At 39.1% G+C, this 72089-nt stretch overlaps 1 protein-coding gene across 8 annotated transcripts; it reads left to right on the top strand.

The window, feature by feature from the left end:
- The first annotated feature begins 13743 nt into the window (after positions 1-13743).
- On the top strand, positions 13744-68580 carry LOC126424795 (speckle-type POZ protein-like). 8 transcript variants are annotated; one of them, XR_007576210.1, is made up of 6 exons: positions 13782-14090; positions 37636-37724; positions 47800-48838; positions 53786-53880; positions 54085-54295; positions 68077-68580. XR_007576210.1 is itself a non-coding variant. In XM_050087583.1 (4 exons), the coding sequence occupies exons 2-3, from the start codon at positions 37685-37687 to the stop codon at positions 48825-48827; spliced, it is 1068 nt and encodes a 355-aa protein (XP_049943540.1). In that variant the 5' UTR covers positions 13782-14090; positions 37636-37684; the 3' UTR covers positions 48828-48838; positions 68077-68580. The 8 variants fall into 8 exon arrangements, 2 of the variants coding, with proteins under 2 accessions (XP_049943540.1, XP_049943541.1); XR_007576213.1 differs by having other exon boundaries at positions 68074-68580; XR_007576212.1 differs by lacking the exon at positions 54085-54295 and adding an exon at positions 15185-15310.
- Positions 68581-72089: the final 3509 nt, after the last annotated feature.

Genomic DNA, 72089 nt, shown 5'->3' with positions numbered 1-72089 from the left:
TACGTAAACAGACGCAACATTTAACAATCATGCTCCTTGCACGTTGCATATAAAAGTACACTATGCACACTTATTTCCAAATACCACAAATAGTCAGCCATTCCAATAGAACTACATGAATAACAGGGAAATAGTTTTGTGCATTTAACAGTGCTTTTCAGAATACCAAGCACTAGGACAAAATCGGTTTTAAGTAAATGTACAAGCCTGAGGACTATAACTGTGTTCAGTTAATGGTGAGGATGACGATAATGGTGTTGCCACGCTACTGCGAGGGATGTAGTGTTCTTCCAGAAATTCTAATTTGTCAAAGTACCACAAAGCTGGCGTATACACCTGAAAAAGTATTGCAAACAAATTATTAAACGTGCTGTACGGTACTTCATTCCCAGGTTAGAATGTACAATCGAATACTGGTATTAAAGTTATTAATAATCCACTATATGAACGGTGAATACTTACATCATCTGTTCCAACTCCGCTTCTCATACTCTCTTTGCTTTTTCTATTCTCAACATTGTACATGTTCCTCATGTTATAAAACTTGGCAATCCTTTTGATTACTCAGTTGAGGCCTAACACACTTCACTTTACTAAAAACACGAGACAGCGCTTCAGTACGACAGTGTTTGTTATAATAATTTTTACTTTTCAAGTTGTAAAGACACTGCTCTTTTTTCACTGCTTCTATCAAAACGCACATATGTTGTTTCATCCATGAGGTAGCTATTTTTGCTATGAAAATACGTCTGAAGTCCAAACCAGCGAGAACAGTGCAATTTCAGACTTAGAGAGCGTTCTCGCTTCCTATGGGTTCTCCTTTACGAGTCACGTTACCGAAATATTGCAGAACTTACTTTGTGTTTCACGTGAGAAAATGTCTCCTCAACGTCAAATAGCAGGAAGTGACCTCACAAAACTCTTAGAGCACCACGTCAACGTGAGTACCATTCATCTCACGCTAGCTGAGGAGAGCCCTACGTCATAGTGACGTAACGCTACGTCATCGTGACGTAAATACACCTAAATTGACTTCATGAGTACGTGTATCGATCTTTGAACTTGTACCACGGAGGTTGCACGGTAACGTGAAAGCTAAATGTGATACATTCAGCCTAGTTCAATTACTTATGAAGCTGGAATCCCCAACAGTTTTGGATGTTATTGTGTGTTTCTTGAACATAATGAATGTCTGAGCGAAGGAACCACAATAAAAGAAAAAAGAAACTCTTGCAGTCATTTTTTTTTTAAATCCGATGAATCGTACAGAAATCATGTGGAAGAAACGTGAAATAATTAATTATTAAGCTGTTATCCAAAGAATTTTGGATGTTACTGGGTATTTCATGAATATAACGAAAGTCAAAAAAAGCTTGTAGTCATTTTTGAAAAATCCCATGTATTGTGCATGATTGTGGCGACAGAAACGTGAAATAATTAATTATTAAGCTGTAATCCAAAGAATTTTGGATATTACTGGGTATTTCATAAATATAACGAAAGTCAAAAAAAGCTTGTAGTCATTTTTGAAAAATCCCATGAATCATGCATGATTGTGTCGACAGAAACGTGAAATAATTAATTATTAAGCTCTGATCCCAAGAATGTGGGATGTTATTGTGTGTTACACGAATATAGCGAATATCTGGACGAAGGAACCATAACCACAACGAAAGTAAAAAAAAAAAGCGAGCAGTCATTCAAAAAAATCCAATTCATTCTGCATAAATTATGTGAACAGACATGTGAAATATGAAGAAATTAAAGTGTTTCGTATTTTTATGTAAGCCACTGGATTGTACATAACTCTTCTGGGCAGAAACGTTAAACCGAAAAATTAATGTGGTTCCAAAGATAATTCGGAATGTTGCTGGAGTTTTAATTTTGCCTTCATTCTTTATACGCTGTATACTGTGAAAAAACAATGATATTTCGTCTATAATTGTTACTCACATTTTAATATGTAAGCAGTATCAACTATAAAAAAAAGTAAGTCTCCTAGTAGTTGCCAAATGATGTTGGAACACTGGCTGTTACATTGGATGAACTACTTGACAAAACAGCCACTACAGCCCACAGTTTTAGCACCACTAAGCGATGTTTCATATGCGATGGTGGAATACTGTGTTTGTTTAAGATTTCAATAGACATGGTATTAATTCTGGGGGTGTTCGGCATGATTACTATAGCTATTTCCATATTGCCTAAGAGTCATACAAAAAGTAGCTGAAAATGGCAAAAGCACTCACTGCTCTCAGTTGCTGAAAATTCTGGTAAATGTGACTTGCATGTCATTGTTTTTCACAGTATACAACATATGAAGAAAAACAATGACATGTGTTATAACAGGTCAGTACATTATAATCATCAGCAATAACTTATTTCTGAAGAGCAAAAGTGTCTGTGCTGATCTACAGCATGAAGGCAAAATTAAAATTCCAGCAACACTCGGAATTATCTTTGGGACCACATTAATTTCTCAGTTTAACGTTTCTGTCCAGAAGAATTATGTACAATCCATTGGCTTTTATAAAATACAAAACACTTTAGTTTCTCTCTATTTCACGTTTCTATCCACATGATTTATGCACAATTAATCGGATTTTTTTTGTGACTAGACGCTGTTTTTGACTTTTGTTATTGTTTGGCTCCTTCGTTCAGGCATTCTTTACATTAAGAAACACACAAGAACATCGAAAACTGTTGAGATTACAGTTTAATAAGTAATTCAACTGGGATGAGCATACCATACAACTGCTGTCACTTCGTTTGTACACATGTATTTACATTTAGCATTCACGTTACCGTGCAACCTCCGTGGTACAACTGCAAAGATCGACATACGTACTTATGAAGTCGATTTAGGTTTATTTATGGCATGATGACGTAGCGTTACGTCGCTATGACGTAGAGCTCTCCTCACCTAGCGTGAGATGAATGCTACTCCGTCAACGTTAGCTATCTCTTCCCGTGTGCCGCCGCCTTAATGCATTCCGTTTTTTAGATACTTTCTTCCATTCTTCTAAATTGCCGGCACTCTTTTTTGGTAGATCATCCATGTTTTGCTTCGATTTCAGCTGCATATCTTCGTACTTCAGGCTGTCGTTTTCTCTTCTGAGGCTGTTGATTACACACTGTAAACTTGAAATACGTTCATTATATTTAGCGATTTCACTTATGCACTTCACACATCTATTTAACTGCGTCGCTATAATTCATTTTAGCAGCAAAATCGCGTACACTCATATTCACCGTCATCTTAACCCCTGGCCTGTTATAGATGGTTCACAGAGGTGGCAAGGTAACCAGGTAAATCCATCTTACAAGAAATTACGCTGTACTGTGCCACAGTCACCTAACCCCATTTACATGTCAGACCAGTAACTTACCTATTTCTCTGTCACTAAAACCTGATAAACGGAGGCGGTCACGTTCGCTACATCTGAACAAGTCAAATGAGTCACCTTATGAAAAGAAGCCCCCACAGAAGAAATTTGTGAGTATGGCAGAAGCTATCGTCAAATTTGAGAGAAGTACACCAGAGAGATTCCAAATCTCAACTCTCACATTTCACTCATGCAACACTAAAGGCGGCGGCACACGGGAAGAGATAGCTAACGTGTTATCTACCTGTGACTGGAATGTATCGTGAAAATCGCGAAACCAGTGTATTAGAAACACTACAGAAAGAACTCCAAACAACAAGAGAACATGCTCTGCTACTGGAAAGCATGATCAAAAACCTTTCTGAACAGCCACATAAGGGAAAAGTTTGAAATTTGTACAGTGATGTTGTGTTAAATATTTGTACTAACAAAAGAAATGAAGCTCCATTGAAGAAGAGTAAACATGAAAAATGTGAAACAGTAAACAAAGGTAATCTACAAAGTGCTTCTGAACATTTCTTGTGTAATTAAGAAATAGTTAAGAAAAATGACTGCAGTAAGTTGAAAACAAACTCGAACAAGAGTCAGCATACAAATAACAAAAAACAGGTACTGTTACTTTCAGATAGTCACGGTAGGAACTGTGCAAAAGTACTGAACGAAATTTCAACAACCAGTTATAATTTTCATCTTTGATAAAGCCAAATGCTATATTCAAAGACGCAATATACAAAACAAAACATCTAGCCTAGGACAAAATGATTATGTTGTCGTCTTAGCTGGTGCAAACGATATTAATGGATCAAAACGTGGTTTTATGACATCACTAGCCGAAACTATCACAAAAACTAGACACACACAACTAATTCTATACACAATACCATATAGATATGACATGCCAAATGAAAACTGAAAAATCTACCAAATGAACAGTTACTTGATGCAGAAGGCATCTTACAGTGAACATATCAGAGTTTTAGATGTAAATAGCTTCCTCCAACAGACAGACTTCACTAGGCATTGGATTCACCTACATAAAAATGGGAAAAAGAAGCTGTGTGTTAATCTGCTGAATGCCATCAAAAGTCCACTGGTAACAAGAAGTGCCATAAAACGTGTTACACCAGGACATCAAACATATTTGTGGTCCAATGAAGCTAATTTGGTGGACAATCTCAGAAGAATGAGCAATATTGCAGCTGAACCAACAACAACAGCAGGAGCTGAAGAGCCTTCAGTAACAACAACAAAAGTGAATATGCAGTCAGGATCATCAAGGAAAACATCAGAAACAGTGTTAGAAAAGAAGAAGGTATCCACAGTCAGCACCAAGTCACCACCAACATCCTCTGCAAAAATCTCGTCAAGTGCCACAAATCAGTCAGCCCATGATATCAAAGTGGAAACAGCAAAAAATGTGCAGCCACACTCCAAATCGGTACCACTGGAAACTGTGACAAGATCTTCAACAAGAAAACGCAGACCTCCAGCCTACAGCCAGGATTTTTTACGGGCAAGAACACCAATAGCTCCCTGTTAGCAGCAAACGAAAGGAAAACAGATGCAGAGCAAAATCTTCATGAACCAAAACTATAAGAAAACATGGTGAGTGGTATCAAAAATCATTCCATTGGAAAACAGTCACTATTATCATTTAAAATATTACACCACAATGTGCAGTCAATGTTTAATAAGTTAGTAGAAATAGATCTCTTCCAAAACACAAAGTCACATTTAGATGTTCTCTGTATTACAGAACGCTGGTTAACAGAAGACAAAATTAAAAAAACGCCACTTGGCGAATTTACCCTAGCTTATTATTCTTGTCAGAACAATAGTAAGGGTGGTGGTACAACAATCTATGTCAAAAAAAAATTTAAGCTACAAAAGCCTCACAAAGTACAATAATATCAAACAGAAACAGACTTTGAATTCTCCTTAATTATCTTAACAGACTCTAACCTATTGGTACTGAATGTATATAGAGCCCCTGATGGGACCATCCAAACCTTCAATCACTCCCTCGAAGCACTACTCACAAAAATTCACTCACTAAACAAAAATCTATTAGTAAGTGGAGATTTTAATATTGACTTCCTCACACCTGGAAAAAACAAAGATGAATTGTTGAATAATACAAATTCATTCAACCTATCCCCAACTGTAAACACACCAACCAGGATCACAAAAAATTCCAAAACAGCTCTAGATCAGATTTTCATAAACACAGACAAACTACACCACTCAGTCGAAGTCATCAGCACAGGTTACAGTGACCATGAAGCCGAAATACTAATGGGGAATTTAAATTACATAGAACAATATCCCACAATAACTAAAATGCAAAGGCAATTTAATGATGATAACATAAGACTTTTTAGCTATCTGTTAAGGGCTGAAAACTGGGCAGAGGTCTATAAAGAAAATGATGTAAACTACATATTTAATTCCTTCAGTGAAACATTTCTCCACCACTTCAATTCTGCATTTCCACTGAAATCCAGGAAAATCGGAAACAAACACACAAACTCATATGTAACAAAAGGATAAGGATTTCCATCCAAAAAATGTATGACTTAAAAAATCACATGAAACACCATGAAGTCAATGATTAGTTTAGGTCATATTGAAAGACCTATTTTGCAATCTACAGAAAAGATATCCAACAAGCAAAAAAATTATACAATGATACATTTATAAAGGAACCTAACAATAAAATGAAAGGCTTGTGGACAGTTGTAAAAAATTAAACAAACAGTAAGCAGCATGTTATAAACAAAACATTAAAACTAAACCTAAATGATGAAGTCACATCAGATCCCCAAAAAATAGTAAATGGTTTTAATGGCTATTTTTTCAAAATAGCAGAAAACATGATAAAGGAAAACTGCCACAGACCAAATACTCAACACCAAACACTAATAGAAACCATACCAGTACAGCCATCAATGTTTCTTCCCAAAGTCTCCAATACTGAAGTACTTACAGCTATAAAAGGACTAAAGAATAAGTACTCCAGTGGCAGTGACAACATTCCTGAATTAACTGTAATGAAATGTGGAGAATCCATTATAGAACGCCTAACCCACATAATAAATGCATCCTTTACAAATGGAGTTTTCCCTGACCTACTAAAGACTTCTAAAATTACCCCACTTCACAAAAAGGGCCCTAAAAATGATGTAGCCAATTACAGGCCCATAGCACAAGTCAGCTCATTCTCAAAAATATTTGAAAAATTATTTTACACCAGATTGGAAGACTTTACTAATAAACTATCCTTATTAACAAAACACCAGCATGGTTTTAGAAAGCAAAAGACAGCTATTTATGAGTATCTCAACAAAACCTCAAAAGCACTGGATAATAAGGAAACCATTACTGGTATCTTTTTAGATTTATCCAAAGCCTTTGATGTAATTGACCATACCATACTCCTTAAGAAGTTAGCAAATAAAGGTATAAGAGGAATTGCAAGCAAATGGTTAGAATCGTACCTGTCAAACAGATTTCAAAAAGTTGAGGAATCGCAAACAGATGGTTAGAATCTTACCTTTCAAACAGATTTCCAAAAGTTGAAATTAATTTGGAAAAAAAAGAATACAACCACCCATCAATCTACTGTCCATGCCTCTGACCCAATGCCTATTAGATATGGTGTGCCATAAGGCTCAATCCTGGGACCCATACTGTTTCTGCTATACATTGATGACATAAGTACAAAGCTTGCTACAGGACATACCACACTATTTACCAATGACACGAGTATACTAATAACAGGTACTGATACAGAGGACCATAACCAAAAAATTAAACCACTTATGTTGTCACTCAGCAAATGGTTCAACCAGAACAAACTGATTATAAGTATACAGAAAACAACATACATCAACTTCAAACTCTTATCCCATAAACAAGAAATGCCCGATGTGATTCTAAATAACCAAGAGCTTATGAGTGTGGACTGCGTCAAGTTTCTTGGCATACGGCTTGAAAAAAATCTTAAGTGGGAGACTCACACAAATGATATCTCAAAAAAGCTATCAACTGTGTGTTACATTTTAAGGATACTCAAAAAATCAGTCACGAAATCTGTTCTCATACAAGTATATTATGCTTACTTCCACTCTACATTACAGTATGGAATCATATTTTGGGGGAACTCACCTGGAGGTAGATATATTTTCAAAATGCAAAAAAGGCAATATGCATAATATGTAACCTAGGACATAACGAATCATGCAGACAACATTTCAAAACAAATGGCATTATGACACTGCCGTCTGCTTACATTTATAATAACGTCTCATTTGTCAAGTCATACCTGTTAAACAATTAGTGCACATTAAAATTCAATGGAGATATTCATAACTATGCAACAAGGCAGCGATCTGACCTACATATGACTCAGTCCAGAACTACCTGCTACCAAAAAAGTGTTTTAAATGTTGGGATACAAATGTATAATAATTTACCAAATGAAATCAAAGCAACAAAGAACCCAAGAGCCTTCACACTTAGTTAAAAAAATATCTCTTCGGCCATTACTTTTATGCAGTTGATCATTTTTTTGAAAGGGGTTAAAATTGTAAACAATTTTATGATAAATGTTCAATTAGGTTTGAAAATTATATACTGTGCATGTCTATGAAATATACTGGATTATTATATACTGTGCATGTCTATGAAATATACAGGACTACTTTACTATTACATTTGTATTGGCTGTTTGTATTTTACTATACAACATTTGTATTTACTGTTTTGTTAAAGATAGCTAACTTCCTCATTACAAAATAATGTAAAATCAATTTATTAAAAATTACTTGGAAATATGTTCTCTTGACCTGTCCAATATCATATGTACAACTGTACAATTCTATGATTTGTATGAACTGTTTTGTTTAAGATAGATAATTTCCTTGCTACAAAATAATGTAAAAAACAATTTGTAAAAATTAGGCTACTTGTAAATAGCTCTCTTGGCCTGTCCAATATCATATGTACAGCTTTCAGAAGACAACAAATATATAATTAAAATATATAGAGTGGTGGACACAGAAAAAAGAGAAACGACACAAGGTAAAGTGAATGAAGAATAGCACAATTTCGTACTCGAAGCATATTTACTAATAATACAATTGTACTATCCTTTAATTTTTCCATTATAATCATATATTATAATTATTATTATTATTATTATTATTATTATTATTATTATTATTATTATACAACTGGCGACCTAAGTGCCACGACTTCAGACCATTGGTTGTAAGTAGGGTTTGTTAACTATTGTTATAATAAGAAATTCGTATGATATTGTTATTAGTCATAAAAGCTAATTGTCTCTATTTTCTGTTTACATAATTCACAATGGGGAGCAAGTAAAACAAAAAGGAAAGAAATTGTGGGGAAAATTTTGGAAGGAAATAAGAATTTTACCCAGATTAAGTAAAATTGTCCATGGTAAGCTGTTTTGTTCAGTGCAACAAAGGTAGGAGCTATGCAAGTGCTTGCATAATTACGCTTGGTAGCACCTCTTTTGATGTAGATAAAAATATTTTCTTTGTTCTTCCCTTCCTGAATTTTACTGTGGAAAGTTTACAGGAATTTTTCAGTGTGATATGCATTGCCAATAAAACATAAATCATTCTGACACAATAGTTTGCATTTCATAATGGGCATAAAACATGCTTTGACATCACATAAATTACAATTATCAAGTCTAATAACAAGGATATGAAATTTTACCATTTTTTGAGAAATTTTTATTTTTGCGTATTCATAGAACATGGCAGAAAAATATATGTCTATTGTTCATAGCAATAACAAAAACACAATCAGTCAAAGTGACATAGAATTGCGTGTTTGAACAATTGAAGTTCAGCGTCATGTATATCTACTGCAGAAAGTTGAAATAGGTCAGACATGAGTGTCACACGCGTGACAAATGATAGCGATGATCCACAGCAGACTAACCTAGATGACACAATGTTTACAATTGATGAGGCAATGTCACGCATCTCCCAGAGCGACATACCGCTTGTGAATGAAACATTGGAGAGCAATGCAAATATGAATCTTGACAACACGTTACGAACATCACTTGTTCACAAAACAAACATTAACTTGGGAAGTACAGCAACCACAGTAGTGCAACTGACGCACTGCTATGGCAGTTATTATCTAACATTAACATGAGATTAGATAATATGAGTACCAATTTCAGCAATATGAAACAAGATATGAATACCAAAATTGATAATTTGACAAGAGATTTGAACATGGTAAAACAGCAACATTACACTGTTACACAAGGTCTAAATACAATGAAACAAGAACAAAAACATGTATTCAAGAATTTTCAAGGCACAGTCTCACAGAAGTTCAGTGACTTAGCCAAAATTTTTACACTGAAATCGATGAAAAATTGAATGATATGAAAAACAAGTAAAGCATGAAGTACTTTCTGAAGTTAACAGTAACATTACAGAGTTGAAACAGAAAGTAGATTCTTTTAACAACCATCATGATCTAGTAGAGTAACAGATAAAGAAAATCACAAAAAACACAAATATTGAAGCCACACAAAACCAGTTGTGTTCGACAGTAAGGAGGGTAACATTGTTGATAACAAACTAAACAAAGACTATGAAGGTGTACCTCTAGCTGTAGAAGACCTCACTTTAAGGGTAGCAACAATAGAAGTTGACTCAGTATGTAGGATCCACAATCTTTTAAAAGAAAATATTACCGGATTTCGAAATATGCATGTAAATAATACACAGGCTACAGTGAACAAACCACAACCTGTTGGTGTTTATCCACAAATTGTCAAGAGTCCTACAACAGGTACCAGTGAAAGTTGTAGAGTGCAAAATCTAAACATACCCACAGCTCCAATACCTAAGCAATTGCTATCCAGAATTACAGGTAACTACAATAACAACATAAATAGGACAGAAAAGTCACAGTTCTGTCAACTATTTTTTCAGGTGAGCGTTTGTTTAGACATCGACAGTTTCCTACATTTACTACCGAAGAATTTTTGTCATGCATGGATGCCTCATCTCAGGGGCTGGGGGCATGTTTGTTCCAGATGCAAAGAAGAAGGTAAAGAAGTACCCAGGGTCACTGGTTGTGCTAGTTGAACATTGTCAGAAGTAGAAAGATCTTACTTTGTGTCAGCATTGGGAAGTTTAGTTGTAATATGGGCATTTAAAAAGTTTGAATATTTTTTGTGGGGCAAGAACACAAAAGTTTACTGTGACTGTCAGTATCTGTTATTTCTTTTAACATGTAAACTATTGCACTGTAAAGTAGCTAGGTGGTCTGCAAGAACTGAACTTCGAGATCATTTATATTAAAGAAAGTAGGAAGTCGGAATGTTATTGCAGATGCCTTGTCTAGGTTGCCACAAGGTTTAGAGGAATACGGTGAATTAACAGAGCAAGATGCAGAAATCAAAACTTTATTCATGCAAGATACAACACAACAGTCTGGTTATCATAAGTTTTGTAAGGAAATGAAAATTATACAACAGCAAGATTGCAGCTGGAGTAAAATCACACAAAACGTTAAGCATGATGAAGGTGGAAAGGTAAGTAAATGGTATCAGGAGCACAAAGGTGTTTTGTTTAATAGGAAACATGAAAAATCTGATCAATTTGAGAAGGTGAGTTGTACAGGTATTAAAGTGTGCAATATGTCAAAAATCAAAACAGTCCAGTGTTAAAATAGAGACAGAGGAGCCCTAGGTCACAATTTTTAGTCTTAGTAACCAGGTTTCAACACTTCTAAGAGTGCCTTCATCAGAATTTAAACATTTAAAGTGGCCTATAACATAATAACAAATTTATGGGAAAAGAAGTTTTCTGTATAAAAGTGCAAGTACTGACTAACAGTAGAAGACAGAGACAGTACTTAGATGTCACATATAAAATAAAAAACAGGCCAAAAGGGCTTTAGTCATAAAATGTTTTAAAAAGAATGCATGAAGGCGAGCACTATGGGCTGCTCATATCCGCACAGGCACAATTGTACAATTTTATGTCCACGGAGTGGCTTTCCATCTGCATGCAAATGCAAACCACATTTAGTAAAGTCTTCTCTCTGCAAGAAATCAACAGATCAGAAATGTGTGTTGAGGAAGGCTTTACATATTTTTTGAACTGTCTGTTTGCCTTAGCAATTTCTACAATCACACAAGAACTCTCTATCAGGTGATGTCTGTGTGTAATTCCAACAACAACTACTGATGCATTCTTGTTGCAACTCAGGGTTTCTTGCAAATTATTTGCGGCTTTAATTAATTAATTTTTATATACGTCATTGGCACCTACAATTATTACAGTACATAGATTAGAATTAGACGTTTTTGCATCTTTTGTTTCTTGTTACTTCAGCCAGTGGTGCACCTGGTTTTACAGAAGGATTATCATTTATTTCATGTTCAGTACATAGATACTGCATATAAAATTATGTAAAAATATTTGACAATAATCGATCATTTTACAAACGTAAGTATTTTGTACCTAAAGTTTCTTTAAAGATTGACATTAACGACAATTTTGCACAAGGAAAATGACAAATAAACCCACTGGAAATTTCTTTATCGTTTTAGTGGCAAAATTTTTATATATCGGTATCGCACTTTCTGGCACTGTAGCACATAAAACCGAGAAGAAAAGAACGTCTTTTGGATAGATCTTTAGTGCACTGTAGTACTGAAGGTACATCTTTGTGGGATACGTATGTGTAAATACGGGATAATGGCTTCCGAAACTGAAATCGAGATTGCGTTGTACGATGTGTATTTTTTACTTATCGCGCGCACACAAATTAAAACACGTGCGGTATAGAAGTACATGAGCTATAACTTCGTATATAATTTTTGTTCTGCTTTTTTTTTCGTCAGAGATTTGGATAGGCCAGGGCGTAAGACGAAACTTATGCGAATGAAGCAATGACATTGCTACTCTTTTTTGAGAGAAATTTGTGGCTCTTTTATTTGGGACATATCGTGGTATCCATTTAGAGATTTCCGAGGATATAGTACGGCTTGACGTAACAGCAAAACTTAATCCTAGAACATTAAAGGAATCCTTGGACATAAAAACATTAAATGGGGAGGGTATTGTGACACTGTTACTGAATCATTGTAAATTTCACTACTCCATATTTTATTCAAAGGAACTCAATAAAAATGTTGGCGGGAACCAACCAATTGCTATCGTAAATTCTAGGAGGGTTTAGTGATCTAGCGTTAAATTGCAGTGACCTTCATATTCCTCGTTGTTACAAATACTTCGCTGTTATTCCACGAAAAGGTCGCGATTTCCAGAAGTGTAGTTAAACTGTTTTCGGCTAAATTTTTCTTAGTATCTCGCGATTTCCAACGGTTCTGTTAGGCAGGGACGTAAGAGCTCAACTTGAATTGACAGAAAAAAATCTGTTTTTGGTGACTGAGCGATCTGTAGCGTAGCCAGAAGTGAAGGCTACGTTGGAATGCAAGTTTGATTGTAGATTGGCGAAGCGAAATTTGGGAAAAGGCAGCACAACAAAGGCTTTGAAATGGTAGGAAATTGGGTGTTTGGTATAGTTCAGTGAGGGTCGAGAAATGGTCCTTTGAGCCCAATGTGTTGTTCAGAATAATAAAACAGAAGATCCTCCATGGGGCAACGATCATTAGTGACTGCTTCAGTTCACACAAAATATGTGGTCTTTCTGCAATATCGTGGGATGGCACCTCTGAGGTCCCGCGACGTTCAGTCCATGTTCTGTGTGTGAACAGAACGATCTTCCGTATCTACGAAGTTCAGGTTTTCAAGTTTTCAGCACCTTAAAGTGAACCATAACCTGAACTTCGGAGATACGGAAGATCGTTCTGTTCACACGCTGAACATGGACAGAACGTCGCGGAACCTCAGAGGTGCCATCCCACCATATGGCAGAAAGACCAAACATTTGGCGGGTTACCTAGCTGAGTATATGTTCCGTCGAGCACATCGCCATAAATAAATAATTACATCAGCTTTTTGCTGAAGCAGGCAAACTTTACCCGTCCTGCTAAATTATAACACTTTCGAAAAATGTTGCAAGAATGACTAGCTACTTCTGTTCCGTGCCTTTTGTCGGAAACCGGCGCCTGCAATTACCTCAAAATTACTGGTGTGTTATAGCATCGGTTTGCTTGGTACTGTAACTTATGTACATCACAGTGGAATATCTACTTTATTCGTGTTTCATTCGTAAAATTTTTCCGTCGTTTGTATGTTCCCGCAAAACGTGTAATGGCCTCTCATTCTGTGTTCTGATTGGCTAAAGAGATCGCTTGTGTTGTGCACAAGTTGTGTAACAAAAGCACATCGTACAGCGCAATCTCGATTTCACAGTTTACGACGCTATTGTGCCGCATTTGGTGGGTTGTGTATTTCTACTTGCTTGTTCTGCAAATATGTAGTTTGAGTGATACAGAGCATGAAAGATCTATCCAAGAGACGCCCTTCTTTTTCTCTGTTTGTTGTGCTACAGTGCCTGAAAGTGCGATACTATATATTGTCCCGTTTTATTTATTTATTGTATTTTGCATGCGAGTCACCAGTTGAAGATTTTTCCAAATGTTGTAACATTTTTTTTACAAATTTCATACAAACAGTAAATGCATTTTATATATGCCTAAGTGACTACGTATAAGCGTAAATGGTACGTATATCTTACTTAGATGTATGTGTCTTATTACTTAGCAAGACAACAGAATTTACAGTTTTTGTTTGAACAGAGAGCAGATACATTTTATATATGCATAATTGCTAACATGTACATGGTACCAATGTCAGTGTACTTAGAAAAGACTATAGAATAAGATATTACGTCATAATTATTACAAATGTCCAGATTTTACATAACAAAATCTGCAGAGATTTCAGTTCAGTTTAACATGAGTACTCATTCAAAGAATATAAGCACTTAAGCACTTACCAATCAAGAATGAATTCAGCTTCACTTTGAATAAGTTCCCTTTGTGGCACATTATAGAGCTCGGCAGTTTATTATATCACATCAGGACATTAATGCATGCACTATGGTCTGTTGTGTTTAGCTTAGTTCTTTGTCTGTAATAGCACCTTTCTTTCTTGTTTTTCATACCAGCAAATCAGAGCACCTGGTTTATTTGTTTTTAGCTGTCATAAAAAAAGTAATTAATTTGCAAAGACACAGTGAGATATTTATGATGTACAAAGATGATCCTCTAGGAGCCTGTGTACCCTCTTCTATGGATAATTCTGACTGCTCTCCCCCCCCCCCTCTTCTCTCTCTCTCTCTCTCTCTCTCTCTCTCTCTCTCTCTCTCTCTCTCTCTCTCTCTCTCTCTCTCTCTATTTTTTTTATTTTTTTCCCCCAAGGTTAATATTCTGTTCATTGGATGTAGCATCAGACCCTCACATCTCTAGTCCATGTTTAATCTGTGAAAATGGCCCCATAATAATTTGTTTGTAATGTCTGTTCAGAAACTGCTTTTGATAGCTGTCTATATAGTGAACTACTGGTATTGTTACATGTAAAACTGATTTGGTTAACCCATTGTAGATTTTCATCTAGGTAAATACCTTGAATTTTACAGTAGTCTGTATATACCTTGCAAGTTTGAATGACAGTGACCGTGATTTGTTGTTGACATTAAACTTCAGACCTTGGTCCTGGAAATAACTTGTTACTCGATGTAGTCCCTCAGCTGCAACCAATGTTTACTCACCATTTTGTTTTCTAACTAGTAACAGTGAGGCATCATCTGCACAGGTTACCAACTGGGAATTAAGAGGTAGCTCTCTATCATTTATGTACACAAGGAAGGGGTAAGGCACCGAAACTGAGCCTTGCTGTTTCATATGTGGACTGGGAACTTAAGACTTGAGAATTGATATTGTAAGTCAGCTTTTTACACTGCTTACATTCAACTAGATGTGAAGTTAGCATTTGCATGGATGCAGCATTGCTATCACTATAAGGGGTGAGCATAAAATGATAATTGGATCCTTCTATTGCCCACGAGACTCATCTCCTGATGTAACTGAAAACTTTAGAGTAAACCTCACTTGACTTGTACGTCCATTTTCCAATTATACTGTAATCATCAGTGGACTTTAATCATTCAATGATGGGAATACATTGGATCTAATGGCAACAAATAGATCTCACCTCTTTGAAGATGCCCACATCTAAACTGCTATCAGTGACCATGACATGGTTGTGCCAGCAATGATTACGGAAGTACAAAGGACAACTAAAACATCCAGAAACATATATATGTTCAGTAAACTAGATAAAAAGTCAGCAATGTCATATCTCAGTGAAGCACTTGAAACTTCAGCACAGGTCAGGAGCATGTAGAGTTACTCTGGCACAAGTTTAAAAGAATAGTCTACCAACCACTGGATAGACACATACCCAGTAGAACAGTTCATAATGGGAGGGAAACCCATGGTATACAGTCACAGTAAATAAACTTCTAAAAAAACAGAGATTACTGCATAATAGGTGTAAGTTAAATCATAGGGCTATAAATAGAGAGATGCTGAATGAAACACTTTCGGCTGTCGAGAGAGCAATGCATGATGCCTGCAATGACTTTGTTAGCAAAATATTGTCAACTGACATTTCAAGAAATCCATAGAAATTCTGGTCATATGGAAAGGCTGTTTGTGGCATCAAAGTTAGTGTCCAGTCCCTAGTGAATGAGACAGGCACTCAAACTGAACATAACAAAGCAAAAGCTGAAATGTCTAACTCCATTTTCAAATCCACCTTTTAAAAGGAAAACCCAGGAGAATTGCCCCAATTTATTTGTTGTACCACTGAAAAGATGAATGAAATAAGTATTAGCGCCAGTGGTGTTGAGAAACAGCTGAAATAGTTAAAATTGAACAAAGCTCCAAGCGTCGATGATATCTGTCAGATTCTATACTGAATTTGCAGTTGAGATAGCCCTTCTTCTCACTATAATCTATCATAGATCCCTCAAACAAAAAACTGTGCCCAGTTCTCGGAAAATGCACAGGTCACACTTGTCTACAAGATGCATAGTAGAAGTGATCCACAAAAGTACCATCCAATATCGTTGACATTGATTTGTTGTATAAACTTAGAACATATTCTGAACACAAACATAATGAGGTATCTTGAACAGAATGACCTCCTCAATGCCAACCAGCATGGTTTTCGAAAATATCATTCGTGAAATACACTTTCCTCACATGACATACTGAAAGCTTTGGATCAAAGCAACCAGGTAGATATAATGTTTCTTTATCTAAAAAGCATTTGACTCAGTATCGTACCTACACTTATTGTCAGAAGTGCGATCATATAAGGTATCGAGTGAAATTTGTGACTGGATTGAGGACTTTGTGGAAGGTGGCGACACAGCTTGTTATCTTGGATGGAGAGTCATTGTTTGATGTAGAAGTAACTACAGGTGTGTCCCTAGGAAAGTGTGTTGGAACCCTTGCTGTTCATGTTGTATATTAATGGCCTTGCAGGCAATATTAATAGTAAAATGAGGGTTTTTGCAGATGATCCAGTTATCTGAAGTAAAGTACCATCTGCGAGAAGCTGCATAAATATTCAGTCTGATCTTGAAAATATTTCAACATGGTGTGGAGAGTGTCAACTTGCTCTAAATGTTCAGAAATGTAAGATTGTGCGCTTCATGAAACGAAAAAAAAAAAGTGTCCTGTGCCTATAATATCAATGAATCACTATAGGAATCAGCCAACTCATACCAGGACCTAGGTGTAACACTTTTTAGGGATAAGCAGGTGGTATATTGGTATAAGACTGGAAAAGTGCAATGAGTCTACAGAAGATATTGCTTACAAATCACTTGTGTGACCCATCCTAGAATATTGCTCAAGTGTGTAGGATCCGTACAAAAAAGGTGGTTGTTGTTGTGGTGGTGATCTTCAGTCCAGAGACTGGTTTGATGCAGCTCTCCGTGTTACTCTATCCCGTGCAAGCTTCATCATCTCCAAGTAACTGCTGCAACCCACATCCTTTTGAATCTGCTTACTGTATTCATCTCTTGGTCTCCCTCTACGATTTTTACCCTCCACACTTCCCTCCAATACTACATTGGTGGTCCCTTGATGCTCCAGGACATGTTCTACCAACCGATCCCTTCTTTTAGTCAGGTTGTGCCACAAATTCCTCTTCTCCCCAATTCTATTCAGTACCTCCCCATTAGGTATGTTATCTACCCGTTTAATCTTCAGCATTTTTCTGTAGCACCACATTTCGAAAGCTTCTTTTTCTCTTCTTGCCTAAACTATTCATCATCCATGTTTCACTTCTGTTCATGGCCGCACTCCATACAAATACTTTCAGGGAAGATTTCCTGACACTTAAATTTATATTTGATGTTAACAAATTTCTCTTCTTCAGAAACACTTTCCTTGGCATAGCCAGTCTACATTTTATGTCCTCTCTACTTCGACCATCATCAGTTATTTTGCTGCCCAAATACAAAACTCATATACTACTTTAAGTGTCTCATTTCCTTATCTAATTCCCTCAGCATCACCTGAATTAATTCGACTACATTCCATTGTCCTCATTTTGCTTTTGTTGATGTTCATCCGACATCCTCCTTTCAAGACACTGTCCATTCCGTAAGAAAGAATTAATGGGGGGTAATGAACACATACAGAGAAGGGCAGCACGAAATGTCAAAGGTTTGTTTAACCCATGGGAGAGTATCAGAGGGATACTGAAGGAACTGAAATGGCAGACTCTTCAAGACAGACATAAATTAGCCCAAGAAAGTCTTTTAACAAAGTTTCAAGAACTGGCTTTAAATGATTACTCTAGGGATATACTACAACCCCCTAAGTATGACTCACATAGGGATTGTTAGGATAAGATTAGAATAATTACTACACACACAGAGGCATTCAAATAATCATTCTTCCCACACTCCATACATGAACGGAAAAGGAAGAAACCCTAATAACTTGTAAAATAGGATTTACCCCGTGTCATGCATCTCACTATTGGTTCAAATGGCTTTAAGCACTATGGGACTTAACACCTGAGGTCATCAGTCCCCTAAACTTAGAACTACTTAAACCTGACTAACCTAAGTACATCACACACATCCATGCCAGAGGCAGGATTCAAACCTGCGACCATAGAAGCAGCGCGGTTCCGAACTGAAGCGCCTAGAACCGCTAAGTCACAGCGGCCGGCCCACACGATTGGGCGTCAAGTTTACTGAAGAGTAACTCATAGTTCATTGAGTCAAACACTTTACTGGGGTCCAGAAATATGCATGTTTTTTGTATACTTTGATCAAGGAAACTCTAATTGCTGTGATCCTTTCAGAAGCCATGCTGCACCTCTTTTAGCAAGTTATTTTTGGAGAAATAATGACTGAGCTGTTCCAGCAATACAGTTTCAGGTACTTTACTGAATATAACTTCAGGTACTTTACTGAATATGGGTGTCACTGATGAATCTGAAATGTTAAACCTCCTCCTTGGATCCTTTTTTGTGTGTTGGTTTAAGTGTGCTCCATTTCAATACATTTTGTGTGTACTCTGATACTGCAGTTAATCAGACGCATAAGTATTTTAACTTATTTTTTATTACATTTTTTAAATAACAACACAATGCAAACCTTCGCAGCCTGATGAGTACTTATTCTTTAGGTTATTTGTTATCCTGCCTTGTTCGACCACTCCTTTGAATTCAAAAGGTGGCTCTTATGAGCTTTACCTTACCACTTAAGTTTTGGGATTAAATGGATTGACATCTGCAGATATAAAATATATATTTAAAATGTTTTGTACTTCATTGGGATTTTTAGTTATGTGTCCTTCATATCTGATGTTTACAATTTCAGTTTCTGGCTTTGGAATGACTTTGCAAAGTTTATTCACTATTATCCTTGAAGTGTTGGCTGTAGTGGCTGATTGAGCTATTTCACTGCTGTACATCTGTTTTCTTAGACTTGAAAGCTGTTTCTGAAAGATTTTTTTGATTCATTATACTTATCCCTGAAAATCTGATTACTTGTGTAGCACATCCAGGTCCTGGATATTTTGCCTGAGTTTGACCATATTTGTTGGAAGTCTCAGTCTGCTGTTTTTTGCACTGTGGTTATGGGTTAGTATTCTCTTGTCTTTCCTTAACAGGACAGCAAAAGATAAAATATCTTAGCATAATAACATAGAATCTGGCACATTTGTTTTCTGACCTTTTAGGATGGTAAAGCAGATCCCATTCCTATGTACCTAATTTAATATTGCAAAATATTGCCTCAATAATCAGATTGCCATGCATCCCAGTATCCTACTAAATGTATCTCCTTTCTTTCTTCTTCTGTAGTGGTCAATCCAAGGATTGGTTTGCAACAGCTACAATGGCAGCTTGTCTCCATTCTGTGTGATTTTCAGCTTTTCTCTTCATTTCTTTATAGGTGTTACATCCCACATCTTTCATGATTTGTTTGATCCATGTACCTCAGCCGTGGCCTTCCTCATGGTCTTTTTCCCTCGACATATCCCTCTATGATTGTGTTCAGGAGTCCTTTGTCTTAATAGATGGTCTGTAAATTACACTCTTCTTTTAACAATGAAACTCCAGAAGCTTCTCTTCTCACCTGCTCTTTCCAGAACCACTTCGTTTGTGACCTTGTCGATACATTTTATTTTGAGCATGCGTCTATAGCACCACATTTCAAAAGAATTTAGCTTCTGGTCTTCCTCTGTCCCGAGAGTCCATGTTTCACACCCATAGCATGCCACACTCCACACATATGATTTCAAAAATCTTTTCCTGATTTCAAGGCTGATGCTCTTAGATGTTAAGATGTTTTTCTTCGTGTTAAAAGCAGCCTTTGCTTGAGCAATTCTACTTCTCACTTCTGCCTTGCTCCTTCCACCCCTGGTAATATTACTTCTTCTTCCATGATGTTTTCAGACAGTTCTGATCCGCTGTACACTTTTCCTATATATTGTTTCCATCTTCTGCAACTTCATCATCGTCATCCAACATACTGCCATTTTCATCCATCACAGCCTTACACTTGTTTCTTCTGTGTCCAAAGAAATGTCTCACACATTTATAGATCTTGTCAGTATTTCCCCTTCTCATGTTGTCCTCAACTGAATTACGGAGATCATCAAGGTATTTTTCTCTTGCTTGTTTTGCCTCTCTGTTGATTCTGTTTTTCAGACTCTTGTATTTCTCTTGGTCTTCCCTCTTCACAGAATTTTTTAATTTCCTTCCTTCTTCCATCATATTTAGTTGGTCATTAGTTATCCATTCCTTCCTTTTCTCTGTCCTTTCTTTTCCTACTATTACTTCTTCTGCTGCTTCTAAAATACCGATTTTTATTTTTTCCCAGCTGCTTTGGATGTCATTCCAGCCCTCTGCATTTGTTTTCTTGTCTGTTTCTAGTTGATAGTGCTTCAGTGTATTTTCATTTTTCGGGTTTGTCAAATCCCATTTGCATGTACTTCTTTTTTTTAATGTTCTTATGTGGATTATAAATCCCTATAACTGTGTCTTCTCATAATCTTTCTGCATCCTTTGATGTGGAGTTCAATGCTTGTCACTTTGATCAATTCTTCTGTGATGTACTTATCTAAATAGTTTATTTTCTTAGGCTCAAGATTCTCCCTAACATAAACTGTGACACCACCAACCTTTTGTTGCTATCTACAGTTTATTTTTGCGAAGAAGTATCCCTCTGGTTCACAGTAAATAATTTCATCACATTCTAATCCTTGCTCAGTTAACACTAATCCACTTTTGGCCCAGATAACAGTGGCTACACATTGTGGCATGGAAGCAGTGAGCCCTTGGTAGGTTGCTGGATGGAGTTAGTTACACACACCCACACACACACAAACACGTAATTCCCATGAATTCCGGGGAGGGGCACAATGAGCTCTGACGCCATATTCAATCACATCCCAGATGTGTTTGATCAGGTTGAGATCTGATGAGTTGGGGAGCTACCATAGCAACTGGAACTCACAACTGTGTTCCTCAAACCACTCCGTCACATTCCTGGCCTTGTGACATGATGCATTATCTTCTCGAAAAATGCCACTGCTGTCGGGGAACATGATCATCGTGAAGGGGTGTACATGATCAGCAACCAGTGTACAATACTCCTTGTCCATGATGCTGCCTTGCACGAGCTCCACTGGACCCGTGGATGCCCACATGAATGTTCCCCAGAGCATAATTGAGCCACTGCCAGCTCGTCTCTGTCCTTCAGTACAGGTGTAAAGGAGCTATTCCCTGGAAGGCAATGGATTCGCACCCTCCTGTTGGTGTTAAGAAGGTATCGGGATTCGTCAGACCCTCAGCATTCCGCCACTACACCAGCATCCAATGCCATGGTCACATGTCCATTTCAGTCATAGTTGCCAGTGTTGTGGTGTTGACATTGGCACATGCATGGGACGTCGGCTGTGGCTGCCCGTCGTTAGGAGTGTCCGGTGCACTGTGCATTCGGACACACTTGTACTATGCCCAGCATTAAAGTCTGATGATAGTTGTACCACAGTTCGCCGCCTGTTCTGTTTTACCAGTCTGCTCAACCTACTACGTCTGACATCTGTAATGAGGGATGGCCATCCAACCCGATGACATCTGCATGGAGTTTCACTTTGGTTTTGCTATGTGTTGAAGACACTCTCCACAGAATTCCTTGAACACCAAACAAGTCACCTAGTTTCCTTAATGCTTGTGCTGACTCTCTGGACCATCACAATCTGCCCTCTGTCAAACTCAGATAGATTGTGTACCTTCCCCATTCTACACATGGACAGCACTCTCACTGATACTACACATGCCGTGTGTGTGTGTGTGTGTGTGTGTGTGTCCAGCTGGCTGTCATTACTCAACAGGTGATGCCGCTACTGCCCAGATGGGTTTATATCGATAGTAGATTGGTGGTCATAATATTGTGGCTGATCAGTGTAGAAGCATGAGCCTTATTGGTATTTATTGGTTCACTTAATTAAGTACTGAGTCCAGGCATTTGTTTCTGTTGCAGTTCTGAAGCTACTACCCAACTTGGCATCTGTCCATTTAGTTGTCATAGAAGGTGCTGAGGTGCCTTTCTTCTCCATACAGTCCAATGAGCTGCAGAAGCGCTTGTTGCAGCCACTGAAGCTGTGAAGCTGTGTGTTCTAAAACATTTGACTGGATAATTGATGCTGAAAAGTTTGAACTTGTTGATATCACAACTTCTGTTGTTCCCACTCACTGACTTGGCTGTCCCTACCCATTGACTTGGCAGGCTGTACACTGACTTTGCCACAAAAATTTGTTGTCTTGAGCTCTGGGTTTTATTGGTCTTGTTTATCTTCTTGGGACACTGCTTGTGTCCGGCCTTCTGAGTACATAGACCTACTGTTGGCGCAAACTGATTTTCCTACTCATTAATGCTCTCTTGACATCACTGTAGTTAATAACAGGTACTGTTTTGGTTGTAGCTGTGGTGCCATTTGGCCAGTTTCATCTGGATCCTACAGTTTGAGTGATATTGCAAGCTTTAGTTGATTGTTTACAAGTAGAGTTCTTTCCATTTCTTCTTTTCCTGTAGCCTTTAGGTTCAGTACATGAAAAGTATACCAGTCTCTGTTCTCAGGAACTCTTGCAAACTGATTATTTGGAAAGCTTTCACTATCTGGCTATTTTCTTATTTGTTCGTATTGTTTCACCATTCTTATAAGACCTGTTCTCAGTATCGTTTCTGTGTGATATTCCAACTATTATTATTATTATTATTATTACATCTTTGTGTTGAAGGCTCACTAGTGTTGATATTATAGCTTTTAATGCCTTATCAGCCTTTTTTTTAGGCTATGTTAATTGTGCCACCCTAGGTGACAGTAGCATTGTTCATTGAGAGGTTCTGTAAGTTCAGCGTTCTATTATAGTACTGTTGTTAATGGTGCACCTTTTATAACATTTCCTTCAACTATGTAATTACTATGACTTTGATTTATTAAGCTGGCTGCAATTGACTGTCCACGGCTGTCTGCAAACACTGTTATTCTTGCCCCATGTTAGGATGAGCTGCTTGTGGCATTGCTGTATCTGTTGTGCGAATATTTTTTTGTTTGCTTCTGCACAACACCACCTTCCGTTTTGAATTCACATTTGCACAAGAGGAATGAAACATTGTTTTACATCTGATGCACATAATTCCTTTGAAGACGCAATTTCCACATTAGCAAAGGCTTGAAAATTTTTGGAAGATAACACAAAAAGTGATGAAATATACCTGGATGAAAACTTATCCAAAAAGGTGTCTTGCATAAGGCGGAATTGCTCTCCAATACTACACAATACTATATTGTACTGTTAGTGTTTAGTGCGTTACTGTATCTTTAGAACAAAACATTCTCAAAATTAACTTTTAAGGCAGTCTTATTAGTAACCTATGGGCATTATATACCATTTTTTGGCTAGATTTCCCATTAAAGAATTAATGTGGTATTTGGCTTTACTTTCAGTATGCAAAATTACACCTATACCTCGTTACGCTTTTTCAAACAGACTATCTATGTCGTTGGGATGATGGTTCCTTGTCTCCATCTGGCTATCCTGATTCAGGTTCTCCTTGCTTTTTCTAAATTATTTGAGGCAACTGCTGGAGTGGTTCATTCTATAAGGCCATGGCCGACTACCTGCTCTATGGTTTTCAAACTAGACATATAACTATGTTAATGTCTGTGTGTACAAATTATGTTTTTAGCTCTTACACTGCAATATCACGACAGGTACAATGTCCTTATAAACATGATCCCTGTATAAATAAGCCTGCCGTTGCTGCTGCCCTCATCTAAAGCCACATGGAAAATGCAAGGAGAGTTGGAATATGATTGTTTACTGTGGACTCTTGTCCACAGGTGAATTAAATAGTCTCAAAGCCGAATATCAAATATTCAACAAGTACATTTTTGGCTTGTCAGGTCACCCCAAGAATCATGGAAGAGCAAGAAAAATTATGCATAAGAAAGATCCATATCATAACATTTGAATTCAAAGTACAAACTATGCATAGTACAAAATCAGATGTTGCCCAAAGCTCAGCTTGTAAACCTGGGATCAAAACCACTTGCCCTATTTATCTGAAATAAAAAGAATCTACATGCAAAAATACAGTGACTGAGCTATCTAGGTACTACTCAAGAATTGACATCACAGCCCTACAGACACCTGTACCTCTTCTCCTAGGTTCCATACTAAGATGAAGTTCTCGTGCATACCTTGTGGGAAAAGCAGCCTTCCTTACAGGAGTGCTGGTCTCGCAAGGTACACAGAAAAACTTCTGTGAACTTTTTTTTGGAACATGCCCATGCAGCCATCTCAACACACGAAATGTTATAATGCAGTTTGGTTTTGAAAATTCATGGTGAACATTAGTTTAATTCTGTGAAGATACACTCGCGTAAGATATGTGAAGGCAGTTCGATAAGTGGTCAGATAGATCAGTCGATAGAGTACTTGGCCACCAAAGGCAAAGATGCCAGGTTTGAGATCCCGCCCAGCAAACATTTTTAATCTGCCAGGAAGTTTCAGATCAGCACTATCTGTGTGGTGCTAGTATATTCAACAATGAAGCATCATTTTACTGTAAGGATCTATCTGCTTTGTACAAGGAGAATGTGAGTGACATGTACAGATATGTGAATATATGCACATGTATAATGAAGAAAGTCCAGGTAGTCAGTTGTTACCTTGTTGAAGAAAACATTGTGACATTTGCCTGAAGTCATTTAAGAAAACTTTAATCATCATGGATGGACAGTGAATGAGCCTTCGCCCTCCTGAATCTGAGGCAAACACCTTAATAAATGCTCCACCTCCGTCGGATATACCTAGTGTACTGCTCTCTTATATTTGTATATACTCAGAACAGTTTAACTAAATAACACTAAAACAAATTATTCACCTGTTCATTTAGACTCTCAACACGACCCAGATGACTTTAGACTAACGACCGTACTGGCACATCTGTTACAACCTGCCTTCTGCCCCTCAGCGAATGCTGTGAAGTGTTTCCTTCAGTTAAGAAATCGAGTTGAACTCACAAGGGCTTAAATCAGGGATTTGTTTGATTGATGGGGCTACTAAGTGCTATACCATCTACTGCACTTCCCTGATTTAAGCCCTCGTGAGTTCAACTCGATTTCTAAACTGAAGGAAACAGTTCGTGGCATTCACTTCAGAACTGCTACAAATTCGTCGGGCAATAGACCATGCCGCTCGAACTGTCAACACAACTGGCATTGCTAAGAGTATCCTACGACTTCCACATCACTGGCAATGGGTTATACACAATGCTGGTGACTACTTTGAAGGTCAGTAAAACTTTGAAACACACATCTATTTTCTACGAGCTGTAAATAAATAATTGCCACTATTAAAGTTCCAACCCTCGTATATTACCATCTCCTCTTGGAGCACAGGAAGGGGAATGTGTTCCTATTGAAAAGACTCTGACAGAATAGTGAATAACCAGCTGCCTCAATCCTCATTCCGCCTTCTTCACCAAAAATGCTGTCATACCAACATATTTGCACTCTTCTAACACACAGATCCTTTTATCCAGTCTCTCTTTGTTGTGAATACCCACTGTGGTGTCAGGGGCTAGAATAGACCCACACCCTTCCTTGCCTGTCGTAAGAGGTGACTAATAAGTGTCTTTTTATTTGGTCACATTTTTATGTTGGTATTTTGACTATTCTTTGGACTTATGAAGGTTTTCGTTCTCTCTTCTTTTTTTAACACTTTTCCCCTCACCTTTTTGGCTTTTTAAATTCTTGTCCCCATTTTGGGTTGCGACACTATGTCTCACAGAGACCAAGTTCTAGAACATCTTTCAGAATTGGATGTCTGGCAGCTCAACATTGGAACTGCAACATATTTCAGTGCAGTCAACGGAACATACTCAGTTATTGATCTCACAATTTGCAGCCCAAATGTCTTACCCTAAATTCAGTGATGTGTCCATGGTGATCTTTGTGACATTGACCATTTTCCTATCGTTCTCTCCCTCTCTACTCACAGACATCTGGAACATGATCCGTGTTGGTTGCTTTGGGAAGCTGACTGGCTTTACAGCCACTTTTGCAGGCATGTGTGTGACGGATACTATTGATACTATTATTCAGGCTGCACCAGCAATGATACCCTAACACCCTACTCCTCTGCTCATCCCAACAACCGCTGGTTCGACGGTGGTCTGAAACTGTAGCCACAAGTTATGAGAGAGTACTGCAGGGCAATTCAATGGCATAAGCACCATCCCTCTATGGATAATTTAATAGCATTCAAAAGACTCCAGGCTAAAGTGTGGGTTCTAATAAAGAAAAGGAAGCATGAGTGTAGGGAGCAAAGTGTGTCACCTATGCAATCCCATTTCCTAAGTGTCCCAAGCATAGACTAAACTCTGCCGCATTTGCAGCTATCTGCCACCCATGGTGATTCTGTGCATTCTTGTCATTGGTAACATCTGCACTGATCCCGTGGTACTTGCTGAATGTTTTGCGGCACATTTCGCTGAAGGGTCCACTTGCAGTAATTATCATCCTCATTTCCTGGCCTGAAAACACCTTATTGAGAGCAGCCTACTATCCTTCCATGCAAACAGTTCTCTATCATACAGTGTCCATTTTAGTGAATGAGAGTTTCACAACACTTTGCTAGCATATCAAGATATGGCACCTGGACCTGACAAAATCCATAGCCAAATGCTCAAACATCTTCGTGCAGACAGCATGAAACATATCTTTGGGGTTTTTAATTATATTTGGTGGGAAGGAGAATTTCCCTCTGAATGGCGGGAAGGTGTAATTATTTCCATCCTGAGGCGTGGAAAGGAGCCACATATTTTAACTAACTACCAGCCAATCTCTCTGATGAATGGGCTGTGTAAGCTGTTGGAATGAATGGTCAACTGCCATCTTTGTTGGTGTGTTGAAGCTGGAGGGCATATATCAAGATTCCAAGTGGCTTTTCAGGATTTTTGGTCCACTATAGATCACCTGGTTCATTTGGAATCTGCAGTGTGCAATGCTTTTGCCCATTTCCAACATCTGACTTCTGTGTTCTTTTACCTACAGAAGGCCATACAATACCACCCGGTGACATCATGTCCTGTCTACATTGCATTAGTGGAATTTCCGAGGCAGTTTACCCTATTTTATCCAGAATTTCCTACCTCTCTGACTTTTTTGGGTCCAGGTAGGTTTGGCTCTCAGCAACAGATATGTAGAGGAGACTGGAGTCTCTCAGGGATCGGTTCTGAGCGTAATGCTGTTTGCTGTTGCCATCAGTGGCATCGTAAATGCAGTGGTCTCACAGTCTGTCCATCACTGTATGTGGATGATCTTTGGATTTACTATGCCTCTGCATTACTGCGCACCACTGAGGACCAACTTCTGGGGGCTGATTGTAGAATACATGACTGGCCTGTGAATGATGGCTATCAGTCTTCTCCTGCAAAATCATGAGTTGTGCATTTTTTCCAACTCCAGACTGTGCACCTGCACCCATAAATTTATCCTGGTGAGCAGTTACTTGACATCGTTTAAACTTTTCAATTCTTAGGCATTTTATTTGACAAGTTAACTTGGCTGCCACATGTCTGCCAGCTCAAGGCAGATTGCATGAAGAAGTTAAATGCTGTATATTTTCTTAGTAACTACTCACGAAGTCTGGACTGCATAGTTCTTCTGAGATTTTACAAAGCGCTGATTTTTATCCCACTTGGGCTATGGATATGTTGCCTACAGCTTGGCATCACCATCTGTACTGACTTGCTGGACACTGTTCACCACACTGGAGTATGATTGGCAACAGGGGATTTCCGTACGAGTCCTGTTGACAGCCTCCTGGCTGAAGCCAGTGTCCCACCACTGCAGATTAAATGACAGCAGCATCTGGTAAATTATACAGTCACAATCTGTCAGATGCCTACTCAGCTGGGTCACTTAACTGTCTTCCACAACCAACAATTCAGACTGTTTGTGCATTTCCTAAAACTGGATAGACCAGCTGGGATCTGACTTGATAATCTACTGAAGGACCTCCGACAGCCTCCTTTAGCCTGTGCTCCTAGAGCTCCCTCTCAACACCCCTAGTGGTCTGTACCCTGAACTATGATACGGATGGACCTCTTAGGTGGTACCAAGAAGGTTGCCGATCCTGTCCTCCGACACCTGTTTCGTTCGATCTTCCACGATTATTCTAATTCAGTATGCATCTACACGGGTGGATCAAAAGTCAACAACAGGATCGGTAATGCATTTGCACACACATGGGGACAACGAGAAGCTCTCTGCTGAGTGCCTGCAGTGTATACACTGCAGAGTTGGTTGCCATATCTCAGGCTTTGCAGTACATCAAATCCATGGTCACAACAAGTTTTCGGACCTCTAGTGATTCCATGAGTTACTTAAAAGGCAAATCTATGTGCTATCCCAAAAATTTTGTGGTCACCAACAATACAGGGCCTATTGGTAGATCTCTACAGCTCTTGAAAGACAGTGATCTTCATTTTGACACCGAGCCACATAGGCATTCCAGGAAATAAGCTTGCAGACTGTGCTTGCTAAAGACACAACTACAGGAGACATTGGAGTACCAGGCTCCAACTTAAGATTGCAACTTCGACACAATATTTTGAGGTTCTGGGAATTAGAATTGCAGGCTACTGTGACCCAAAACAAGTTGAGAGTCATAAAAGAGTCCGCTAAGGTGTGGCATACATCTTTGCAGGCCTCTCAGAAAGGTGGCATTGTGTTCTGCCGACTACACATTGGCCACACGAGACTCACCTACGAGTTCCTTCTGTCTCAGGAGGATCCTCCTCACTGCAGCTGTGGTAGTTTACTGATGATAGCGCACGTTCTTGTTGAGTGCGCCCTGTTTGATGTGCAGCACGCTCTCAGCATGCCTACCTCACCACCGCAGATGCTCGTGGATGATGAGACAGCCCTTATAAAAGTATTGCATTTCCTGAGAGAGAGAGAGAGTGGATTTTACACTAAACTGTAATACTTCTCTGCTCTCTGTGTTGAGGTGGTTATAGGAGAGAGAGCCTTTTCTTATGGTAGATACCCGCCATGTGACCATGAGTTACTTTCTTCCCCTCTCACTTAGTTGTGCCTTTAGACCCCCTTGTGCAAAATGCTGCCTGGGTTATCTCTATTTTCTTTTACCTATCATGTTACAACTAGTGTCATACCATTTTCAAACTCTGTGACCTCCTTATATAGTTGGAGTAGCCAAGTCCCAACTTTTTTGCTTTTTAATATTTCAAGCATTTCTATCATTCTCTGATGAAATGGAGGGACTCTGCTCACTTACACTGTCTTCTTTTGTGTTTCTTTGGCACTGCCACTGTCTCCACTATTTCTCAGAATTTTGGAAATTTTGAGGGGGGGGGGGGGTTCCAACTTAACTTTTCCCCTGTACTCAAATGTTTAAAATTTTGGTTGGAAATGCACCCTCCCCAATACTTACGTGTTAAAGTTTGCTGATCTGGGAGGGTCCAGACCCAAGCCTGTGAATGCTGTCCACTCGTCTCTCTTTTTCATTTCCACTGTCTCCTGTCTCTTTTCCTCCCACTGCCCCTATCTCCATTTATCTCTCTCTCTCTCTCTCTCTCTCTCTCTCTCTCTCTCTCTCTCTCTCTCTCTCCCTCTCCCTCTCCCTCCCTCCCTCCCTCCCTTTCCCCTCCCCCTCCCTCCCTTTCCCCTCCCCCTCCCTCCCTTTCCCCTCCCCCTCCCTCTGTTACTGCCATTGTCTCTCACTCACCATCAGTATCTTCTTTATCTGTGGCTCCAACTGCTATTGTCTTCATCCAGCTCTCTTTCTCTTTCACTGACACTTTCTCCCACCATCAATGTCTCCTCTCTCTTCCATTGCCACTGTCTCTCTGCCACAAAAGGTGTGAATATGCTCCCATGCAAAAAAAATTTATAAGGGGGGCAGAATGAGGATTGGGGCAACTGGTTCCCCACTTTTGTGTTCAAATCTTTTCAAGAGGTACTTGTTGTTGTTGTTGTTGTTGTTGTTGTTGTTGTGGCGGCCTTCAGTCCTGAGACTGGTTTGATGCAGATCTCCATGCTACTCTATCCTGTGCAAGCTTCTTCATCTCCCAGTACCTACTGCAGCCTACATCCTTCTGAATCTGCTTAGTGTATTCATCTCTTGGTCTCCCTCTACGATTTTTACCCTCCATGCTGCTCTCCAGTACTAAATTGGTGATCCCTTGATGCCTCACAACATGTCCTACCAACCGATCCATTCTTCTAGTCAAGTTGTGCCACAAACTGCTCTTCTCTCCAATTTTATTCAATACCTTCTCACGAGTTATGTGATCTACCCATCTAATCTTCAGCATTCTTCTGTATCACCACATTTTGAAAGCTTCTATTCTCTTCTTGTCTAAACTATTTATTGTCCATGTTTCACTTCCATTCATGGCTACACTCCATACAAATACTTTCAGAAACGATTTCGTGACACTTAAAACAATACTCGATGTTAACAAATTTCTCTTCTTCAGAAACACTTTCCTTGTCATAGCCAGTCTACATTTTATAGCCTCTCTACTTCGACCATCATCAGTTATTTTGCTCCCCAAATAGCAAAACTCCTTTACTACTTTAAGTGTCTCATTTCCTAATCTAATTCCCCCAGCATCACCCGACTTAATTCGACTACATTCCATTATCCTCATTTTGCTTTTGTTGATGTTCCCTCCTTTCAAGACACTGTCCATTCTGTTCAACTGCTCTTCCAAGTCCTTTGCTGTCTCTGACAGAATTACAATGTCATCGGCGAACCTCAAAGTTTTTATTTCTTCTCCATGGATTTTAATACCTACTCCGAACTTTTCTTTTGTTTCCTTTACTGCTTGCTCAATATACAGATTGAATAGCATCGGGGAGAGGCTATAACCCTGTCTTACTCCCTTCCCAACCACTGCTTCCCTTTCATTTCCCTCGACTCTTACAACTGCCATCTGGTTTCTGTATAAATTGTAAATAGCCTTTTGCTCCCTGTATTTTACCGCTGCCACCTTCAGAATTTGAAAGAGAGTATTCCAGTCAACATTGTCAAAAGCTTTTTCTAAGTCTACCGATGCTAGAAACATAGGTTTGCCTTTCCTTAATCTTTCTTCCAAGATAAGTCGTAGGGTCAGTATTGCCTCACGTGTTCCAACATTTCTATGGAATCCAAACTGATCTTCCCCGAGGTCGACTTCTTCCGTTTTTTCCATCTGCCTGTAAAGAATTCGCGTTAGTATTTTGCAGCTGTGACTTATTAAACTGATAGTTCGGTAATTTTCACGTCTGTCAACACCTGCTTTCTTTGGGATTGGAATTATTATATTATTCTTGAAGTCTGAGGGAATTTCGCCTGTCTCATTCATCTTGCTCACCAGATGGTAGAGTTTTGTCAGGACTGGTTCTCCCAAGGCTGTCAGTAGTTCTAATGGAATGTTGTCTACTCCCGGGGCCTTGTTTCGACTTAGGTCTTTCAGTGCTCTATCAAACTCTTCACGATGATATCTCCCATTTCATCTTCATCTACATCCTCTTCCATTTCTATAACATTGCCCTCAAGTACATCACCCTTGTATAGACCATCTATGTACTCCTTCCACCTTTCTGCTTTCCCTTCTTTGCTTAGAACAAGGTTTCCATCTGAGCTCTTGATATTCATACAAGTAGTTCTCTCTTCTCCAAAGGTCTCTTTAATTTTCCTGTAGGCAGTATCTATCTTACCCCTCATGAGATAAGCCTCTACATCCTTACATTTGTCCTCTAGCCATCCCAGCTTAGCTATTTTGCACTTCCTGTCGATCTCATTTTTGAGACATTTGTATTCATTTTTGCCTGCTTCACTTACTGCATTTTTGTATTTTCTCCTTTCATCAATTAAATTCAGTATCTCTTCTGTTACCCAAGGATTTCTACTAGCCCTTGTCTTTTTACGTACTTGATCCTCTGCTGCCTTCACTATTTCATTCCTCAAAGCTACCCATTCTTCTTCTACTGTATTTCTTTCCCCCATTCCTGTCGATTGTTCCCTTATGCTCTCCCTGAAACTCTGTACAGCCTCTGGTTCTTTCAGTTTATCCAGGTCCCATATCTTTAAATTACCACCCTTTTACAGTTTCTTCAGAGTTAATCTACAGTTCATAACCAATAGGTTGTGGTCAGAGTCCACATCTGCTCCTGGAAATGTCTTACAATTTAAAATCTGGTTCCTAAATCTCTATCTTACCATTATATAATCTATCTGAAACCTTCTAGTATCTCCAGGGTTCTTCCATGTATACAACCTTCTTTCATGATTCTTGAACCAAGTGTTAGCTATGATTAAGTTATGCTCTGTGCAAACTTCTACCAGGCAGCTTCCTCTTTCATTTCTTAGCCCCAATCCATATTCACCTACCTCGTTTCCTTCTCTTCCTTTTCGTACTGTCGAATTCCAGTCACCCATGACTATTAAATTTTCATCTCCCTTCACTACCTGAATAATTTCTTTTATCTCATCATACATTTCATCAATTTCAAGAGGTACATATCCACTGTTTTGTGCTCCTACAGGAGGATTTTTCCGTCGGTTCCCTTTTCCCTGCTAGAGTAGCTTATACGAAACTAATCCCATGGGTCGGTGAAGTTTTGAAAGTTTATTTGTATACTTTGACACACATAAACAACAAATAACTATCCATAATATAAAGTTAATACAAAATCATTTGCTTTATGCTCTTTCTCAATACATTGCTCAAAGACCTCAATTCACTGAAAACGTCCATCTTATGGTTGTATTAGTGAAACGGGAAAGATGTTGTTAGAGATATTTTACTGAATTTCCAGTCTTTCTAGTTTTACAGTCTTTGGCAGTTAATTTAAGGTCTTTTCAGACAAGTTAAGACTGTTTTTAGCCTGTTTTTCATTACTACAGTATCAGGTACATTATACAGAAATACTGTGTCATAAAATTTTCAGTCAAAAAAATTATGACTAAAAGCATAGTTTGGTGACGCCGATATTACATCTGTAGTTTAGTGTCAGTACAACAACTTTGAAACTCTGGATCTTGGTTACAGATAATGATACTGAAAAATGTTTTGAAATTCCTTTGAGAATATAATCTTAAGAACATATGGTAAAATTTTTGACAATTTGCCATCAATAGAAATTACAGAAGTGACCTTCCCCACAATAGGTACCTTAGCTACCAGAAAAATCATGGTTATTCAGGTGTATCTTCATAACGGATACAGATTTTCAAAAATGAGAAAAATAGGATTTATAAATTAAGGTCTAAAGAATGAACAGCAAAAATTTGGACCTTTTGCTACGGTTAGTTACTTAGTTTCTTTTGACACACAGTGCAAAAATTTTTATAAACTACTTTTTGAGATTTTCTTTGTACGTTTGGTAACTTTGAACCTCTGATTATTGGTGATGGATAATGATATTGAAAAAAGTTTCAAAGTTCCCCAGGAATGTCATCTTAAGAATAAAGAGTAAAATTTTCCACCATGAATAGAAATTATGGAATTTTCCATCCCCACAATTGATATTTTTCATACCCCAAGATTGCCGATGAACAAATGGTGCTTTTATAAGCCACCTAGGGTCCACCTTAGACCATACCTAATGCAAAAGAATCATCCCGTTTGCTCAATCTGCCTGCACTGGAGAAAGTGTGTAGTGTTGTGTTTTAACCCCTTACTGGAGGATAGCTACAGTTTGCTTGTCCTGCCATTAGGTATCCAAATGTCAGTAGGTCAAGAGTTATCCAAAACACTTGACCTCTTATCTCTCCAGTGAACAGAAACCGAGATATGACCTGATTGCATTTTTGCATGCTCTTTTTTGGAACATTATGGTACTAACATTATGGTACTGTGCGCTATTGCGCAGTGAGAATTTTTGGCATTTCTCCAATATTCCCCAAATTGCCTCATGTGTAAATCATGTTAAACAGTCTTTAAAATAACAATAATTAAATTGAGTTGCAATGTTTGGACATGGACACATCCCACCCCCGGCCCAGTCCTGGCTCTCAGCGGCCCTGGAGTCAGCAGTACATCACGGACACCCAATGTCCTCATGTGTGAACTCTCCTGGGACGGTATTGTGGTGCCATTTCTCAACAGAACAATTCTCGTTTGCACATATTGTGTGTCTGTATGAACTGGTTGCATGATGTTGAGGGACTCTCTTGGCCAGCAAGACCCCCCACGTGTGGTATCAGCTCGGATGTAGTCTCCACCTAAGTGTCAGTACCCTGGATATCGAGAACCAGTCACGAGAGTTGTAGGTTGTAGTTCAGAATTTCCTCAGGAGAGAATACAATGGTTTTATGACACCCTTCCCAAACATATGAATACATTCATTCAGGCCAGAGGGGTCCAATGTCATATTGATATGAGGGCTCATACTGTCAAGATCTTTGTAAAGTTGACTCAGTTTTCTAATCACTGAAATAACATCGTTTACTGTCTCAGCCTGTGAAGTTTCATTTCCTCCTTCCCATCTGGCTGTTTCACTTTATTCGTCAAGCAGTTTATTTCCATGCTCCTTGACCTGTTCAGTTGTGCCTTTAAGTCCCAGTTCTTGTCTGAGTTTTGTATTCCTTACCATGTCGGATAGTCTGCAGTCAGCTGTTCTTCATAAGGGTCTCATTTCCATAGCCTGCGTTTTTTGTTCATTTCCAGCTGTTAGAAGTCTCATTGAATAAGTATAGTTGGTATTGCCATTGTTTTGTTAAACTGTGTTAGGGATTTCCTCCTCATATTTTTATTCAGTGTTCAGTATACGGTCCCATTAATATTATTGAATCTTCCAATGTTTTTCAGCATGTCTTTTTCAGTTGTGAAAGAGATGGTATTTCCTGATATGTTGGATTCATTCACTCCTTATTTTTTAGTTAATGATTAATGTTTAGCTTGGAACTGAGTCTTGATGTTTAAAAGCCATGACTCATTTTTTGGGTCAATGTTAAATTATAGCTCTTGGCAGTTATATCTGATTTATAAATGGATTTTTGACGGGAGTCCTCATAGCCAGTTGTAAATTTGTGGAAGCGAAACACTATTTTTTTTTTTTTTTTTTATCCATTTTCTCAACCTTTGGTCAACTTAGATATTGAAAAGCATTAGAGGCAAACTGTATCATTGTCACAAGTGTAAGTGTATCACTTAAACGTTTTATTTCCTGGCAATGCCAATTTTGAAGCCTTCGTATGTTTGTTGGATTACTCATAGCAAGTGCCATGGTATGACCCCTTGTCTAGTATTTCCGTTAGCTTTCTCCTGTCTGCATTGTCAAAGTTTTTCATGTAGTCAATAAGCTGATGTCAATTAAATTCTACTTGCTTCTCAATTATTTGTCTTACCTTTCGTTGTATACTGTGCAACAATAGTATGAATAGGAAAGTTGCTACTCACCATATAGCGGAGATGCTGAGTCGCAGATAGGCACAACAAAAAGACTGTCACGAATAAATAAAGCTTTTGGTCATTAAGACCTTTGTCAACAATACACACACATTCTCTCTCTCTCTCTCTCTCTCTCTCTCTCTCTCTCTCTCTTTGTGATCAAAAGTATCCCGACACATGGCCGAAAATTGCTTACAAGTTCGTGGCGTCCTCCATCGGTAATGCTGGAATTCAGTATGGTGTTGGCCCACCCTTAGCCTTGATGACAGCTTCCACTCTCCCAGGCAGATGTTCAGTCAGATGCTGGAAGGTTTCTTGGGGAATGGCAGCCCATTCTTCATGGAATGCTGCACTGAGGAGAGGTATCGATGTCAGTCGATGAGGCCTGGCATGAAGTCGGCGTTCCAAAACATCCCAAAGGTGTTCTATAGGATTCAGGTCAGGACTCTGTGCAGGCCAGTCCATTACGGAGATATTATTAGCGTGTAACCACTCTGCCACAGGCCGTGCTTTATGAACAGGTGCTCAATCGTGTTGAAAGATGCAGTCGCTATCCCCGAATTGTTCTTCAACAGTGGGAAGCAAGAAGGTGCTTAAAACATCAATGTAGGCCTGTTCTGTGATAATGCCACGCAAAACAACAAGGTGTGCAAGCCCCCTCCGTGAAAAACACGACCACACCACAATACCACCGCCTCCGAATTTTACTGTTGGTACTACACACACTGGCAGATGACATTCACCGGGCATTCGCCATACTCGCACCCTGTCATCAGATCACCACATTGTGTACTGTGATGCATCACTCCACACAATGTTTTTCCACTGTTCAATCATCCAATGTTTAAGCTCCTTTACATCAAGCGAGGTGCCGTTTTGCATTTACCGGGGTGATGTGTGATGTATGAGCAGCCACTCGACCATGAAATCCAAGTTTTCTCACCTCCCGCCTAACTGTCATTGTACTTGCAGTGGATCCTGATGCAGTTTGGAATTTCTGTGTGATGGTCTGGGTAGATGTCTGCCTATTACACATTACAACCCTCTTCAACTGTCGGTGGTCTCTGTCAGTCAACAGACAAGGTCAGCGTGTACACTTTTGTGCCATACACGTCCCTTCATGTTTCCACTTCACTATCACATTGGGAACAGTGGACCTAGGAATGTTTAGGAGTGTGGAAATCTTGCATACAGACATATGACACAGGTGACACCTAATCACCTATCCACGTTTAAAGCCCATGAGTTCTGCAGAGTGCCCCATTCTGCTCTCTCATGATGTCTAATGACTACTGAGGTCGCTTGTATGGAGTACCTGGCAGTAAGTGGCAGCACAATGCACCTAATACGAAAAACGTATGTTTCTGGGGGTGCCCGGATACATTTGATCACATAGTTTTGGTAAAACTTGCCATAAGCCAACACTGGTTGCTAGCATCTGCATGAATTTCAAATCTTGGATTTTTATTTTCTGTTATTGTGTGTGTACTGTACTTAATGAGTCAACAGTTATATTTGATGTTGCTTTCTAGTTCATATATGCGTTAGTGACATCAACAGTCTTGCCTTTGTTTAATTTCTATAATCGACCAACATTAAATATTTTGAACCTTGTATTTAGTCTGTATCCGAATATGGTCTGTCTTTGATATCAGTTTATAAATTTGTGGGAAAATTTAGACAACATCTCTTTGTGTAAAGTAAATATCTTGTAAGTAAGGAAACCATGACTTTTTTCTTTCAGGAAATAGGGTCTTTTGTGCAATAAAAGTACTGGGCCTTGTCCAGAAACCATGAGCTTCAATTCAAACAACTATAATTCTTGTTCTACAGGTAATACTACACTTTTCTTGTTCTTTATGTTTTATGAGCTAGAAATCTTTTGAGAACTAACATTTACTATTATTTATATTGGAACTGTGGTTGATATGAATTTTATGTACAGAAAACTGCTTTTGTGTTTCAATGTGCTTTCCAGTGAACGTGAAAAAAATCAGTATGTATCTTTCATGTTTAACTTCCATTATTTGATTTATGTGAAGTTATTATTGGTATTTGAAGAGGTGAGGAGACATTGTTTTTACACACACACACACACACACACACACACACACACACACACACACACACACACACACACAGAATTTCATACTTGTTAGCTTGCAGTTTTTAAAATTTTGACTTTCTTTCTTCTTCTTTTACAATCTTGGAAAGTGAGACATGTTTGTAATATTTTACTTCTTCACTCTTGTGTACTGCAGGGAACTGGTTGCTTGTATCAATGTTTCTCTGACTTTTCTTGGCTTGTTCATTCATTAATCCGTGTTGTATTGCTCATTCTTTTTCATTGTGCTATCTTTTAGTTGTGGGTATATAAGTATGCTTACATGTCCAAATTGTGACCACTCAAGGGTATTTTGTACTTACTATACTGGGAAAAATCTTTGTTTAACGTGCAAAGAAATAACTAAGATAGGTGTAAAGATTGTGTACTTCATAGAACAAGTAGGTAGTTATCTGCATAACTGAACAGAGTTTAAATGGAAAAAGGGTGACTGGTGTGAGGGGGGAATGGAAAGTAAAGGAACATATGTATTCCTATGTCTGCAGCTGGATTATGATCTAGAGAAGTTCTCTTCTGTACGATTGATTTGAGTGCTAATAATAGTATGTTCTTATAGTACATTTAGGCTACTATCTTATTATTATTAAATGGTTTTGCATATGAGATGATTTGCCCTTCAGTAATCACAAATATTTGACTCGAAAATAACAAATCGCCCTTCTAAGAATTGTTACCTGCCTATTCAGTGGTATTTATAAGTAAGCATTCAGTTATTGAAGAGTCTTTAACATGATGTTGTGTAAGTGGAGTCAATAACATGTTCAGTGCCCCAAATGTGTTTAAAAAAATCTCCCTGTGACATATTTTGATTACATGAACATAAATTTTGGTATAAATTGAAATTTCATCTATCCAATTGAGAGAACAGCATAAAAATAATTTGATGCAATATTCAGCTTTAACTTGTTTACTCTTTGTATTTTGCTATCGATGACAACCAGTATTTCCATTTCTGTCTGACTGTGTCACATCTGTGTGAACTGTCTTTAGATCCAGCCTTTTAGTAGCTGCTGCTGACACTGCTTTCTTCCTCACCTGACCACATCTAATTACAACATAGACCTGATGTTAATTCTGAGAGCGAAACAGTATCATTTGTCGACATTGGGTATGACACGAATCATCGCGCAAGCAGTCTCCATCAGCATCCTAACATGATGACCTTTATGTTTTTGTAATCTTATTAACCATAAATACAAAAAAAATTACTGAAAATTGATCTACGATTTATTTATTCATTTTTCTCCACAGTAGCACTTTGCAGTAAGGCAAATTCAGTGATAGAACTGATTTTGTAGTTTTGGCAGGAGGTTTGAGCCAAAGTACGCATGATGTTTGAAACTTTTCTATTACTGCTGTGATTGACACACCTCATGGGAGATTGTACAATTCTAAGTGATAAATTAATGCATCACAGTTTAAGATACTTTATCAAATGTGTATTGCTCATAAAGGAATTTCAAAACAGTGTAGTGGAATCAGTCAAGTTCAATGAGATTCAATTGATTCATAATATATTGGTCTTAAAAACATTACTTTGGTTAACCATCTTTATTTCATGAATTCCTTTAGATATGGTATTGTTCTGGAAAGAAGAAGTTGATATCATATTCCAACGAAGAATGTTACTAAAATGGAAGAAAATCACAATGACTGATGGGTAAAGGCCTTTTAAGTAGACTGTGGACCATTTGTTTCATTTACATTGATATTATATATGTAGTCTCTCTTCTTTCTGACATATCCAAAAGAGAAGACAGCATTTTGATCCTGCAGCCATTATTAATCAAGGCACAAAGGAATTACGATATATAGCAGCTGGTGGGCGTTGATTAAATCAATGGTTAAAGTTGAAAATTTGTGTTGGACTGGGATTCAAACCCAGGTTTCATGCGTACTAGGCAGGCGCCCTGACTAATAAGCCATCCAGACACATTGGTCATTGCAACTGCAAGGACTGCCCAAGCACACCTACTGTCAGACCCAAATATTCAACTTATCCGCACACTACTGACATAGTGCCCCTGCCCATTATCCTCATTACTCACAGGGCTGCAGGACCAAAATGGTGTCTGCCCTTTTGGATATTTCCAAAAGAACAGGCACCTCATATACCATTAAGGCGAGACTGGCCAATGATCTCTTCAGTGCAGATGCACAACACATTCGAACTCTTCAGCAAAAGGTCGAGAATAATGAGGATAACGGGCAGGGGCACTATATTAGTAGTGTGCGAAAAAGATGTGAGTTTGGTTCTGACAGGAAGTGCGCAAGGGTAGTCTGTGCAGCTGCAATGACCACTTTGTCTGGATGGTTTAGTGGTCAGAGCATCTGCCTAGCAAGCAGGAGACCCGGGCTCGAATTCCAGTCCAACACAAATTTTCAATTTTCCCCGTTGATTTTAATCAATGCTTGCTTGCAGCTACAAATGGTAATTCAAATGGTTCAAATGGCTCTGAACACTATGGGACTTAACTTCTGTGGTCATCAGTCCCCTAGAACTTAGAACTACTTAAACCTAACTAACCTAACAACATCACACACATCCATGCCCGAGGCAGGATTTGAACTTGCGACCATAGCGGTCTCGCGGTTCCAGACTGTAGCGCCTAGAACCACTCGGCCACCCCGGCCGGCCAAGTCGTAATTCCCTTGTGTCTACATTGATATTATTGAAAGGCTTTGTGAAACTAGATGTATTTTAGAGAAAATTTATTCAAAGTATATTACAAATAGCATATTAGTAACTCCTTGCATCTTATCTGCAATATGAATTTTCTTGAAAATTATAATATTCCACAGTGAATTATTTTGCATGATTTGCAAATTATTGCACATGCTTTGGCATTGCAAATTATTGGTAAATATTTTAAATAATAAATACTCACAAGCAAGGATTTCCTATTCTTATTTCTTTCGGTACAACCTGACTGGCTGTCTTCAAGCTTTATTACATCTTTTATTATTTCCTTTTTTTTGGGTTCTACTAACTGCTGTGTGTACTCACAGGAAGTTTTCTTTCTAAAATAAACCAAATATTTCACAGATTAATACATTTTTTATTAAATCTGGCAAAACATGTAGCTCACAGACTCAGGACAGTGATTTTATAAACAAACTGTAGCTAAGAGTGTGACTCTAACTGGATTCCTTGCACACAGACTCCAGATTAGCATTGCTGGCACCTATGTAGCTTATGGTACTAAACAATAGAATTGTATTATCGTGAGGTTAGCACGTTTCTAGCATTTGTAAACTTAGAGAAAGCTTTTGACAGTGTTGACTGGAATACTCTCTTTCAAATTCTGAAGGTGGCAGTGGTAAAATACAGGGAGCGAAAGGCAATTTACAATTTGTACAAAAGCAGATTGCAGTTGTAAGAGTTGAGGGGCATGAAAGGGAAGCAGTGGTTGGGAAGGGAGTGAGACAGGGTTGTAGCCTATCCCCGATGTTATTCAATCTGTATATTGAGCAAGCAGTAAAGGAAACAAAAGAAAAATTTGGAGTAGGAATTAAAATCCATAGAGAAGAAATTAAAACTTTGAGATTCGTCGATGACATTGCAATTCTGTCAGAGACAGCAAAGGACCTGGAAGAGCAGCTGAATGGAATGGACAGTGTCTTGAAAGGAGTATATAAGATGAACATCAACAAAAGCAAAACGAGGATAATGGATTGTAGTCAAATTAAATCGGGTGATGCTGAGGGTATTAGGTTAGGAAATGAGACACTTAAAGTACTAAATGAGTTTTGCTATTTGGGGAGCAAAATAACTGATGATGGTCGCAGTAGAGAGGATATAAAATGTAGACTGGCAATGGCAAGGAAAGTGTTTCTGAAGAAGAGAAATTTGTTAACATCGAGTATAGATTTAGGTGTCAGGAAGTCTTTTCTGAATGTATTTGTATGGAGTGTAACCATGTATGGAAGTGAAACATGGACAATAAAAAGTTTAGACAAAAATAGAATAGAATCTTTGGAAATGTGGTGCTACAGAAGGATGCTGAAGATTAGATAGGTAGATCACATAACTAATGAGGAGGTATTGAATAGAATTGTGGAGAAGAGAAATTTGTGGCACGACTTGACTAGAATAAGGGATCGGTTGGTAGGACATATTCTGAGGCATCAAGGGATCACCAATTTAGTATTGGAGGGCAGCGCGTAGGGTAAAAATCGTAGAGTGAGACCAAGAGATGAATACACTAAACAGATTCAGAAGGATGTAGGTTGCAGCAGGTACAGGGAGATGAAGCAGCTTGCACAGGATAGAGTAGCATGGAGATTTGCATCAAACCAGTCTCCGGACTGAAGACCACAAGAGCATTTTTAACATGCATGTACATGAATTTGCTTCTATACGGGCTGATTTTGTACTTGAAGACAGTTACATAATTATTTTCGACAGTTGGCACACATGCAGCTTGCAGATGTGTGTCAAAAATTATGCCATTAGTTTTAAAAAATCGAATTTTGATTCCTGCAACCATAGTTCAGGTGTAGATGTTGACATGGTGACTCCTTCCATGTATAGTTAAAGCCATTGTGATGTTTAGTCTCAAGTATTTTGATGCAACTACCAATGCTAGTCTGTGCTGTGCAGGAATCCACATCTCTACATGAGAACAACACCCTACATCCGCTTGCACCCTCTTACTACAGCCAAGCCTTGGTCTTCCTCTAAAAAATTTTACCCCCTACATTAATCTCATTTGCCAAATAAAACTGCTGAATGCCTCCAGATGAGTCCTGTGTCTTCTTCTAGGCTAATGGTGTCATAAAGCTCTTTTCTCTGCAAATCAGTTTAGTGCCCCTTCATTCTGTCGATATAGGTTTCAGTATTGTTCTGTAGCACCACATTTCAAAGTCTTCTGTTCCTGTATTGTCGATAATTTCATCCACATTTCACTTCCATACAAGGCTACACTGGAGACAAGTACTTTCACAAAATATTTTCTAACACTCACATTTATATTTTCTGAAACTGCCAGTCTGCATTTTGTGTCCTCTTTGCTTCAGTCACTGTCAGTTATGTTACTAACCAAACGGCTAATCCATGTACTTCTTTTACTGTCTCATTTCTGAGTCTCCTCAGCATCACCCAGATTTGACAAATTTCCATTAACTTTCTCTCCTCAATGTGTCACCCATTCAGTTCAACTGGTCTTACAATAAAAGTCTGCCACAGTAGATGTTATCAAAGCTGACGATATTCCTCCAAGAAAAGTAAAATATTGTATGTAATTAATTATTGTAATTTTGTCACAAATTCATAATAATATTTGTTTTTAAACTTAATTTCATCAACAAGACACATTCAAAAAATCCTATAATTACTGTTTAATAATTTCATATTATTTTGAAAGTTGTTTTTGTTGAAAGTTTTATATCATATATAACAGTTTATATCATATATGTACTACAATGTAACACAACAATACTATACTTGATTATTTTCATGTGTATAAATGGTAATTTGTTACACTTGCATTGTAAATGCTTAAAACTGCTTCAGTAAATATACCTACCACCTGTCATATCCAGATGTAATCGTCTTTTGATCAGCAGACTGTGAAGGTATTTTTGTGTACTTTCTGACTGAGCCTGATTTATGTAGAGAATGGTCCCACTGTAATTCATTCATATTCTACAATAAACATTTTATAAGTGACAAAGTATATACTCACTTTTTGAATTGGTCTCTTGCTATGCTTGCTACAAGAACAGCGTCATTTCGTTTGAAGAACCATAACTAATGTATTTCCCTCAATAAATAATGTTAAAAATAAAAGCAAAGTATCATGATGACTTTGGTAAGTATTTATAGTGGTGAAATGGGTTGCCAGATGGTCAATATCTTTAATAAGTCAAAACATATTGGAGATAGTTGGCTGCATTGCCTTGTATGTAAATCCGTATGGGACACAATGGTTTGATAAGTTAACTACTGTGGAAAGCTCATTGCAAATCAGATTTAACTGATGAATGACCAGTGCCGATCAAAAAAAGTTGCTCATTACATATAGTAATACACTCACAGAAATAAGTTTTTGAATCACAGCATGCTCGTTAATATCACAGAACAGCACATTTTTCAATCAGTAACTGTATGACACTAATATTCATTAAGCTGAACCAAATTTATCAATGTGTTTATAAAATAACCACATGTACTTTGTCAATGTATTAAAATGCGTTGTCATATGTTCTCTTCAGTGAATAACAACGTGAATTTCAGGTAAACTATTGTGACCATTTATGTTTCACATAAACTATCCTTTTCTTATTTTCTTCTCCATCACAATAAATTTACTTCTTTCTGTAATATATGTGTCATATCCTGAATATTAAAACTTTTTACATCCATCTAATTATACTTGCAAAAAAGTAAATCCATAATGTACAAGGAACATGTCCTGAAATATTCAAAAGACTCATCTTTTCTAAAATAATATCTGATTCTTATAATACTTTAATGATCCTATTCCACAGTTGTAATCTTATTTCTCCATTCTCTTATTTGGAAGAAACACATGCTTTAGAATATCAAACATCTGAAATAATTTGGCATCAATTCATGCATAGACTTAGAGGTAAAATGAATCTGCAGCTGGGCGAGATGACCTAGAATAACTAAATCTGTTCATTAAAACAATACATAAATGAAGAACATTTCAGCCATTCAAAATTACATACTTAGTTGAATGTTAATAGTCAGGTAATTAATATTGTGAAGGCATTTGATTCACATAAAGGTACAATATTTTAATGAAGACATGATATAAAGAAATCAGTAACTGTACATATTGTGTTGTGACTTAATTACAAATTATGGTATCATTATTCTCATGAGTTTCATACAGAGAATATTCATTAGCAACATGATTAAGATTGATACTCCAGGAATGTCATCAATAAAAGAAGCTCTCACACCGCCATCCTAATCACACCTTCGGAAGATAAAATTTAAATTCTAGAATGTAGGCACTGTAGCTGCCCTCCATCGATCTGCTGTCATCGACTTCTCTGATGTATGATATTAATGTTGTTATCTACTGTGTATGCTCGGCTTTTAGTTATATTTGTACCTCAGATAGAGCAGCCACAAACATCTTCACTGTAAAGGCAACTGAATTTCAGATTTTCATAATAATTCATGTTAACTTTCATTTGTTGCTGCGTTACTGAAGACAAGATAGTTAATAACATCTTTGGATGTTATTTATTAATTACTAATACACATATAATTATGGAAATTGCTTTAGTTTTTTATTAAAAACCTTCAATAATAATTAAATGATCATGAATGATTGTGCTTTGTATAGAGGGAATAAGAGGGTTGATTCTACAATCACTCTCAGCAATTACAGCAACTAAAATGTCCATGATTTTTATAGTTTGTCACTCATAGTGATCCATTACTATACTTCGATACAGTCATTCAAACTTCGTATGCTTTTATTTTCACAAAGCTACATGTCCAATTCCGTTCTTGTATTCAATTTAATGTCCCTTCGTATAGTCCACAGATCCTATTATCGGTTATTCGGCATGTAACAGAATTTAATACTGAGCGCTACTTTTTCTCACACACACAATTCCTCCGATATTCTTAGTCCATGACCTTACAGTAAAAGTCTGTCCCATATAAATGAACTATAGTCAATTTTGTTTCAGTTTACAAAAGTGCCCTGATCCCTTCCATAGCATATCACACAGAAATGCCCGCTATATTGCACGCTGCAGCTATGAAGACTTATTCAGAGCGCAGAAGACAAGACAAGAGTACTAACAATACCCGTGTATGGTTTATATAGTACAGTTTAGAAACACAAGTAGCCGCATTAAACCGTCTTTGATTTCCCTGAAGCACTACTTTGCTGCAGGCATTATTCTGATGAGACATTATATATCAATAATTTTAATTAAAACTTTTTCACTGCTTTTAATTATTTCCAATATTATCAATCGCCTCTCCACTATATGAGAATAAGCCTGATAATATTGTTCTTGATTAAAAGAGTAGTTGTAGCACCTGTCAATAGTAGCCCAAAGTCAGAGCATATTGAAACATGAGCGATAGTAACACTTTGGGACATATGTATTAGTCTTAGAAACTGGCTAGTGGAGAATACAAAATGAAGTCATGAGGACTTGCATCATCTTCAGAAGCAGGATTAATATGTAAGCAAAAGTGGTGTAGAGGCAAAATTAATAGCATGTTGGCAAGAGTTAATAACTATGAATATTACTACTACCTCTCATCTCAAAGAGTACAGAATATGTAGAAACGTGTGGATACCACCTCACAGATGTTGATGTTGGCAACAGAATTGCAAGTTTCCATCAGACACCAATAGCGGTTGTGCGGGATCCAACAGACTCAGTGCAGCACACCCACTGAGCACCTCCAGTGGCCGTGCACTACAAGCGCCCTCTACCACCGTGATGTAAGATGGCCGGCAGCAACCACGTATCCAATCCTACTCGGAGCCTCTTCGCTGCGTGGCACTATGCAGGTGCTGCCTAGCGGTGGCTTGGAAACTGTCATCCGTGCTTTAATTCAAAGAGCCTCAGCGTTATTGCTGTTGTATGAGCTGGACTCTGTTTCTTGCTGAATTATTTGTAATGTTTCTTCATACACTTGGAGAAATATAAGTTAAGTAAATCTCCTGTTTGATGTGTTAATTTGTTCACTAATCATTTCTGCTCATCTCCAGCTTTCTGCACCACTCTGTAGCCCCCCTATGCTTACTACTGTATAGAAAATACATAGACATGATGCAATATAGAAGCGTATAAAATGTCCATGCTACATAGCTGGGAGACCTGTGCTCATTGAGTACGTAACACTGCACGTGTGTGTATATGTGAAGTAGACAAAGTTTGTGTCTGTACAAACATTTACATTTACTCCTAGCATATTGTGTCTTTAACCAGAATTTATTAAAATTCTCTCTCAAGAATTTGTTAAAATTCTCTCTCAAGATTCAGCATTATTTAAATTTTTAGTGAAACACTATCAAAGAATTTCAACAAATTTAATTTTGATACTATCAGTTTTGTTGGAACAAAAATATTCTTTTAATGTTAAATGAAATCGGTAAAATGATGATGCTATGTGACCTATCTAACCACAACCCCGTCTCCCTCATACGGTTACCCGTTACCCTGTTTCTCTTTTTTTTCCCCCCAGAGCTGCACTACTGTTTCTCCACTTTTCCATTTATCTAATCACTATACATTAATGTTAACACTAAAACTATGTTAAGCACATAATTTTATCTTAACATTTGCAATACCTATATTTAGATTCTTCAGTTTTTGTTGAAGTCTGAGTATTTCTCTGGACAAAAAACAAATGCAGTAACAAAATATAACTGTATAAATGTATGAAATTAACAAGAATAACTGGCAAAACCCTCATCATGTGAGGAAACTGAAAAATTCACTGATCTGCTCATAGGATGCAGTAAATGCCATCTTGATTCACATCACTTTCAGAGTAAAAGTAGATTTTTCTGTTTATAAAATAGATGCATGCTATCATTCATTGTATTGTCCCTCATTATTTGGTGTAACGGTGTAGCTGGTCTTTTTTTTCCTCTCCACTTTGCAAGAACAATTTCTACTCTCAGGGATGTTTGTGGTAGTAGTGTTAGGTGAATAACCCAACATCTATGCTTTATGTGGATGATACTGTGCTCAAGGCTTAATTTAATATATATGTTCGACAGCAAAAATGGTATATTGTTAAACATTATGGGATGTTGTTTGTTTCAGATCAAGGGACTGTGACAACTGCTATTGCAGAAGTAGCAGAAGATATAAAAAGTCCTTTGAACTATTCAAGTGGGACAAAATTTAAGAATTGCTCAACTGCCAACACCTGGACTGTAAGGGGACTGAAGAGCTTCACTGCAGCAACAACCTGCATCGAGTCCCTTCCGTTCAAGCACCAGAACTCCAGTACTTGGTGCATGGTCCTTACAAGGGACTCAGATGGACTTTATCTGTCATTTTTGCTGAAAGATAGTCCAACTGAAATGCTTCTGAGAGCAAATGTAAGAGCAGACGAGATTCTTCGTACTGGAGAAAAGCGAGAAGTGTTCCCGAGCACGTGGTATAATTTGGATGAAGGAGAGAAAACTGAAATGCTGCCTGTTAGGAAAACTGAAACTGCAGAAGAGGGCGATGACGAAGATGAGATAACCTTGCAGTGTGAAGTCTGCATACAGTGCATTGTACAGGATGAGCTACCTGTGGTAAACACGACAGAAGTACAAGCTGATGTAGTAAGGGGTCTGTATGAGATGTTGCTCAAAGAAGTCCACACAGACTTTGAGCTTCATGCAGGAGACACTGTTCTCAAGGCACACAGAGCACTACTGTCTGTACGGAGCCCTTACTTCGCTGACATGCTGCAGCCTGACACAAAGGAAGCACAGGAAGGCTTCGCACAGGTCTCAGATGTGAAGCCGGAGGTATTGAAACAGGTTCTATTGTATATGTACACGGGTGTCGCTCCGGCTCTCAAAGACATGTCGTGGGACCTACTGAAAGCAGCTGACAAATACCAACTCCGGCAGTTGAAGCGCCAGTGCGAAGCACACATTGCCAGCTGTCTGAATGTGGAAAATGCTGCAGAAACTGCAGCCAATGCCTCTGTTTTCTCATGCGACATGCTGTGGGACCGAGCCGTCCTTTTCATCAAGCGCAACCTCAGTGAGGTGATGTGCACGCCTGGATGGACTGAAGCAGGAGCTACACATCCGGAAGCCATACAGCGTATTAACGAGCTGATGGAATGAGCCAGTGAGAGGTAACTAACTGTACCTGTTCTCAGAACCTTTGTCCAGCTGTACTGTCTTTTTCTTTGTCTTCATCTTTCTCCCTGCCTTTTCTCATTGCTCTGCAGGGTCAGGAGTGTTACACAGGATGTCCAGGTGACACCACTAGTCCCCTCAGGACAGAATCTTTGTGCCCCTTCTGTCTGTGTCAATAGTAAATCTAAAAGTGTGAGAATGTTTTCTAACAATTTGCATACCATTTCATTGAGGCTCAGCCCAGTATTTACCTAGTTCGATGTGAGTAACTATTTAAGATAAACAAATCCAGGCTGGCCAGCTCATCAGCCCTCATCTTTAATCTGCGAGGATGGGATCTAGAACAGCCTCACCTCCCTGAATACCAGAAGCAGGTATGTGGTTGTCTGGGTAGGTTTTTGACAACTGTATTACAATGGGTGATTAAAAAGTTTTCATTCGAAGGCTTCACAGTCCAGAATCTTTATACCGTTCAGGCAGAATCACCCTGAGTATTGAGGCAATCATCCCACCAGATTCAAGGTACTAGTCTGGTTAAACACCGTGTCTGCTTCACGCGGATGCCTGCAACTACCTACTGCACACCCTTGTGCAACAGGAATTGTCAACCCTCTGAAGCCTTTTTTAAGGGACTGAAGGCATGATAACCACATGGGGAGAGATCAGGACTATAGGGCAAGTGCTCCAGTATCTCTCACTTGAGTTGGTCCGTAACGAATGAGGCTGGCTTCCCAGATTGACCAGTATCTTCTGTCAAACCTCACAACTCCAATCACTGATTTGCAACAGATATGCTGCTTCATATACATTCTTCATTCTCCAGTGGATGTCTGCCTTTGTTTGTCCTTCAGCAACCAGGTAAAAAGTGACAGCACGTCGGTCCTGTTTGGACACAGTTGACAATAACATAACTGTAGTTCATCCACATTTCTGCACTTATTGTATGCACGTCATAAGGACACGAATGCCACACTAATCTCTTGTCTGTATGTCAGTCCTTATATACCCACATCAGAGTTGTTCCACGTTCGAGACACGCAGTAGCAATGCTCTCAGACAGAAACTTCTCGATTGTCCCTTGTAGCATGTGGCATCAGATCTTTCTCTGCCCTCCTGTCACCGTCTTCTGTCCAAAGTCAGCTTTTGATGGTACTTTGTCCTATGCAAGCAGTGCCTTCATCTCTTCTTAATTACTGCAGCCTTCATCCACTTGATGAATCTATTTAATGAAGGCATGCCGCAGTCTCCCTCTACAATTTTTACCCCACCCACATTGTACCCTGCCCACCATTCCTCGTCGCATCAGAATGTCCCATTGACATATCCCTTATTTTAGTCAAGTTGTGCCATAAATTCCGTTTCTCAGTGATTTGATTCGACACCTTGCAACATAATTTTCTTCCGTACTATTGACAGAATTGTCCTTCCACTGCTAATCTTTATTTCAGCATAGAAATGGCCTCTCAACACATGTATAACATTAATCCAGATATCCAACATTGCCATATAAAATTTACGTAGCATAAGACAGTTTATGCTCTAAAAATATATTGCTACAAGTCATTAAAAGAGTTTATTGGTGGTTATTAAAAAATTCATCATCTAGCTACAAGACCATGTGCAGTTTACCCTTCAATTTTTTGATACAAATTTCATTCTCAGCTTGTAAGAGCATAGCACACTGTTAGAGAACTTGGTCCTATACAGATAAACATCCCAATAGGCTGGGAGTGTGGCAAAGTGAGTCCCAGTTGGGAATATGTGAAAGGAAATTTACGGTCCTGGCATCCTGTTGCATCCTGATTGAATGTTTCGCAAGGGATTGAGCAACAGGGGATCATACTAAATGGAATTCAGCTGGTCAATTGAAGTGAGATGGACAGTTAATTATCTGACTTAAATCCCTCAGGTGGATTTATGGGCTTGCAGGATGATTAGGACGATAAGCAACTAAGAAGGGAGAATTAATTTCTAACTTTTATTCTGAATCTCAAATACTCAGAAATTATTTCCTTAGCCGAGGTGCCTCTACAGTAGCCCTAACACAGACACTGACTATTTATCAGTTGTTCTGTCTTCTAGAATGGACCCTCATATACACTACTGGCCATTAAAATTGCAACACCAAGAAAAAATGCACATGATAAACGGGCATTCATTGGACAAATATATTATACTAGAACTGACATGTGATTACATTTTCACGCAATTTGGGTGCATAGATCCTGAGAAATCGGTACCCAGAACAACCACCTCTGGCCGTAATAACAGCCTTGATACGCCTGGGCATTGAGTCAAACAGAGTTTGGATGGTGTTTATAGGTACAGCTGCCCACGCAGCTTCAACACGATACCACAGTTCATCAAGAGTAGTGACTGGTGTATTGTGACGAGCCAGTTGCTCGGCAACCATTGACCAGACGTTTTCAATTGGTGAGAGATCTGGAGAAGGTGCTAGCCAGGGCAGCAGTCGAACATTTTCTGTATCCAGAAAGGCCCGTACAGGACCTGCAACATGCGGTCATGCATTATCCTGCTGAAATGTAGGGTTTCGCAGGGATCGAATGAAGGGTAGAGCCACGGGTCGTAACACATCTGAAATGTAACATCCACTGTTGAAAGTGCCGTCAATGCGAACAAGAGGTGACCGAGATGTGTAACCAATGGCACCCCATACCATCACGCCGGGTGATACGCCAGTATGGCGATGATGAATACACACTTCCAATGTCCATTCACCACGATGTCGCCAAACACGGATGCGACCATCACGATGCTGTAAACAGAACCTGGATTCATCCAAAAAATGACGTTTTGCCTTTCGTGCACCCAGATTCATCGTTGAGTGTACCGTTGCCGGCGCTTCTGTCTGCGATGCAGCGTCAAGGCTAACCTCAGCCATGGTCTCCGAGCTGATTGTCCATGCTGCTGCAAACATCGTCAAACTGTTCGTACAGATGGTTGTTGTCTTGCAAATGTCCCCATTTGTTGACTCAGGGATCGAGACGTGGCTGTACAATCCGTTACAGCCATGCAGAAAACATGCCTGTCATCTCGACTGCTAGTGATACTAGGCCGTTGGGATCCAGCAAGGCTTTATGTATTACCCTCCTGAACCCGCCGATTCCATATTCTGCTAACAGTCACTGGATCTTGACCAATGCGAGCAGCAATGTCGTGATACGATAAACCGTAATCACGATAGGCTACAATCCGACTTTATCAAAGTTGGAAACTTGATGGTACACATTTCTACTCCTTACACGAGGCATCCCAACAACGTTTCACCAGGCAACACCGGTCAACTGCTGTTTGTGTATGAGAAATAGGTTGGAAACGTTCCTCATGTCAGTACATTGTAGGTGTCACCACTGGCACCAACATTGTGTGAATGCTCTGAAAAGCTAATCATTTGCATATCACAGCATCCTTCCTGTCAGCTAAATTTTGCGTCTGTAGCATGTCATCTTTGTGTTATAGCAATTTTAATGGTCAGTAGTGTAAAATGTAACACCATCAGAGCACTGCAGATAAACAACTTCTTTCCATCAGCTTCAGCCTATAATTTTGATTGTGTCCATCTGTGATTGCTTCTAACGTCTAACCTGTACTGCTTTCTGCCTGACCCCACACTTCTTGCTCACCGCATGCTCCATCTTAGAATTTTGTCCAGCTTTTCATCTGATCCCCCTTGTCTCTGACATGAGGTAATATTGAAAGGCATCTCACCACCATACTGGTGTGTTGTTCTTTAGATTTCTCCGAGTCTTTGTGGAGAGGACAGGAAGCCTTCCCCTGTATGTCCACAGCATCCTGGTCCTTTCACTGACTTTTCATGACATGGCACGTACTGCAGCACAAACCCCCCCCCCCTTCTCTCTCTCTCTCTCTCTCTCTCTCTCTCTCTCTCTCTCTCTCTCTGCCCCCCTCCCCATCGCCTCCCCTCCCCCTTGCTCTCAATTTTCCTTTTCCTCCCTCTCCTCCTGCTATCTCCATTTTCTTAGCCTTTTTGTTTAACAGTCTTCTCCCTTTTAGATTACTTATTTGTTATTATTTAAGATTTCTTTTCATTAGTTGATCTGATGGAATTTTCTGTTTTCCAGGAGACATAAAGTGTCTCAACTTTATCTTTGATAATGAAAGAAGCTGATGAAATGGCTTAAAATTTGTGCCACAGCCGTGACTTGAACCCATGTCTCCTGCTAACTAGGCAAATGTGCTAACCATTACACCTCTGTAATGGTATAGGTAACACACCTGTACAGGCTGCCCTCTTTCAGTACCCTCCCTAACACAACTGCTCGAAAGTAACATGCTCCTAAAATACTGTGAACATCTCAAGTGTATTTTATGAGCATAACGTGGTGTCATCGACGACATATGTGACATAATTTACTACTAAAAAATCATCTTTAAATTACTTGAAAATGGCCTGAGGCTGAAATTGTACAATCATACATGAAATAAAGAGAATGGCAGCTGAAGGCATCAAGAAATCTTCCAAAAAATTACACCACCCTTGCAGTATGGGTTGCAGAGCTTGAATTGACACTTGTGTTAGGGAGGGCAGTGGACTAGGGTAGTCTGTACAGTTGTGTTACCTGTACTGTTACAGTGGTTTATGGCTACCACATCTGCCTAGTAAGCAAGAGACCCAGGTCCAAGTCCTGGCCTCGGCATGAATTTTAGTTCATTTCTTCAGCATCTATCATTAGCTGTTCATTAGCTCTATCTCCTTATTTATTTCGCTATTGTCTGAGGTCTGAGCTTCATGTACCTCATTTCTCTACTGCCTAGGGACCTTGTTCCTTTAAGTGTGTCTCCTAGGTTATTTTGCAGAGCTTCCCTAGTCACACTCTGTCCTAACCGTCTGGCCCCTGTGGCTGCTTCTGCTCCATTCACTTTCTGTCTTTAGTTTTTGTTAACTTCAGTATTGTTTCTAGAATTTGGCTTTTCACTGTGGACATGACACTTCACCTGATGACCAAGGGAAGCCTCCCAGAAACGTTGCTCGGACTGGGCAATATAGAAGGACCAAGTGAGTATATGAGTGTCTTGTTTCACCAAATAGAAGAAAGAAATCTTTAAAATGTATTTTAGTTCAAAACATTAATGCATTACACTATTAACGTTAATGCATTACACTATGAATCTGCGCTTGGAACTATTTTGGTTCACTTCTGCTATCAATATTTTTTGGTGATCAGAAATGTACACAAGGAAACTGTAATCTGTCTTATAGTGAAACCTGCTCTTTGAGGGAGACTGCATTGGACGATGGACAACTGAAGGCACCAATAGATGTCTCTGCAGTGAAGGTGTCGTGAGTCTACACAACAGTAGCCATTCTAGCAGAGGGATTAAATCAGCAGTTCTTTATACCTTCAAGTGGCACTCATTGCAATTTTGGAACCGATTACTGCATTTTGTTACATCATAACTGTGCTCCTACTGTAAGTTCTCCCTTATAAATTCTAATTAAAACTACCATATTCCTAAGGCTCATGCTATCAGACCTTTTGAGTATGAGGCATTATAACAGACCGCGTTGAACTAAGAAATTAAACTGCAGATGAACTGTGCGTAATGTGTCTTGTCATTATCTGTCACATAACATTAATTGTAAATGATGGTCATAATAGATGACCATTTACTCAGATTATTGAAGTTCCAACAATAGAACACTCCTAACTACACCCTGCCCACTCACATTGATTAAATTCATAAATTCAAGTCTGTTCACTCTGAAAAGCTATGGTCAATCCAATCTCACTATATCAATTAAATCTGCCCCTCAATACAGCTATTAAAAACATTCCCCTTCAATTTCACTTACACCTGCCCTCAGACACTCTCACCAGATACTGACCAACTCGAACCCATTACTGACTTCGCGCACTCGCCACCGCTAGTGTCGTCAGCGCGACACGACAGTACCGCAACCACTGAAAGAAAGCACAAAGTGACAAATAATTCTGGAAGCTAAAGTCCACCAGTTAGCGTATGCTGATAGGTAGCTCGCTGGTAAGGCTACGGATAATGGTACCCTTACACTCCCAGCTTCATTCTCACAACTTACACGAGTTTTATAGAGTGAAACAGGTTCCCCACTTGCAAAATGCTATGTCTGTATCTTTAGCTATTAGTGATTGTTGGATTAAGTGACTCTGGAACAAAATACACAGTCCAATCACTTCAGTGTGACCAACATCTGTGTTTGACGTCAATACACAGTAACCACTTACAGTTGGCAGGTGGCAGCACTGGCAGTGGATAAGTATAGAAAGTGTGTCAGGGATTGCGGAAAACAGTACATTCGTTGTTGTAATGCCAGAATGGAGGGATTTGTCTGCTGTCCAGTAGGGTATGATTATTAGCTTTTGGGCCAAGGGTGGAGGCATTTCCAAAACAGCTAATTTGTAAGCTATTCGTGTGCTGCCATGGTTAAAGTATACTGTGTGTGGAAGAATGGCACTATCCAAACCAGCGCCAAGGTGGTAGTGGTGCACAACGGGCCAGTGGTGATGGGAGGACAATTGCTGTGAAAATGTGTATGGGCAAGTAGATGTGCAACTGTTGAGCAACTGACCACCCAGATGAACTGGTGGGCTACTAACAGTGTCTGCTTAATGACAGTTCAGCGAACATTGCTGCATATGGCCCTCTGATTCGGGCACCTGGTTCATGCTCCAATGCTAACTATTGTTTATTAGTGACAAAGGCTGGAATTTGCACACTAGTACTGCACCTGGACGTCACTGAGTGGTGACAGATGGCCTTTTCAGGTGAACCACATTCTGTGCTCCATCGGCGTGTACAGCCCAGCAGCAGTGATCGGAAGGGCCAGTTCAGCAATTCTTTTGTTTATTGGCGGTTCAGTTTAATCTTGAGGACTGTATAGTTTCTCCAAGGTATTTAAAATGGCAGACTTGAGCAATTTTACCATGTTTTTTTTTTTTTTTTTGTCACTTCTTCTACATCTGACAACAACTTGTTAATGTGAAAAATGCCAAGATGCACGAGGCTGTGGGGTCCATGTCAAACTGGATAAGCCATTTCTAAGGTTATTTCACTATGCCCCATTAGTCCTATTTGAATGCTTGAGAAATTTTCAAAGATGAGACACCGAGTGTTTTGTAGGCCATCTCTTTTGCGAATGCCCTCATTAATCGTTCTTAAGACATGATTCTTTACAAACCTCAGATTAAGTCTTCCATGTCCCCCCCCCCCCCCCCCCCCCCTCGAAAGTTGTGCCATCTTATCTCGAAAACTGTCTCCATAACAATTCCTTTTACTGGCAATGCAATGGAGTGTTTCTTACCTAATTTGCATCCAAAGACTAAGCACAGTTCAATTCTTTCACAGCCATTGTCCTTTTTATGCACAAAAAACATAACACTTCAACACAAATGCACCACTGAAAGTTTTTCAGCAATCAATGCTCTGGTGGCAACAGGATGAATCATAGACCCATTTAATATGCAACACGTTTTAAAACTTGCGAAAGGCTTTCAACAATTCACATGAGGTCTGTTCTTAGTATTATCACTACAAAGGGTCACAACACCACAAACAGACTACAGAGACATCTATTGGTTCAGGCTTAAAGATCAGGCTGCCTTTCTTAGGACATCATTAACTTCAGCCAATCACCAATACCACCACATCCCGATGCCGGTCAGCCCCAGAGGACAGGTGATGATGTAGGCTGATGACAAGCATTTAGCCAGTTACAGTTGTATAAATTGTGTGTGTGTGTGTGTGTGTGTGTGTGTGTGTGTGTGTGTGTGTGTGTGTGTGTGTGTGTGTGTGTGTTTTTATTTTTCTCTTTTAAGAACATATTTTATGGTTTACTTTACAGCTCACATTGAATGCAGTGTTACATAGCCCTTTGTCATAAGCTGTAGTGTACAAGAGCTCATTTACACTGTAGAAACAGTTTTATATCAATGCTTAGAAAGAGTGTTGCAAATCTTTTTGTTGTTGTTCTCTCTGAAGTTTGAAGTGAGTTTTTCTATGGGTTTTGTTCGTGTATAGGATGGCTGTGGTTTGAAATCCATGGTAGTGTGTTTGGTCGTGGAAGAAATTTAATTTCACTGTTGTGTTGTTTGTCGATATATTGAGTATTGTGAAAAAATTGGAACTATGCCCATTATAGGGCATCATGTTGGTAGATGCTTTGTAGTGTTAGTATCTCAATTGCTTCAAATACTTGCATATATTATTCTCTACATTTAAGAGTGGCAATTACTGTTCTTGCTCTTTCCTGCATTTTCGACACTCTGTTGGTATTGGTTTTTGAGGTTCCACCCCACAAAATTATGCCATAACTTAACGTAAACTGAATTGGTGTAGTCTGTCATTTTCATAATATTTGTGTTCTTTAGGTAGCTGAGTTTGTGCGGGACTGTTCACACTGCCTCTGTTGGGTCCAGTGCGAAAATTTCTTCGTGATTATCACTAAACTCATGCTTAAAATTATTTATGGCTGGTAAATGAGTGATAAATCATTTTAACAAACTAAGCCCTCACAGTTTAATCACTTGCACATGGCCTTTTTACACAACTTCGTTTGATAAATGACGCTCAAAATAATGTTCCACCTAGTTTTGGAGTAACGCGTGATCTATAGTAGTTAATTTTAAATGTTAGCTTCTAATTCCAACAGTTTGCACACACCTTAAACCAGGAGTGAATGTAGCAATTTGCCACCCCAAAGCAGAGAAAAGTATTTCTATCCCTCATTTCAAAATAAATGTACCACCGAGTAACTTAAATTTGTATGTAACTGAATACAATAACTACTACTACTGCTGCTGCTACTCTCACCCACTACACAAAAAGGGCGACAAGACAGACATCAACAATTACAGAGGAATTTCCCTGCTCCCAGTCACTTACAAAATCCTTTCCAGAGCACTTTTAAACAGGAGAGAATCCCAAGCAGATCCGTTAATTGGTGAATACCAGGCCGGATTCAGGAAAGGACAATCGTGTGCATAACATATCTGGTGCTTAAAGACGATAATACAAATGAGAAAATGCAGAAACACAGTAATTACATTCATCTACTTCAGGAAAGCATACGATTCAGTGGACCATGAAATCCTGTGTAAAGTTATGGAAGAATTTGGGATCGACCGAAAGACATGAAAAAATCACAGGACACTTACAGGAACAACATCCAAAGTGAAATTCATATGCTTTCAACATTGTTCTAGAAAAGAACATCACGGAATGTGAATCTCATGTAAAGGGCTTTCGTTGACAATATAGCAATTATCACCAATAACAGAACAGAAGCAATTCACGCAGTGGAAAAGCTACATGAAATTACAACAAAAACCAGACTACAGATATCTCATGAAAAAACCAAATGTATGAAAGACAGCCAGAAGATAAATCCTCTTTAATCACAAAACATGGTAAAATTGCTCAAGTCTGCCATTTTAAATACCTTGGAGAAACTATACAGTCCTCAAGATTAAACTGAACCGCCAATAAACAAAAGAATTGCTGAGCTCCAGAACACTTACAAGCTAATATGGACACATTACAACAAGAAGTGCATTTCAACAGATGCAAAATTAAGGCACTATAGAACAGCGATTCTTCCAGAAGCAATCTACACAGCTGAAGCAGTGGTGATTGATAGTCATTCAAAAATAGAAAAGCAGGAAAGAAAAATTCTCAGGAAGATTTACAGGGCAATCAACAAAAATGGCATTTGGACGAAGAGACCATAAAATGAACTCTATAGAAAGACCAACACAATAACAGAAGAAATCAGAAAACTCCGAGCCAAATTTTATACACATATCTACAGGATGGAAGACTCCAGAACAGCAAGGAAACTTTTCAATATAGTAACAAAGAGTAAATGCGGCACAGAATGGCTGAAAGAAGTCCAGAGGTATCTGCAGCAGATCAACATGAAAAATCTCGAAGGCCACACTCAGTGCCGGAATAAAATCACAAGGGTGAAGTTTGAGGTGGTTACATTGCACCAGCCTGGTAAAAAATGGATAGAAGAATGGAAGGAGCAGCATTCTCAGAGGATGAAGAGTTTTTGGGAGGCAAAGAAGAAAAATGTCCGGAGATGAAATTATGAATTCAAGTTCAATCGCTCTCCTAAAGGGGAACAAACGTTATAATAATAATAAATATATGCAAATTGAACTTGCAACATTCAAACCAGGCAAAATGTTATAAAATGATGTTATTAATTACTCAAAAATTCTTCCAAGGCTTTGTGATGCTGTCACAGTTTTCTAACACATTTCAATGGTTCAGTGTTGTCCCATCCAGGAAAATGAATTTGAACTCAAAATTGCCGTTAAAACTCTTCCAGTGAAACATGGATGATAAATAGTTTGGACAAGAAGAGAATAGAAATTGTTATTACTGTTTCTAATATCAGAATGATTGTTTCTAAGCCGTTATTACTGTTTCTTATATCAGAAACTTCTGACTCGGATAAGTCACATGGTGCACTATTTTCAATGCTGTTCACAACTATTACACTCCACATTATTGCGTTCTGATCTGTTTAGATTTGAGCTCAAGCTGTAACTAGCTGGCTGTGTTTCATTTTTAAATAGTACATTGATTTCTGTACTTTTCCTCGCAGTTTCCTCTTTCTTTATTGCCATATCTTTCGTGAGTTTCCAGAATCACTTACTCTTCTCTGACTGTCACCCATTTTAATCAATACTAAAATAGAAGTCATGAACTAAACACAAAACAACTACACTCATTACAGTTTCAAATTAAACTGAACTCTCACTTAACCAGTTGGCTGTTAGAATGATTAGCAGTATTCCTATGACTGTGTCAGTGGCATCTCCTATGCTGAAGCTTAATTGTGAACAATGACATTTGTCTTCCTAACATATAGACCTACCACATAAGAATGAACAGTACTGAAGAAAGTGGATAATTGTGCCACTGTCAAAATGTAACATTATTACTTAAATAAAATCTGTCCTTATCCCATTGCCCCACAAGACCATCCATGAAATTTGAGCTGATTGTTGCCAATGTTAGCCATATCCGTTTAATTCTGAGTTAAATTTACATACTCTTTTCAAGAGTTGTGAATAAAGTGTTTTAAACAAACAGTAACAGCTTATAAGCCACTCTTTAAAATCTGCTGGCCTTTAACATCTGCTGGCCCAGGTAGCTGCCTAATCTGCTTAGGCCTAAATTTGCCTGCGCTTTAAAATGCCTTACACAAACAGTATTAATTTTTAGTGTCTTCTGTTTCAACTTTAGTATCCCTCACTCAGCATGTCACGAATCAGTCTCTTCTCTCCTATGACACTTTACTCCTTCAACTGTCCGCATTTCCTTCTTCCTCTGATTTTACATTGATATATTTTCTCTGGGTAGAGCACGCACACGTACAACCTTCTCACACGCATGTGAAATTTACTTATTTCAGTTAGCATAAAAGTTTTAATTAAGAAATATGTAAGCCAAGAAGTAAAGAAATTGCATCCGAACCTCTTCATTTGCTTCAAGTGTACTCATTCTGTCTTCAACATTTTTCTGTAGCCTTACATTCTCATCTGAATTTCACTTAAAAACAAGGCAACACTCCAAACTAATACTTTCAGGAAAGATATCCTAGCACTTAAATGTATGTTAGATGTCAACAAATGTCTCTTTTCCAGAAATCCCGTTCCTGCTTTTGCCGCTCTGCATTTTGTATCCTCTCTACTTCCGCCATCGTCACTTACTGTCACCCAAATAGCAAAATCGCCTACTGTTATTACTGTCTCATTGCGTAATATAATTGCCTCAGCATAGCTTGATTTAATTCTCCTACATTCCATTGCCCTTGTAAATAATTGATACCCATCTAACAATCTCTTTTCAAAACAGTATCTGATCTTCATAGTCCTTTTCTGTATCTGATAGAATTACAGTGTCTTCAGCAAACCTTAAATTTTTTATATCTTCTGCCTGAACTTAAGAGAATCAAATTTCAGCTTGGTTTCCTTTACTGCTCACTTAATACATAGATCCAATAACACCAAGGATTGGCTACAGCCCTGTCACACTTCCTTCTCATCTGCTGATTTCTTATCATCCTCTTTGACTCTTATAACTGTAATGTGTTTTGAGTACAAGTTGTAAAATAACTTCCACTCCATATTTTACACATGCTATGTTTAAAATTTTAAGAGTGGATTCAAATTTATGTTACGAAAACCTCGTAAAGTAAGTCATCGGGTCAGTACTGAATCACAGAGTTCTACATTTCCCCAGAAGCCAAGCTGATCTTACCTCTAGTAATTGAAATCGGACACAACCGAAAGGTGCAGGCCGACTAGCCGAGGCTGTCGACAGTGAGTTGCCAAAACTGCAGAAAGACAACAGCTGTGAATAACAATGAAGATGATAACAACAGCTATGGACAGCAATGATAGAATGACAAATCTGGAGAGGAAGGCATATCGTGAGCCTAGACGTAGCAAGATCAAGAACTGAACGATGTGCAGTCAGAACACGACTCACTTCTGAGCCCCTGTGCTGCCAGCATTACAGGCATCCTTGTGAGCACCAGTAGGGTGTTGCACTGGGCATGGCCCTTGCACAGCACTTTGGCAGCAACAGTAGTGCTCACAGGTTGTAGGGATGCCGCCTAGCGGCTGTCGTCTGTCTCTGTGCCTCCGGCGGTCTGTCCAAATTGTCGGCCGGGGTATCATATTACTGGAGATTGGCATTAAATACATAATGCAACACATTTTTTTTTTTTAGGAAAGCAGGTTGATTTTATTCACTATTCCAATACAATATATTATTCCCCACCATTTTTGGCTACAAAACCCAGTTTTTCAATTTAATCTCCATTCAATGTGACTACCATACACTGTCTTACTGGAAGGCCTGTGTGCCCGCATGGTACCACTATATTGGTCTGTGTAGGAGGAGCCAATGTCTTGCTGTATCAATAACCTCCACATCATCCATATACTGATTTCCATGGAATGCATCCTTCATTGGGCCAAACAGATGAAAGTCAGAATTTGTGAGACCTGGGCTCTTAGGTTGGATGAGGAAGAACAGTCAAATGACGTTTTGTGAGCTCCTCTTTGGTGCAGACCGGTGTGAATCATTGCGTTGTCACGAAGGAGCAGAAGTTCGTGTGCATTTTTTTTCTTCAATTTCCTGAGGGTAGCAAAATACACTTCAGGGTAGATCATTGCACAAACGGAGGACATCAAACTGAATAACCCCTTCAGAGCACCAGGAGACATTTGGCACGACTTTACCAGTTGGGGGTGCGGCTTTGAACTTCTTGTTTGGCAGAGAGGTGGTGCGGCGCCACACCGTGGATTGCTGTTTTGTTTCTAATTTGAACTCTGTTTCATCACCGGTCATGATGTTCGACAAAAATTGGTTGCAAGGTTGCAATCGGCCTTGTAACATAAGAACAGTTTTGCACGGATGGTCCTCCATTGGTCTTTATGGTCTTTTCTTGAGCAACGAGGAACCTAGGGAGCACACACCTCAGCTGATGAGCGACTGTATCAGCGCTACCAAAAGAGACGTCCATTTGTCCAGTGAGGAATTTGATTGTAATCCATCGACCACCGTGAATGAGACTGACTGTCCGCACGTTTCGACGTTGCACAAGTCGCAACTGTGTGCGGCCATCCAGCAACTGGGAGGTGGGACATAGTGCCACCACCCATTGGAACTTCATGAAGCTGTAGAGGCTGAAGTGGGAGTGTTCGACAATGTCCTGTAACGAATTCTGCAGTTTTTAAGCGAAAGTGACTGAGAAAAAAAATGTGTTGCATTGCTCAGTGAATGCCCCTCGTATTCAGCTGATGATTGTGCAATATTAACTCCTATTAGCACCTGCCTTGTTTCAAATTGGAATCGTCACTTTCTTCTTGAAGGCTGGGGCTGTTTACCTCTCCTATATCTTGCATAATAGATGGAGTTCGTTTTGCTATGGCTGGCTCACCAAATGGTCTCTCATTCTGATGGAATGTCCCTGCTCCAGCTGCCTTGTTTCAGCTTAGGTCTTTCATTGCTGTGCCAGATTCTCTGTGCTACATAATCTTCATCTTGTTAGTCTTGTTCAGACTTTCACCTTTCAGCCTTCTCTTTATTGCTTAGTATGTCATGACATCAGAGTTCTTACTATTCACATAGGTGCTTCTCTTTTCTCTAAAGGTCTCTCTTAATTTTCCTGTAGCTGGCATCGAGACTGAAATGAAATTATTGGACACTTTTATAGATTACAGTTCTGTGTGTGACAAGCTTAATCCTTATCCACACTGGGAGTTTTTATAGTAATGCTGGTCATGGAGTGGATTTTCAGTAGCTGGAGGCTTCGTGCCATTTCACTCTACCTTTAGGAGTAGAGAATGAGGACTATCTATAATCTTCTGACAAACAAGGTTTACATTTACAACAGTTTATACTGGGATAAAACTTCATATTTTCACCTACAGTCAACACTCGTTTTGGCTAGTTGTATGTCTTATTCCTCTTAGTCCAGTCAATGAAGGAAAATTAAAGGAAAAATCATGTACATGCCAGTCTTTGTTCAGTGGTAGAAGCGAATATCAGCAACAACATTCCTCACTGGCAAGGTGTGAACATGAGAGAAGGGGAGGGGGGACGTTTAAAGGTCGCTTTCTTATCTTGAATAATAACCCCTTGGCTGCTCTTGAAAACACACATGGACAGAATCTACATAAATTTCAACACACTGTTCTACACAGCTAAAAGGATAAATTGATTCTTAGTCATGTGTTGTGAGTGCATAGCATTCTTCTAGGAAAGGCAGCTTCCCCCACCACAAGCATTGTTAACTTTTCATTTTGCAGACAGATGATACCTCCCCAGCATTTCCTGTCTGGTTCTCTTATGTGAATAGACAAAACAACTTCACTAACGTCTTGACTATATAGTGGAGCTATTTTCAGTTTATTAATTGAGTACTTGTTTGCAGTTGTTGAGTGAGCTTTTATGTAAAATATGTTCCTATAAACAGTAGCTGAGAAGAGATAAGTTAAAAGTCTGATGTTGTCAGTGACCTTTGTATTGTTTGTGGGAAAGGGATTGGATTGGTAAATTTGGCACCTTGCTGTTGTCTATTGTTGACAGTGTACTGTAAAGTTGTATAGCTGTGTACTGGGTGGAGCCAATTACCACATGTCCACAGCATGTACACTCACGTTCAGAAAAAACTGAACACCTTGAAAGACTAGAGATATGACACTCATATTCACAGGACAAGTACATTTGTACGTTCTGCAGAAAAGGATAGCATTTGAATCGTGTCAGCCCACGTGTTCAAGGTCAACATCTATGAGGTGGAATCCAGAATTTTTGAGACCGGTGCTGCCATCTGGGGCCGGAGTGGCCGTGCAGTTCTAGGCGCTGCAGTCTGGAACCGAGCGACCGCTACGGTCGCAGGTTCGAATCCTGCCTCGGGCATGGATGTGTGTGATGTCCTTGGGTTAGTTAGGTTTAATTAGTTCTAAGTTCTAGGTGACTGATGACCTCAGCAGTTAAGTCGCATTGTGCTCAGAGCCATTTGAGCTGCCATCTGGAAAATAGGAGTAGTAGATCTATGCATCGCTCGGTGGCGGGAGCTGCATATCTGATCAGTCAGTGTGGGGAGTGGCATTCAGCTGGGAGGACATGTTGCCTGTCCACAGTGATTTCTGTAATACTCTGTGTTTGGTGTGTGGCGATTTTACGATGGATCTGTGAACAGAACAGCGTGTGTGTATCACATTCTGTGCGAATCTTGGGAAAAGTGCTGCAGAGACCCTTGTAATGATTCAACAAGTGTTTGGGGGACAGAGCATGAGCAGTACGTGTGTAAGTGGCATGCTCAGTTCAGGGCCAGCTGTACAGATGTCAAAGATGATGCTCACTGGAAAGCCCGTTAGCTGCACAATGCCAGACATTGTTGTCAAACTTCAACAATTGGTTTGTGCGTATCGATGTCGAACCATTCGAGACTGTGCGGATGAAGTTGGTATTGATTATGGAACATGTCAACGAATGTTGAATGATGAATTGGGCATACATCGTGTTGCTGTAAAATTTGTGCCAAGGATCTTGACTGCCGATCAGAAGGCACAGCGTGTTAGTGTGCACAGACCTTTGTCAGACCACATCTGATGATCCAACCTTCTTGTCACGGGTTATCACCGATGATGAGAGCTGTATTTACAGTTATGACCCAGAGACAAAGCAACAATTGTCCCAGTGGAAGAGCCCGGGCTCTCCAACACCCAAAAAAACAAAACAGATGAAGAGCAAAGTGAAGAGAATGATCATCGTTTTCTTTGATGCCAAGGGAATTGTGCACCCAACTAAACAGTGAATTCTGCGTACTACTGTGATGTTTTGCAACAGCTCCGTGAAAAATTGCAGCGTCGTCGGCCCGAACTTTGACGTGAGGGGAACTGGCTGCTGCATCCCAATGCACCCTGTCACACGTCCTTGCTCACTAGGACGTTTTTGGCAAAAAACAACATGGCGGTTGTGCCCCACCCACTGTACTCATCAGATTTGGCACCTTGCAATGTCGCACTATTCACAAAACTGAAAGGCCGTCGATTCGACACTCTAGAGGGGGTTCAAGATGCATCGCTGGTAGTGATGAACACCCTCAAGGAACAGGACTTCCAGAAAACGTCTGACCAGTGGCAGAAGTACTGGGACTGGTGTGTATTTGTGGATGGGAACTACTTCGAGGGTCATGGTGACCATTAGCCCAAAGGTAAGGTTTTTGACAGATGGCAGCACCCGTCCCGAAAATTTTGGATAGCACCTCGTATATCGCGGTGCACCACCACCTACCTGTAAAATGTGCGTGCAGCTCTCATTGTCGCTATAACCGAAGGTAATAGATCTGTATGGCTTGAGCAGACGAGCAGGCTGCTTTGCAGACATATGTGCAAACCATACCCCCAAATTAGTGAGTTTGAAAGAGAATGTTGTATTGGCATGAGAAAATATGATGCATTGACCTGAGAAATTTCTGCTCATGTGTGAAGAAGTGTTTCAGCAGTGCAACAGGTTGTGCAGAATGGTTCATGGAAGGCCGTAGAACATGATGAGATGGGTCACGTCGTAACACCCAGACCACCTCCTGAGAAGATTGACACTGCATCCAAATGGCATTGCAGAACAGATCTGTCTCCTCCTCGGCTCTGGCGCAACAGTGGAACAGAGTAACACATTGCACACTACTAAGGGAGACAGTCTGTCCCCATTTATTGTGGCATCGGTTACGTGCACATCGTCCACTTCTCTCCCTGCCTTTGACAAATGTGCAGAAACATGGTAGATGGCAATGGTGTATAGAACATTACTGGGGACAGGAATGGCATCAGGTGGAGTTTTTGGATGAGTCAAGATTCTGCTGGTTTGAAATGATGGATGCATTTTGCTTTGCCACAGACAGGGAGAGGGGCATCACAGTGATCTAACTCGAGGACTTATGAAATGGGGTGCTATTGGGTACAACCAAAATCAAAGTTGGTGCGTGCCCAGGGCACTGAGACCAGTGTGACCTACGTGAATGACATCCTGTGACCTGTAGCCGTGCCCTTTCTGCACGACACCCAGACGTCATTTTTCAGCAAGACAATGCACAATCACATGTTGTTGCACAAATACATGATTTCTTGGTGTCATAGGATGTCAGCCGTTCGCCCTGGCTTACCAGATCACCAGACTAGTCACCAATTGAAAATGTGTGGGATATGGTGAAATGACGGGTGCTGCTGTGTGATCCAGTGCCAACTATCACAAGTGAATTTCAGAACCAGGTGAATGCAGCATGGATGGCTATAGCACAGGACACCATTCGTGCCTTATGCAAGTCGCTGCCATCATGCACTGAAACAAGTTATCATGGCCCATGATAAACCTTGTGCCTATTAGGCAACAGGACACTTGCTGATCATTTCTGCAGAACATACTAATATACACGTCCTATGAATATGAACATCCTATCTCTAGTCGTTCGGGTGTTCCGTTTCTTCTGAACATGAGTGTATATTTTCCAAGGTGGGCATGAATATGTTGGATGGAATGAGACTGATCATTTTCAGATAAGAACAGTAATCTGATGTTGCTTGACTTACAGTGAAGTATCTGAAGTTCTGTAACAACTAGGTAACATACTACTATTACAGAGGGAGCCAATTTAAGCCTCAGTCTGTTGAGACATCAGGAGACCGCAGTTTAGGGTGATGCAGTTGATACTCCTCATGATGTGATGTGAAAAGTATACCAGAGAGTGATATTGGAGACAATGGAAGCGACATTGTTGAATACATTTTGCCAGCATGTTACAGTTGGGACAGGCTCTTCAATGGCATTGACAGCTGACATCTCCAGCTGTGGAGCTTTCCTTTCATAATTAGCTCACTTAACAAATGCAAATAAATACTCTTTTAATAGGCTGAAAGTAGCTCCCCTACATAAACATAAGCTCGTCAAAGTTATTTTGTCTACTCAGATTAGAGAACTGAACAGGAAATGCTGAGGAGGTAGAGTCTGCCTGCAAAATGAAAAGCAAGTAGCACTTGTCTTCCACTTGTTACACTCTCTCCAAACAAGTGTTTGCCAGTTACTGCTGTTCTCCACTGTGTGTGTCTCATGTCCAATGATACTTGCGCCCAATTTGAATTCCATTCCACACACAAACAGTTGAGTGTAGACCACAGAAGTGTCCTGCAAGCAACATTTTGGGAAGAAACATTAGTTTACAGGTAACGTCACATCTCCCATTTGCTTTATATACAAATGAGTCTACAGATGAGCAAGTGAGATCATTCTAAATAGTATGTTCACATATTTTTAAGCCCAAGGATTTACGGTGCTTAAATGACTCCATTTGTGTTTCATTAATTCAGTAGTCAAAGTTTGCCCCACTTTGGAATTTGCATAACACCATTCCTTTCTGCGTAGAGCTAGTTTCAGTTTTTGCATCGCCAGGCTGATTTTTGTCCACACCTGATTCAATATTATAGCTATTGGATTGTGCTAAATTGTAGGTATTAGCAGCATCTGCAAAAAGGCCAGACTGCTGCTAATACTATCAATTTAGCATATAATACATGACAGGCACAGAAATGATTTATCACACTTCTGTGAGACACACTCAAAACTGATTCAATGTAAAACAGAATCTCGAAACACGTATGAGAAGCTGATACTAAGTTTTTGCCTCTAGCAGAAGATGAAGCTATAACATCAGCAGATGGAAGACAGAAGAAGCAGAATTCAAAGGTGATTTAGAGAGATCCCCATGAAATTCATTTCCAGGAGTTCCAGGAATAATTGGCTATGCAATAAACGGGAACTCAGAACATGTTATTGAACACTGAACTCAGCTAACTTTAGTTTAGCACTAATGACAAATGAGGAACATTCATCATATGCTTTATCAAGATAAATCAACTTTGATGTATCTTTCTTTTAATAATATAATAATTCACTTCAGTCATCTTCTGCACAACCAACACATTTCTTAATTACTGTTTCAAATTACACCTTCATCTCTATTTTACTCAGAAATGTCATTCCATTGTAAAATGAAGAAAGTTAAGGATGAAGTTCCCTTTTGATATTCCGTGGTCAACAATTACTGTTTTGTGACCCATTTTTTATTTTTTAATGGAAAACATTTGTATTGTCCAATGAATTTATAACTGTAAAAATGTAACTAAAACCAAATAAATGTAAAACGATGAAATTTCTACTTTTATTCTGTACTTGAGATTGAAACCTGAACAAAAGCTGTATTTAATTGTTGTAATTGGATTTGTAGTACCTCTGTTTATCTGATCAGTTTACTGCAGGCCCTACAGCACTGTTGCCATATCAGCATCTGAGATCTAAGTTAATTTTTTATCTCATCCTACATGGAAAATGAGCTTAGCTGACCATCAGAAACATTGCTTCAAAGTACACACTCATCATTTTGCAAAAATAACTAGAAAAGTTTTGGGTAAAATAATTTTGGGTATTGGGCCACATTATTGAAATAACTAAACTGCCGATGTTTCAAACAACTTGCTGTGGTCCTTACCCTGAAGATGATTGCAGCAAGTCCATTGAAACATTGGCAATTTAGTTGCTTTGTTAGTTTTCAGTGGTGCAGCCCAATATCTAAAATTATTTTACCCAAAATGACACTGGCTGTGGAAACCCATGTAATTATGGTAGATATTAAACTGTCAAATTATGTCTCTGTGCAAGAATCAGCAAAAACAAACCCATAGCAGCTCAGATTTATCATACTCACATTTTGCGATAAAGTGAGAAACTGTTCATGTCAACGACGCACTGCCTTCTACAGTAGTAACATTTGAAATGAAAGGAGAATACACAAACATACATTAATGGCAGTGAGAAAACAACAATACAAGAAATAAGGATTTTGTCCATGATTATATACCTCTTGTTCATTAGGTCACAGCTTGGTTAAAATTCTTCTCAATAGACAAACAACAATTTATGAATTATCACGGGAAGTGCGCAATGCATTCAGCATTTAAATGATATTTTCATTAGTTTCGATGTACATTTTTGGCCTGAATTCTTACTAAGAGTCAGTAATGAAGAGTAAATAAACAGAATTGAGAGATAATAACAAAGCAAAACTCTGAAATTTGTCTAGAACATAATATTTTCCATATAAGCATAATAAACTTCTGAATTAAAATGGGAGAATTTGTAGTACCAATGAAGAAAGATGAAGGGACAAGGGTGCTACAGTATATGATTTGTTACACTTATCAAAACCTCACTTGGAAGACATAAAAAGGAAAGATCTTCCTCAATGGAGAAGCTAATGTCATATTGTACAACCAGTAAGCGGAGTTGAGAAATGATATATATATAAAAATTATGGTTACCTTCCAGGCCCTTTAGATTAGTGCATACCTGGAGAAACAGCTCTTTGAAAGCTTTCACAAGCTAGTGGGAATAACAAGTTAGCAGTACCACCAATACACATATCTATTGGAAAATATCTTCATAAAGTAAATTGGAGAAAGAAAACTTCATAGCCTGCTTACTTAAAATTAAAATCTATAACAAAATTCATTTAGCCGTGACACTCAAATATTAACAATAAAATGTGCTGCTGGCTTAGGGTTGAATCATAAAAGAGAGAAAGAATAACAAAATCATAACTAATTACTTTGGAAGAATACTTAGGCAACATACAGGAACAGTTCAAAGAAGGAATTTACATTTTTCATCCAGACTATCAAGTTGTTAACTCTGAAACATAATCCCATAGTACTGATTACTGTTTCTTCTGGAACAGTTGAGTGTAAAATCAGAGAGAATGGCACGAAATTCTCTGCTGGAAATTGTATCTGATTACAAGCACAGCACTCGTGAACTGAAACTAGATTACCAACAATACTGTAAAATACACACCACATACACGTAAAATGAAACAGTCCAAGAAAAAAGGAAAAATATACACTATTGGCCATTAAAATTGCTACACCACGAAGAAGACATGCTACAGACACAAAATTTAACCGACAGGAAGAAGATGCTGTGATATGCAAATGATTAGCTTTCCAGAGCATTCACACAAGGTTGGCACCAGTGGCGGCACCTACAACGTGCTGACATGAGGAAAGTTTCCAACCGATTTCTCATACACAAACAGCAGTTGAACAGCATTGCCTGCTGCAACGTTGTGATGCCTCATGTAAGGAGGAGAAATGCTTACCATCACGTTACTGACTTTGATAAAGGTCAGATTGTAGCGTATCGCGATTGCGGTTTATCGTATCGCGACATTGCTGCTGGCATTGGTCAAGATCCAATGACTGTTAGCAGAATATGGAATCAGTGGGTTCAGGAGGGTAATACGGAATGCCGTGCTGGGTCCCAATGGCCTCGTATCACTAGCAGTCGAGATGACAGGCAACTTATCTGCATGGCTGTAACGGATCGTGCAGCCACGCTTTGATCCCTGAGTCAACAGATGGGGACACTTGCAAGACAACAACCACCTGCATGAACAGTTTGACGATGTTTGCAGCAGCATGGACTATCAGCTCGGAGACCATGGCTGCGCTTACTCTTGACGCTGCATCACAGAGAGGAGCGCCTGCGATGGTGTACTCAACGACAAAGCTGGGTGCACGAATGGCAAAACGTCATTTTTTCAGATGAATCCAGGTTCTGTTTACAGCATCATGATGGTCGCATCCGTGATTGGCGACATCGCGGTGAACACACATTGGAAGTGTGTATTCTTCATCGCCATACTGGCGTATCACCCAGTGTGATGGTATGGGGTGACATTGGTTACATGTCTCGGTCACCTCTTGTTTGCATTGACGGCACTTTGAACAGTGGACGTTACATTTCAGATGTGTTACGACCCATGGCTCTACCCTTCATTCGATCCCTGCGAAAAACCTACATTTCAGCAGGATAATGCACGACCGCATGTTGCAGGTCCTGTACGGGTATTTCTAGCGAAAATGTTCAACTGCTGCCCTGGCCAGCACATTCTCCAGATTTCTCACCAACTGAAAACGTCTGGTTAATGGTGGCCGAGCAACTGGCTCGTCACTATATGCCAGTCGCTACTCTTGATGAACTGTGGTATCATGTTGAAGCTGCATGGGCAGCTGTACCTTTACACCTCATCCAAGCTCTGTTTGACTCAATGCCTAGGCGTATCAAGGCCGTTATTACGGCCAGAGGTGGTTGTTCTGAGTAACGATTTCTCAGGAGCTATGCACCCAAATTGCATGAAAATGTAATCACGTCAGTTCTAGTATAATATATTTGTCCAATGAATACCCATTTATCATCTGCATTTCTTCTGGGTGTAGCAGTTTTAATGGCCAGCAGTGTATCTATTAAACAATATAAAGAATAAAACTGAGATTCTATACAAGAGGTGGTTGGGGATAACAGACATTTCATCTACAAAGACACATCCATATGCAAGCGCATTAGATTCACTGCTGCAGATGTAGTGTACACCTACTGCAGACAATAGTTTCAGATACACAGCTGCTGAAGATGTGGTATTGGACAAATTGTTAAGCCGCATAAAAGCATTCTTTCTTTTCATTGTGGTGCTTTCTTGAATGTTATTTACATTTTGTTCTCTTTTAGGAGGTCTATATTTGAGCACAATTTATAATCAGTGACTTGAGGTAGATTTTATAACAGACGTCTATTAAACAGATATCTGTTATT

This window comes from Schistocerca serialis, chromosome 10 (assembly GCF_023864345.2).
Source record: "Schistocerca serialis cubense isolate TAMUIC-IGC-003099 chromosome 10, iqSchSeri2.2, whole genome shotgun sequence".
NCBI lineage: Eukaryota > Metazoa > Arthropoda > Insecta > Orthoptera > Acrididae > Schistocerca > Schistocerca serialis.
The sequence above is the reverse complement of the archived record's forward strand: the minus strand, read 5'-3'. Positions and strand labels throughout refer to the sequence as shown.

What these genes read in the sequence shown, in the direction of transcription:
- LOC126424795 (XM_050087583.1), top strand. Translation starts at nt 37,685, where the DNA reads ATGAGCTTCAATTCAAACAACTATAATTCTTGTTCTACAG. An exon ending in CTATAATTCTTGTTCTACAG is followed by an intron (nt 37,725 to 47,799) that starts GTAATACTACAC and finishes TGTTTGTTTCAG; the next exon opens with ATCAAGGGACTGTGACAACT.